The sequence below is a fragment of the Drosophila eugracilis genome, unplaced genomic scaffold, assembly GCF_018153835.1.
Source record: "Drosophila eugracilis isolate 14026-0451.02 unplaced genomic scaffold, ASM1815383v1 contig_340, whole genome shotgun sequence".
NCBI lineage: Eukaryota > Metazoa > Arthropoda > Insecta > Diptera > Drosophilidae > Drosophila > Drosophila eugracilis.
Genome location: NW_024573195.1, coordinates 632,228 through 688,353, shown reverse-complemented (window position 1 = coordinate 688,353; position 56,126 = coordinate 632,228). Strand labels below are relative to the sequence as shown.

General features: G+C 34.3%; 4 protein-coding genes across 9 annotated transcripts; 3 read left to right on the top strand and 1 right to left on the bottom strand.

Moving 5' to 3' along the window:
- The first annotated feature begins 1,112 nt into the window (after nucleotides 1-1,112).
- LOC108102306 (SKI family transcriptional corepressor 1 homolog-B) lies at nucleotides 1,113-12,666 on the top strand. Of its 2 annotated transcripts, none has more exons than XM_017207066.2 (5): nucleotides 1,113-1,460; nucleotides 6,920-7,025; nucleotides 10,027-10,499; nucleotides 11,555-11,910; nucleotides 12,217-12,666. In XM_017207066.2, the coding sequence occupies exons 3-5, from the start codon at nucleotides 10,493-10,495 to the stop codon at nucleotides 12,553-12,555; spliced, it is 702 nt and encodes a 233-aa protein (XP_017062555.1). In that variant the 5' UTR covers nucleotides 1,113-1,460; nucleotides 6,920-7,025; nucleotides 10,027-10,492; the 3' UTR covers nucleotides 12,556-12,666. The 2 variants fall into 2 exon arrangements, with proteins under 2 accessions (XP_017062555.1, XP_017062554.2); XM_017207065.2 differs by having other exon boundaries at nucleotides 10,027-11,494.
- Nucleotides 12,667-14,797: 2,131 nt separating this feature from the next.
- Nucleotides 14,798-21,946, top strand: LOC108102369 (eukaryotic translation initiation factor 4E transporter). The gene is made up of 9 exons (XM_017207287.2): nucleotides 14,798-14,882; nucleotides 15,049-15,201; nucleotides 15,374-16,742; nucleotides 16,872-16,989; nucleotides 17,056-17,415; nucleotides 18,904-19,107; nucleotides 19,591-19,965; nucleotides 21,266-21,589; nucleotides 21,649-21,946. The coding sequence occupies exons 2-9, from the start codon at nucleotides 15,176-15,178 to the stop codon at nucleotides 21,888-21,890; spliced, it is 3,018 nt and encodes a 1,005-aa protein (XP_017062776.1). The 5' UTR covers nucleotides 14,798-14,882; nucleotides 15,049-15,175; the 3' UTR covers nucleotides 21,891-21,946.
- A 579-nt stretch (nucleotides 21,947-22,525) lies between these two features.
- LOC108102370 (metabotropic glutamate receptor) lies at nucleotides 22,526-34,883 on the bottom strand. Its single transcript, XM_017207289.2, has 9 exons — nucleotides 34,456-34,883; nucleotides 32,200-32,981; nucleotides 30,641-31,184; nucleotides 27,909-28,162; nucleotides 27,251-27,357; nucleotides 26,451-26,576; nucleotides 25,875-26,394; nucleotides 25,517-25,812; nucleotides 22,526-25,340 (listed from the first exon to the last, which is right to left on the bottom strand). The coding sequence occupies exons 2-9, from the start codon at nucleotides 32,885-32,887 to the stop codon at nucleotides 24,933-24,935; spliced, it is 2,943 nt and encodes a 980-aa protein (XP_017062778.2). The 5' UTR covers nucleotides 32,888-32,981; nucleotides 34,456-34,883; the 3' UTR covers nucleotides 22,526-24,932.
- Nucleotides 34,884-35,659: 776 nt separating this feature from the next.
- Nucleotides 35,660-55,202, top strand: LOC108102371 (eukaryotic translation initiation factor 4 gamma 3). Of its 5 annotated transcripts, none has more exons than XM_017207290.2 (17): nucleotides 35,660-35,857; nucleotides 36,309-36,344; nucleotides 36,401-36,605; nucleotides 38,392-39,093; nucleotides 39,902-40,549; nucleotides 40,613-40,793; nucleotides 41,742-41,853; nucleotides 42,118-42,185; nucleotides 47,662-49,967; nucleotides 50,490-50,715; nucleotides 50,782-50,948; nucleotides 52,040-52,514; nucleotides 52,948-53,171; nucleotides 54,214-54,360; nucleotides 54,419-54,641; nucleotides 54,761-54,862; nucleotides 54,923-55,202. In XM_017207290.2, exons 3-17 carry the CDS (start codon nucleotides 36,528-36,530, stop codon nucleotides 54,982-54,984), a joined length of 5,721 nt encoding a protein of 1,906 aa, XP_017062779.2. In that variant the 5' UTR covers nucleotides 35,660-35,857; nucleotides 36,309-36,344; nucleotides 36,401-36,527; the 3' UTR covers nucleotides 54,985-55,202. The 5 variants fall into 5 exon arrangements, with proteins under 5 accessions (XP_017062779.2, XP_041674449.1, XP_041674447.1 ...); XM_041818515.1 differs by having other exon boundaries at nucleotides 36,268-36,344; nucleotides 38,503-39,093; XM_041818513.1 differs by having other exon boundaries at nucleotides 36,268-36,344.
- Nucleotides 55,203-56,126: the final 924 nt, after the last annotated feature.

The window sequence follows — 56,126 nt, the reverse complement described above, 5'->3', positions numbered from 1 at the left end:
CTTGAAACCGATGCGATTTCGAGAACTATAAAAGCTGGAAGTTTAATTTAAACATGCATGTTCAATAGAAGCCACCGAGGCTCATGGTTGCTTAGATAGAAAGTTGGGGATAAAAACGTGGAGATCTTGGAAACTACACATGTAGATTTTAGAAATGACAGCAAAGCTTAAGGAGCACAGCTCAGCATCCGGTTCCGTCCATTTCTTATACTCGCTAAAGTTTTGTTGTTTTTTAAAGCAATACAATTCAGGGGTATATGATCGATATGATACATCTTTTATCGCTTGAGTTTTTAAAGCACGAAAAACACTGTAGTGTTTTTTTAAGAATTCAGTGATATCATAACTTTCCTTTTCCACAGGAATTTGAATCTACTTTAATACGTTACGTGGATATATGTATATATATACATAGTTATTTTTTGGCGGCTGACACGCCTTAAGATATTATAATATATTATTATAATATATATTATATTATATTATTATATAATATATTATTATATATTATTATTATATATTATTATTATTACTATATATATATTATTAATGATTTGATATAAATTTAATAAACTTAGCTAAACTAAAAACGACATTTAACTGTTTAAGTACCAAATATGATTAATATTAAGTCAAAATGTAATTATTAAAACTGCATTTCGTCGGTAAAGTTCATTAAATTAATAGAGACATTTGAAGGTTAAAATATTTTTTATTAAAGTGAAGTATGAAAATGATATTATATGGCATGACAAATAATATTTAGTTATTATCATAACTCAATTTTTTGGACAGAGTTAATTAAATTGAAAGCGACTTATAACAGTTCAAATATTTAGAATTGCGCTATATACCCGTAAAAACACAGGGTGAATTTAACAAAATTTTATTTGCGCATGCGTGTAATTTTGGAAACGCCCATTGAAATTGAGGACGATCCATCTTATTGGTTTGTTTTCTCCATAATATATATATGTGTATGTATGGATTTCTTTTTTTGTGGTGTTTCCTTTGTTTTCGTTCCCTTATTGGTGGAAACACAGCCAAGTGTATTTCGGGATTTCAGGATTTTACAGTTGTCCACAGTTCGTTTTCTCACTCCTGCGTAAGCTTTGCCGATGTCACTATCAACGAAAACGGTGTTTCATATGCAATATTCGTATATTTTCTGTAACGAGACATTCTAGTGTTCAGATAAAAACGGGCATCTGTTAAATTTTTAAAAGAACTTCTGAGTGGTTGCTTCCTTATAACAGAACAACACAGTGTTAATTAACCTAATATTTTACAATCAAGGTACACTCAAATAAGTGTTGTGATGAAAAATATTTATTTTCGGCTGAAGTTTGAAATCTTTACAGTTGTAATTTGAAACCCATTACAAATTTAAAACATTAAAAAGGTATAAAAAGTTGCTAATTGATTAAAAAATGCGAAAACCAAATTTTGAACTGTCATCGGTAAGTGAACCCAAGTCCATTTAAAAACGGTGCTAGGACTGCAACGAATGTCAAAATTATTTATATTAAGCCTTAGTCTTAGATATAACTAGCTTTTGAATTTTACATTTTGGGAATACTACCTTGGCAGAGCACTACTTAAACATCAAGAACCGCTATAGCCGAGTGCCGCGACTATAAGATACCCGTTACTGTTTTAGACAATTTTAAAATATTAATTTTGCCATTGAACATTCCTAAAGCGCCACCTATTGTCGAAGAAAGGATGTTGAGTAACTGATAGTGACGTCACTGCCCATGTGGGACCTTATATCCTACATTTTGGTAAATCGAAATATATTGACAAAATTACGTTATACAAGGTCATTCGAAGACATTCATTATAATATTATGGACGCTACAGTTTTCCTGTTTGTGGGCGTTTAAATGGGCGTGGCAGAATGCTGAAATAAACTTGCGCTGCGAAGGGACCTCAAGAATCTTTCTGCTTAATCTCAACTTTATATCTCTTATGGTTCCTGAGATCTCAGCGTTCATACGGACGGACGGACGTACGAACAGACGGGCGGACAGAAGGACATGGCTCAATCGACTTCGCTATTGATACTGATCAAGAATATATACTATCTAGGGTCGGAAATGCTTCCTTATACCTGTTACATACAAAAAATTAAGTATACCATTTTACTCTATGAGTAACGGGTATAAAAAGAAGAATCGCTATACCGAGTGTCGCGACTATCAGATACCCTCTATTGTATTAATCATTACTTTTTACAGGCTATAACGTCACTGCTGGTGTGAGGCCTTATGTGCTACGACGGTTAACAAAACATATTTTATAACGACAAATTAAAACATAAGCCTGGACGCCAAATTTATTTTGCTAGTCCTTTCTATCACTTATAGTTTCCGTTTATAGGTTTAAAGTTTTCGCGTTTTGGAGTGTTATAATGTTGATCTTGTCATGTCAATTCGAATAAATGTTTAAATGCCGGGGACTCCACGAGTTAGAAAATTGAGTTTAAAAATGAGTATTCTATTAGTGATTTTGCAGCGCGAACAAGCAGGGCTTTAAAGCATACTATGCATCTATTACCATCTTAACCCTCTATTTATGTATTTAACACCAGAATTAAACATGTTCCATACATTTCTGTAATGATTAGGTTAAAAACATGTATATTAAAACAAGAAGAAACGCTATAGTTAAGTGCCTCGACTATAAGATACCCCTTACTGTTTTAACCAATATTATAAATTTCATTTTGCTTGCGATATTGACAAAGCTCCAACTTTTGTCAGAAAAAGCAAAAGTAGAAATTCACAATTCGCCACCTATAGTCAGAGCAAGCATGTTGAGTAACTGATAGTGACACAACTTTTTTGCTCTTATAGTTCCCGAGATTTTTTCATTGTTGGTTTTCCGGCTAGGTGGCAAAAAACAATTCGCATTTGGGGCATCATAAAAACCTACATGCTTTATCCGAACATTATATCATTTATAGTTACCGAGATATCAGCTTTTCTACAAAAAGCGAAAACCGTCTTTCGAGATTGGTGAGCGTAAAAGTGGGTGTGAATGATGAAATAATGGTACCACCATAAGATGCGCTGCTATCTCAAGTTTATGCATACTTAATTTCATTTAGTTTTCCATAATTTGTGGGCGTGGGAGGATGCTAAAAAAAACTTGCCCTGCGTAGAGACATGAAGAATCTTCACGCTTGATCTCATCTTTGTATCTCTTATAGTTCCTGAGATCTCAGCGTTTATATGAACAGACGGACGGACTGATCAATAGTATATATACTTTATAAGCTCGGAAACGGTTCCTTCTACCTGTTACATACTTTTCAACGAGTCTAGTATACATTTTTACTCTGCGAGAAACGGGTATAAAAAAATAATGTTCTTATTTGAAAAATCTTTGGTAACTCGCTAGATGTTAACTATAAATGTAAATCAATAATATTATGGTCTCCATAGTTCGCCTCGGTTAGTGGGCGTGGCCTAATGAAAAAACTTCTATAGAATATTAATGCTTAAGCCTAACGTCCCAAGATTTTCGGGTTTCTGAGTTGTTTGTGGTTTACAGTGAACGTGGCCGATGGGGAAAACTAATAATTATAGTTACCGAGCGAGGTTTGTGTGAAAAAATAATAGGCATTGGAGGCGTCATTAGAAACTACACACTTAATCCCAACTTTCAAACAATTAAAGTTACAAAGATCTCAGCGTTTCTACAAAAAGTGAATACCGTCTTCACCAAGCTCGGTGGGCGTAACAGTGGGCGTACCGGATAACGGTACCACCTTAAGATGCGCTGCCAAGTCAAGATTATACATGCTTTATCCCAACTTTGTAGCTCTACTAGTTCATGAGATTTAGGCTATTTTATTTTTTCGTGATTTGTAGGAATTAGAGTGGACGTGGCAGGATGCTGAAATAAACTTACGATGTGTAGGGAGCAAATAATCTGCATGATTAATCTTTGTATCTCTTATAGTTTGACTTGGCTATTGATCCTGATCAAGAATATATACACTTATAGGGTCGCTTCCTTCTACCTGATACATATTTATCACGAAATAAATATAAAAATAATAGTTTTTTAAAAAATTTTTTTAAATCTCTTGGTTTACGTAGAAACATAGTTGTAATTGTAATATCACGACTTAATGATTTTGTATCACTTTTGTTTCCACGGATACCATGCTTTTAGCCTCAAAAATAATTAGACAAGGTAAACTCAATTATCCGCACATTTCATTTCCAAATGTTAATCGTCAAGCAATTTAACCCAATTAAATATACATGATGTTATATGTGTAAACAAAAGACCATCACTTGCCCAGCACCAGCAGCGACAAGCTGTATAACAAAGTTTTTCCGCCCTCAAATAGAACACCTATTATTTGCCTGTTGACAGTAGCCACTCAAGCGAATTATTGCCAACTCATCAGTGGGTATTTTAGTCTATTTTTTATCTACCCTAGTATCTGCATTTCGTCAAAAGGCATATGCTCATGAATTCAACCCCCGTGAATCCAGAAACGTAATCGTTTTTGACTTTAATAGGTCTTCGTATGTACATTTAAATGACTGTATGAAAACACTCTTTCAATTTGAAATATGAAACCTGTACAAGCTATAGAGGAACGTTTGAGGCACTCCTTGTTTAAACAAACCACTCAAATTAATTAGGGATAATTGAATTTGTTGCAAATGCGCTTTGCTATTTATGTTGTGAAATTTCTTAAGCGACAGGTATATCTTGCTTGTCCATTTTGTTATTTTGTGCGAATTTGCGATGGGCTAATTTGTTTTAATCTGAGTAGCACTTTGAATTCAAGATATTAATATAACAATAAAAATTAGTATTGTTTGGAAACATGATACATGTAATAGAATAGATCGAATGAATTATATATACTCTTAGTCATGGTCAATAGCCGATTCTATTTAGCCATTCTATATATATATATATAATATATAATATATTATATATTATATATATTATATTCAAATATATAAATATATAATATATTTTATATTATATATAACAACCAGCTTAATGGTTTGCTTTCCATACAACACATATACATACATAATATAACGCGATAACCTCAGGCATGCTCATGCAGTCTAACGTACATATATATGAGTACATCTGCCAGATTGTTAACAATCTGCTGTTTTTCTAAATACTAACATAATTTTCTCATTATTTACCTCACTGGTTTGTAATTTGTTCAACCCTCGGCACCCCCACAAGTTAAGGAAACCGTAATCATTTGTTTCGCTTTCCGTTTGCAACTTTAGCGAGGGCATGCAGTAACAAAGGCATTAAGCCTAACAATCTGTACTTTATAACTTTTTTGCTAACCTTATTATCTCCAACGAAATGGTCTCTAGGGTCCTGCTCCTTTTCAATTATGCTATTCACACGCATTCTATAATTGAATAAGGGAGTTTTCACGTAAGAAAAGAGCGAAAGTCTGATTTCAATTTGTATGGAATAAATTGGCAGTAAAAGTTAATATAAATCATTTTTTGGAAATACCACTTTTATACAGGGCGCAATAGGTTTGGGTGGCAAAAAATATGATTTAATAATTTGACGATTTAAGTTTAAGTAAATGCAAGTTCTGGTTAGTAAATCAAATATTACCAAATTTAAGTAAAAAAATCTTCTTGAAAATTCAATAAAATGCTGTATACTGAAATGAATTATTGTTTCAAAGTAGTATTTGCCATTTTCGTTGTGTAACCCATCAGCAAGGAATTTATTTAAATTGGCAACTTATTTAACCCAAAAATTATTTTTAACAAGAAACGCTATATAGTTTCATGTGAGGTCTTATAACATACATTTTTCATAAATAGCGAAATAATGTTCCCATTTAAAAAATCTTTAGTAAATCGATAGATATTGACAAAAAAAGTTGTAAAAGGTCAAACGAAGACATTCATAATATTATTATCGACACCACAGTTTCCCGCGGTTTGTGTACGTTAGAGTGGACGTGGCCGGATGAAAACTTTTTAGCTTTTATAGTCCACGATATTTTCGCATTTTTATCACTTATCACTTATAGTTACCGAGATATCAGCTTTTCTACAAAAAGCGAAACCCTTCTTTCGAGCTTGGTGGTCGTAAGAGTGGGTGTGGTCTGACAATGATGCCACCTTAAGATTCGCTGGAATAGAGTGGGCAGGATGCTGTTATAAACTGGCGGTGCATAGGGACCTGAAGAATCTGTCTGCTTAGTCTCAACTTTGTACTTCTTCTAGATCCTGAGATCTCAGCGTTCACAAAGACAGTCGGACGGACGGACGGAAGGACGGACGGACGGACGGAGGGATGAACAGACGAACATGGCTTAATCAACTTCGCTATTGATACTAATCAAGAATTTATATACTTTTTAGGGTCGGAAACGCTTCTTTCTACCTGGTACATACTTTTCAACGAATTGAATATACCATTTTACTATACGCGTAACGGCTATAAAAAGATAGTACTCATATTAAAACCCAACATTGGAATCGTAAATCTTTTTATTATTTAAAATTATTACCGTATATTTATTTCAAATCCTTTTTTAAATGCCTATCCATTTAATAAAAAAAAAAAAGAAGAAGTAAGTTAGCCGACTAATGTTTCTAAAACCATTCTATAGGTTGGAAATAGTCCTTTTAACTGTTGCATAATTTTTAACGTATAGAAAATAACATGTATTTAATAATAATAGTTAAATGTTTAAATGATTTCGAATAAGACAAATTAATAATTATGAAACAAAAGGATCTCCAAGATTTATGTATTTATGTATTTATATAAAGTAAATCAGAATTCTACTTTCTAAGAAGGTAAAAATCAAGTTTACCTCTAACATACTACATTTCAAACTTTGTGACGAAAAATGATTTTATATTTATAAAAATATTTTCAGCGGTTTGCTTAAATGGTTTTAGTTCAAAAATGTTTAAATGACTGCCGTACTAGTGGCATCTGTTAATGGAATGGAAAACAGTCAAATGGCTCAAAGGTCAAATCACGTACGTATTTTATTATTGTGTATTTTCATGTCTTCTACCACATCTATAAGATGTAAAAGAACATTTCTGATTCCGTCCTCTTATCTAATCCAGCGTGCCGAACGAACATTTTTTAGACAGTTTTCTTTTAGTCTGTTTTCCCCATCTTATTTGTTTAAAGTTACTAAACAGATACAAGTATAATTTCCACTATGAAGTATATAAGATCGCTGTATTCCTAAGAACTGTAATAAAAACTGGGAGCGAAATTGTCTGAAGCTGGTGGATCTCAAGTTATTTATTACCCCCAAAATACTATTTGGCCTTTAATGTTAATGTTAAAAGTTTGTTTGGTTTTTATAGTTTTTTAAACCAACATTTTTTTTGAAGTTTTAACAAGAATGTAATTACGTATTTACATAGATATAGATAGATAGTTTGTCGACTATAAGATACCCGTTACTGTTTTACACAATTTTAAAATATTTATTTTGCTAGTGGAAATTCACAAGGCGCCACCTATTGTCAGAGAAAGCATGTTAAGTAACCGATAGTGACGTCACTGTCCATGTGAGGCCTTGTAACCTTAATTTCTTTATAAATAGCGAAATATTGTTCCGATTAAAAAAACCTTTGGCAAATCGATAGATAATAACAGAAATAAGTAAAAAATAAAAACGGTTTTCGCATTTTCAAGAAAACCTGATATCTCGGTAACTATAAGTGATAGAAAGTTCGGATTCAACATGTAGGTTTTTATGATGCCCCAAAAAAGAATTGTTTTTTTCCATCTAGCCACGCCCACCCTAACGCCCACAAAAACCGAAAAATCAAAAATTCCGGAAACTAAAAAAGCTAGAAAGTTGGCCTTAGGAATATGTATTTTAGAGATGCCACTGCAACTTCTCACGAGTTTTCATCCTGCCACGCCCATTCTAACGCCCACAAACCGCGGAAAACTGTGGCGTCTATAATAATATTATGAATGCCTTCGTTTGAACTTGTATAGCTTATTTCTGTTAATATCTATCGATTTATCAAAGATTTTTTAAAACGGAACATTATTTCGCTACTTTTGAAGAAATTTAGGTTATAAGGCCTCACATGGGTAGTGACGTCACTATCAGTTACTCAACAGGCTTTCTCCGACAATAGGTGGCGCTTGGGGAATTTCCACTTGCAAAATGAATAATTTAAAATTGTGTAAGACAGTAACGGGTATCTTATAGTCGAGGCACTCGACTACAGCGATTCCTCTTGTTTTTAATTGATACTTTTTGTGAGGAAAGTGTCAATGAAATAGACCCATTGAGATTTCTTAACTTTTCATGAACATTGACGCATTTTGCGTGGAAGTTATTAGGCAATAAAAACAAAAAGTAATTTTATTTAGCCTTATCCAATTTCAAGTAACGAGTGTTTATTTAGTTCATTCTTTTTTACATTAGAAATTCCTGTTTTCTGTATGCCCATATATTCGAGTTAATGCGTTTAAGAGGAAAATGACAGTTGTAAGGGTTTCGTGTAGGTTAAAATGCAAGAAATCTATCCCTGAGGAATAATTTCCTACGTGCTTGGAGTTTTTAGTTGTTTGTTTTAAAAGAAATCAACTGAATGTCTAGAGTCTACTACTTTGAACTATTTTTACCACACAGGCAAATACTTCTTTGTAGCAAAAATAAAAATTAGTTTATTTATGTGACATAATATAAATTATGACAAATTATTTTATATTTTTTGGAATAGGAATTTAATTATATTAATTTTATGATTTCACATTTTACATATTCATATATGAACGCCTATAACTTAAAAGAAACCAATGACTATGTCACAAACAGGTAAATAAAATAAAAACCTATTTAAAAAAAACTATTCTAAAAAGTACAATAAAATAAAGGCACGCACTCAGTTTTGTATCTTTGGGTGGTTTTTTTGGTGGTAGATTGAAACAGTATTGTTGGCGCAGGCCCGGCGAAGAAAATAAATGGCTAGGGTGCCATACTTCTTTGTAGCAAAAATAAAAATTAGTTTATTTATGTGACATAATATAAATTATGACAAATTATTTTATATTTTTTGGAATAGGAATTTAATTATATTAATTTTATGATTTCACATTTTACATATTCATATATGAACGCCTATAACTTAAAAGAAACCAATGACTATGTCACAAACAGGTAAATAAAATAAAAACCTATTTAAAAAAAACTATTCTAAAAAGTACAATAAAATAAAGGCACGCACTCAGTTTTGTATCTTTGGGTGGTTTTTTTGGTGGTAGATTGAAACAGTATTGTTGGCGCAGGCCCGGCGAAGAAAATAAATGGCTAGGGTGTTTGATACATACTGACACAAAATTAATTGATTAATAAAAAAAACATTTTAAAATCATTTTCAAGCTCAAAAGTTTATACAATTCGTTATAAAAATAATAATAGAGTGCTTTTTTTTTTTTGGTGGTAGATTGAAACAGTATTGTTGGCGCAGGCCCGGCGAAGAAAATAAATGACTAGGGTGTTTGATACATACTGACACTAAATTAATTGATTAATAAAAAAAACATTTTAAAATCATTTTCAAGCTCAAAAGTTTATACAATTCGTTATAAAAATAATAATAGAGTGCTTTTGCTCTGCTGTGACGATTTCATTAAGATACTTTTGTAAGTCTATTTTGCCAAAATAGTCAGAAAAGATCGGAAAACCCGATCAAAACAAATTAAAAAATTAAATAATCTCACTGTCGTTGAATTTGCCTTTGTGCTTTTTACCCTACGAATGACGGTTATAAAAAATTTGGCCTTACATAATGCTGCTCCAACAAAATCATAAAAATATAACAAAATCTATAAATATAACAAAATTCTATAATTATTGCAATTATGGTTTTATTTAGTAATTTTTCTTAGTTCTTGATGTAATTAAGTATTAATAATTTAGCTCAGATCAATTTTTCTTTACGGAGTACCGATTGTGACCTTGTTTATCGAAAGTTTAATATATTTTTAATATTTTAGGTAAGCTCCGTTTCTCTTTACGGAGTACCAATTGTTTCCTTGTTTATCGAAGGCCAGGAGCGCCTCTGCTTGGCCCAAATCTCAAATACTTTGTTAAAGCAATTCAGCTATAATGAGATACATAACAGAAGAGTTGCGCTTGGCATTACTTGTGTACAATGTACTCCCGTACAATTGGAGATATTAAGAAGAGCTGGTGCTATGCCAGTAAGTTCACGACGATGTGGAATGATAACACGAAGGGAAGCGGAAAGATTATGCAAGAGTTTTTTGGGTGACAATACTCCGCCTAGACTACCTGACGACTTTGCATTTAACGTTCAGCACAAATGTGCTTGGGGCTGCCGTGGATCTTTCCTACCTTCTCGTTACAACTCATCCAGGGCAAAATGTATAAAATGTTCATATTGCGGAATGTTTTTTTCGCCCAATAAATTTATTTTCCATTCACATCGGATAACGACCAATGACAGGTATGTACAGCCCGATGCGGCGAACTTCAACTCTTGGCGAAGGCACATGACTTTAAGTGGAAATCCGTGTGATGAAAAAATAATTCACGAATGGGAAGATGTAAAAGCTATGTTTAATGGCGGCACAAGAAAGCGTATTGTTAGCAGCACCGTTAGTAATCGAAGCCTGGATTCGCCAACGCCTTCGGTGACTACTAAAACGGGTGTTGTAAACAGCTCATGTAGTTCCCCAACGAATTTTGATAGAGATACCAAGGAAGGCGGCGGGGATTCAGAGTCTCAACTCCCACAACGACAGATTGATAGCCAATACAATTATAGCTCTGTAGCTGCAGCCGCTGTGGTTGGAGTTACGGCGGTTGCAGCTGCAACTGTTGGCGTACCTTTCAATTTGCATGGATCTGCCGTCCTATCACCTATGCAATCCCTTCGAAGCGAACGGGACATTTCCCTAATGCCAATCTCTAGAAACTTTGTAGTGGACTACATGTGGCAGCAAAAGGACCAACACTATCAGCAACAGTATTGTAAAAAATTCAGTACCAGTGAACCCAGCGAACCAAGTCTTGACTTGGAATCCTGCCAACGTTCATGGGTTAGGCCCGACGGTAATATTCCGTTACCGAATGAAAATACAGTTCGTCTTACGGATAATTCATCTTTTAATATAAAAAACGATTCACACTCATCTATAATTATTAAAAACCATAATCTCTCTGGAGTTGCGAGCAGCGGGATAAGCATTTCCGATTACAATATCCCATCAATTCTTAACTGCTCTGCTTTTAAACCAGTCGTCGCTTCGACAGCAATTGTGTCAACCTCTTTATACACAAGATCCAGTGATTCAAAACGGACCGAATATATCCACCCAAAGCAAACTACGAGAACCACAACGGTCTTAACCCATAATAGTATTTCGGGTTCTTCGCACCATATCATAGATCATGAGACATTTTCGCCAATTATAGAGAAAGTTCAATCTAATATGGAGAGTAAATAAAATATTTTAATTTCCGTTAAGCCAATTCTTATTAATAAAAACCTTTTTTCAGAAAAGCCATCTGTTAGCGATAATGATGACGAACTGGTGGATATCGAGACAACGGAAGACGAGGGAAAGTTCATAAGTCAACAAATTCACGTTTCCCATACACCTGCCGACATTGTATCTGAAAGCGAAAGTACTAGCCTTTCTCCATCTACAAGTACAAATATTGATGTAGAGGGCGACGTCGATGTAGATGTCATAACAACAGATGCTGAAGATCAAACAGAGTTAAATCCAAATCGATGCTCAATTGAAAATACAAGTCACTCTCTATCAATTTTCCAAACTGAGAAGATACAAATTTCCGGTTCATCTTTAAATTCAAAATCAATTTTAGATAAAGAAGTTAAACTATCAGAGGTATTAAAACTAATTTACTAAGAAATCTGAACGAACTTCTACTTGACTTTAAAAACTTTACAAATATAACTAACTGATCTTCATCACAAGTATTAAGTACCGTTTTCGTAATATTGCTTAAAATTTTATGCAAAGGCATTCGCGCAGCAGAAGTTTTTCAGATTAGCATGTATACTTTGTTTCTTAAATCACACCCCTAACAATTAGATAAAATCCACTGTTTTAACTAAGAAAACACCTAAGTATTACTTTAACAGAACATCCTGCATTATAAATTAAAAAAGAATATATTTTCTTTCGTTTCAGAACGCAAAAAGATTTAATGGGCATTTAAAAATTATAGCTCGCCGAAAAACAGATAAAATACAGCACGATCGAAGTCTTTCCAGATTAGTAAATGATAAATCGCTGTCGAACACTTCAGCCACCAAAGAAATATCATCCAGCTTGCAAATACAGCAGCGAGTTGCCTTTCCAGTGTTTTTTAAGTCGCACTTGCATTCTTTTTGTCCGCAATCTCGGCAGGCGAATTTCAATCCTAATTCTGTGACGGAATCACATAAATGGAGCTGCCCAGTCGGCAGCATTGGATCAGTATGTTGTTACGAAACATCCGTAAATGAAAATTGTGCAAATTTGAAGTAACTTTAAAAAAATAAAAAAAAATGACGTATAAAAACATTTACGCTAATGCTCAATGGTTTAGAGTATTATTTTATCCGTGCCTGAAAAGTAATTAAAATAATCTTAAAATATTTAGACGTAAAAATTAACAATTTGCTTCATTTAATCAAGTTTATTTTAAGAGTTTTAAGAAGACTTAAAAATAGAAATTAATAAAACCATTTATGACTACACAAAAAATATAAATCGGCTTAAAATATAGAATACTGCAATGCAAAATTTTCAATTCAAGCAGCTTGTTACTGCGTTATAGTGGGCGAGGCTGCATGAAAATACCGGATAATGGTTCACCATAAGATGAGCTGGCGTCTTAAGAATATACAATATACGCGCGACTCCCGTTGCTTGACGTGCAACTGCCCAACCCCCGCCCAACCAACTGAGGGACGCAACCGTCTGATGTACGGTTCAAAGCACAGGGATAGATCCGAGTGAATTAGTAAAGATATGAGGAAAAGTTAGTTTTGTAATAAATAGATTATAAACGACAATTCTAACGTGTTTATAATTGGGTATCACAAACAACTTTACCTTTAATCACAATAATAATAATCTGGTCATGCCCAGACATAAAGTTTATTAAGCATCTCTAAAAATAATTAGATAGGAGAGTGTAATAAAAGAACATAAACATTTTAAATGTGATTAATGCAGCTTTTTTCATTGAGCCCGAAGTTAGTGAAATCATAAAACAATAGTTCGATTGATCGATACAATCATTGAAAACTTTATTAACAAGTTTAATGCATTTTTAAATCTACTCCTCCAAACACTAGTCTTTTCAGTGTTAAATACATCCGGTGCGTCCAATTATCTTTCTTATAAAATACTTAAATTTTAGGTAAATATAAATTAAAGCTACAATTTCATAAAATATGTTCAAGCTAAATTTAATTTCAACAGAAAGCAATGTAACCATTTCTGATTTGAACCTTTTGAACTTTCGACATAAATAGGCTCATAAATAAATATGTAAATATAAACGTCTACATAATCGCGGTCCGGTCTGACCCATCGATAGTTTTTAGAGAATCGCGATGGCTCATTGACAATATTCCATTTTTATTCCGATTTCTCTGAATGAGTGCCCCTAATTTTTGGTTGCCCACGAAAGATTTGCGTTTTTAAATCGCTATAAAAAAAAACGTGTAACGGACCGGTCTGACCCATCGATAGTTTTTAGACAATCGCGATGGCTCATCGACAATATTCCATTTTTATTCCAATTTCTCTGAATGAGTGCCCCTAATTTTTTGTTGCTATCGAAGGTTTGCGTTTTTAAATCGCTATAAAAAAAACGTGTAACGGACCGGTCTGACCCATCGATAGTTTTTAGACAATCGCGATGGCTCATCGACAATATTCCATTTTTATTCCAATTTCTCTGAATGAGTGCCCCTAATTTTTTGTTGCCCGAGAAAGATTTGCGTTGTAAAATCGCTATAAAAAAAAACGTGTATATTAATTTTTTTTATTGTATAGCCTCAACGTTGTGGTTTATGTATGAAACACCACTTCGATTATATGGCTGCCTCGGCTGTCTTTATGGCATTAGACGGAGGTATTTGGTTAAAATCGACGGATTGTCACACTTTCGGCCACCGCAGCAATATTTTCAACCGACCGAACTGGACGAACACGTAAACGTGTTGTTTTATCCATCAACGATCTAGTCTCACGCACACGCTGGAAGGCGCTTGTTTTTCCGAATTTTGACCTCAATTTTCTTGCAGTTTCGGTTAAAGGCTCTTCACTTTGAAAGAAAGATTTCAATACTTCCAAATTTTTTTCGAGCGTAAATTTAACGTTTTCGTAAACCGCAAACCTTCTACTAAATATCTGACACATTGACAATGACATTGGAAATGTCAAAGTCAAAATATGCCAATAAGCAAACGCTACATGGGCCACATTGTATATAATGTATAGGGCTGTGCTGAAAGTGTGCCATTTACATGCTGATATGAAATATATGTATGTGATCTACCATTGTCGAATAATAGTTTTTATTATGTATATTGTTTATGCTTAAATTTTATTAAGATATTTCACTTATCCCTAACAAGGAGATGGTTTTAGATTGGTACTGACCTTATGTAAATTATTTTACGCTTAGGGTTGTGTTCCATTCCTATAGTACCATTTCCGATGTTAATTATATTCAACGTAATCATTTCGATAAGACCCGATTCATTTTACTGTCAATCATATCCCACTCCTAATTTGACGTGATTTTCAGAAAAATAAAATTATTGGAAAACGCCAACAATAAATTTGTCTACTTATAAGTATTGAAATTAAAAAAAACAACTTAACAAAAACCGAATGATATATATGTATATACACACAAATTTGTAATATATATCTATATATATATATATATATATAAATATTCGTATGTATGTGTTTGCATAAGTGGTATATACAAAAAATTTTTATATTAAATAGAAACAGGAATTTAGTTTCTTTTCCTTCAGGGGAGAATTTTTATATAATTGTTTTGGAAAATTACGGTAACTACTAAGTTCGGAACATAATTCAAGAAGCTTAAAACTCCAAACCTAAGCCAAACAGTACAGAAATGGATACGACGCCACATAATGCCAGGTACGTGTGGGTAGCTTGGCAACAATTTAAATATACCCAGTTAAATTTGAATACATATATTTGAATAAACAAGATTTTAAAAAATCAATTTGCCAGGAAATAAGAATAAGAATTGTAACTATGACAATTGCGATATTGAAATTCTTATTTATAAAAAAATTGTTTACCTTAGATACTCGAGAGCGGATCTTTTGGCATTACGATACGAAAGTAAAAGTCGACAGCGCCCACCATGTACAAATCGAACTGAATTACAGACACTGTCTTTTTGGAAAAGGGATTTAAATGCTGTTTCACTAAGTGTGACCAACAATTATCTAAATCAAAATAAGAACCGCCTTTCTCCGGAGACAGATAATTCGAGTCTAAATTGTTCCAGTAGCGGCTCAATAAGTTCACGTCGTGCTATGAGAAATCGAGAGCGGGCGAATAGTTATTATCAGCGTTTTGCACCCTCTGATTCCCTTCAACTATGCGGGGAAGATAAGGAGAAAGATGCGTCGACACATGGACAGTCCTTTAAGTCATCAATCCTTGATCATCGCAGCATTTCATCCTCGCACTTAATGCCAGCATTTGCAAAGAAGCGTTTCGTTGCGGCGACCGGAAGCAACAGTGCAGAAAACAACGAGGCAGCTGTTAGTATTTGCGATGATGGCATAGGGGCATCTCAAAGAAAGGAAAGCAAGGGAAAAGCATCTATTTCCCCTACTAGAAAGAGCAACGAGCAGGATAATTCTGAAACACGTCTAAATTATGTACAGTCGGATCACGAGCAATGTTTATCATCTTCGCCAACACTTTCAGCATCCCGCCAGGAAAGACGTATCGGTAGTGGTCGGTTACTACCTAGAAGTGACAATTGGGAATACAAAAGCCTTAAAGCCAAAGAGCCCAACAGTGAGATCGAAAAGGACATGTCACTAAATGGAAGTGGAGGAGCATGCGGTGCTAGTCAGTACAATCAAAACCAACATCGCAATCGCACATTCAGTGGAAGATTAATCGATCGCGTTCTTGAACACTCAGACCGTCGTTTTCAATATGACACAAAAAGGTCAGTAGATCGGCAAGGCGCAAGTAATCGACGAGTATCTAATAAGGAGTCAAGTTCTCGTGGTAAGCGGGCAAACTCATATCATATTTATGAAGAACCAGAATGGTTCAGTGCAGGACCAACATCACAGCTAGAAACTATTGACCTACACGGCTTCGACGACTTGGAAAACAATGAAGAAAGTTTCGATACGGAAGATCGAAATGAAGAATTTCCGCAACTTGATACAAAGTTGGTTGCTCAACGAAACAATGATGTAGTTTCAAGAAGGAGTAGCAATGTCAGTTTAAGCTTAAGCGACGCAAATCCAAGTAACGATATAAAAGACACTGGAGAAAATATACTGAATTTCATTCAAAATACATCGGAAATGAGCAAACACAATAAAAACCAGCCAAGTCAGTTGCAGTACAGCCAAACTTCTGAAAGTGAATTTAATTTTGATGCATTTCTTAACATGCATCCTTTGGATAATTCTCTAATGGTAAATATGCTGTGAAATTCCTGAGCATTTCATATTTTTATATTAGAAACTACATTGAAACGATGCTTCGTTTAGTTGAATTCGTTTAGTTACATATTTCTTTATGGATTATTTTTTTACTTTAAACAGAGTAATGACGGTATTGAAAAAAATGAAACGAAGGCGACTTCACGTTTTAGTCGATGGTTTCGACATAAAGAGCCTGAGACTCTCAGTTTGGGAGATCTTCATACTCAAGAAAAACTTGGTAAGTCGATATTCTTACTTCTTAATTTAACTATCTTGCTGACCAGCACCTATCTTCATATTTAAGGTATTCCAAGTGTCAAAGAATTAGAAGCACAAATGACTAAAATGGACATAAAGACGGATTCTGTGAGTCCAGTAGCCGGACCATTCCCTCAGATAGTTGAAGCTGAAAAACCAATTTCTAGAGACACGGAGGCCTTCAAAAAACTACTACAGCAGTTGGGTTCTCAGACCAAACAGCCTCATTCTGGCAATGACGTTTACCATACAAATACAATACATGACCAGATTGAGTCAAATCATAGTCATAAGGTAAATGACTGTCATCCGCAGCAACCTGCGCTAAATGCTTATGTGCCAAACATACCGAGTAATAATCACGTACATACCCAAAATCGTATGGAAATCGAACATCTAATTCAAAGTAAGATTTGTATTAAAAATATTATTTATTTTCGCCCCTAGCTTTTTTGCGCCTAGTTATGAGGTCAAATCCTAATTATATGTTATTGGTAGAGTATAATGTATTCGTTGAAGTGTATGTGACAGGTAAACGGAAGTTTTCCTGATCTCATGAAGTTCACATTCTTGATCAGGATCAATAGCCGAATCGTTTCAGCCGTGTCTGTCTGTCAGTATGAGCGCTAAGGTCTCATTAACTACGCACGTGTTAAACACGCGCAAAAAGCGAAAGCGATTGGACATATATTAGCAAAATCGATTTATCCATGTTTATCCGTTTTCGGTTTGAACGCGGGGATCTAGGGAAGTATCGAAGGACCAGAAAGTAGGATTAAGCATATTAAGTGGACATGCCAGTAAAACTGCGACTGCTGACTTTTATCCTTTAGATTACTTCGATATTACTTTAATATCAAAGCACGCAATACATTTTGTTAGTTTATTTCAGCATTTTTCCACGCCCATTCTAACGTCCACAAATCACGGAAAACTAAAATGGTATTATTATTCGAATACGCCAGCCAAGCCGGAAAGACGGTTTTCGCTTTTTGTAGAAAGGCTGATATCTCGTTAATATAACAGATAGAAATTTGGGATTAAGCATGCAGTTTCTAATAATGCCCCCAAATGCCACGCCTACTCTAACGCACACAAATATTATAGTCTATGTCTTCGTTTGACCTTGTATTAACAGATTATGAACTATAAAAGATACAAAGTTGAGATTAAGCAGACAGATTCTTGAGGTCCCTACGCAGCGCAAGTTTATTTAATATTATTATTTATCAGCATCTTACCGCGCCCACTCTAACGCCCATAAATCACGAACTAAAAACCTCAGAAACTGTTAGAGCTAGAAAATTGGGATTAAGTATGTGTTCTCTTGAGATGGCAGCGCATCTTAATGTGAAACCACTATCCGGCCACGCCCACCACGCTCGAAAGACGGTTTTCGAAGAAACGCTGAGATCTTAGTAACTATAACTGATAAGTTGGGATTAAGCATGTAGTTTTTAATGATGCGTATTATTTTTTCACCATCTGACCACGCCTACCCGAACGCCCACAAAATGCGGAAAATCAAAAACGCTCAAATCTCGGTAACTACAAGAGCTAGGGAGTTCCGAGTTCAAAGCGGTTTTTATCTCCCACAAACCGCGGAAAACTGTGGCGTCCATTATATTAAAATTTATGTCTTGGTTTGACTTTGTATAATATTTCTACTTTATATCGATCGATTTTCAAATCGGAACATTATTTCGAAATTTATGTAATAAGGCTTCATGGGAAGTGACGCCACCATTAGTCAACATGCTTTGTCTGACAAAAGGTGGCGCTTTGTGAATTTCCACTAGCAAAATGAATATTTTAAAATTATAAAACAGTAACGGGTATCTCATAGTCGCGGAATTCAACTATAACGTTTTTTCTTGTTTTTAATTATAAATAGGACTCGTTTGCGGAGACGTTTCATTGGACTTTTTGGAAAAGGAGTTGAGTAATCCGAGCACTCCAGTCACCGCAAAAGAAGTTATTTCAACGGTCCTCCGTGAATATTCCCATAGTAAAAAAAATCTTATGGCCATGGGTGAACTCAACATCTTTAATCCTTCAGCTCTTCAAGCTCAACAGATCCAGCAGCGTTACTCTGAAGGTTTGTATTACAAGTCTTATAGGTATATTAAAAGTTAAAGTTTAATGCTTTTAGCATGCATTAATATGCATTATGCATTAATTTGGTAATGTATTTGGTTTGTATACCTGTTACTCGTAGTGAAGTATAAAGAAACAGGTTTTCAGCACGGCCACAGAATGTGAAAAACTAGGAGGGCGGACATCTCAGGGCTATATGAGCTAGAAAAGTTAGATTTAACATGCTTATTGTTGGGATGCTAATTCAAGGTGGTTTCATCATCTGGCCAAGCTCGCTCTAACGCCAATATTATATTGAGGTTAATTTATTGGTAGCATATATTGACGCCGTGTACAATTTCACCAGCGGCACTTATTATCAGAATATTGTTTATAAACTGATGGGGACGTCACTGTCCATATGAGGCCTTATAAGCCACTAAAAAATATTCTGAATGTACTTTAATTCATTTACATTGAATCCGATGTTTATATTTTATTACAGATTTGCTTCCTCAAAATACATCTAATCATACAATTAACCAGCTTATGGCTCACGGTACATCGCCACCTCCCTTAGCTTTTACTCCTACATCAGTTCTAAGGAAAATGACAGCCGATAAAGAGGCAACTCAAACACTATGTTCATCTCATAGCCTGCAGACGCCATATTTAAACTCACAGCATGTCAAGCAAATAAGTACGCACAAAAATGTACATGAATCGCAGCCGACTGCCACTATGGCCGCACAGCCCCGAATGATATTAGGCGGTGGGAACTTTGCCATTGGACTTAATAACCAAATGCCGCAGTGTCGTAATCAACAAGTGTTAAAATGGGCCACCGGTAACATGCATGTCGTGCAAGGAAAATCTTTTGGTAAGTCAAGAAACAGTATGGAATATTCTATTACAAACAAGAATGGATGTTAGGTTAACCAATCTCGCGAGCAAGAATTTGTTTATTTAGGGATAATAACATTTAATGAATTACTCATTGATAAATCAAGAATATCAAAGAATCTAGTAAAAATTGATCAACGCTACTGCATCATGTGTATTTAATGATTATCGATAGGATAATATAAGGATAAATTGTTATTTACAAACCTATTCCTGCCCTCAGACAAAAATACACATCTTAAGGACCAGGATCAGATTGGGTTTCCTGGTAAACAAAGCCCACGAATTCTGATCAATATGATATAGGAGCTGTTGAGGAAAAGTGGTTAAGATCTCACAGTTACCTATGCTTCTTTTCTTTATGGTTATATTTGATAAGGATTTTTGCCGCTTTCACTTTCCCGATTAACAATCGTTATTCTAAAAACTGGTTAATTTTTTTGTTCATTTTAAATGCATGGGGTGTAGAAGTGCTCTTATGGATTTTGGTAAAATGAAATCGTATTTGTGTGGAAGTTTTTCTGAATTGGTATTGATAAAAACCCCTATGCTATGGTTGCAAAAAAGGGGCCATTTGTAGAGCTACAAAGCAACGCAAAACAAATAAATATGCGCATGTATTGTTGTATTTGTGTTAGTAAATGAATCAATAGCGAAGTCGATTGAGCCATGTCCGTCTGTCCGTCCGTCCGTATGAACGCTGAGATCTCGGGAACTATACAAGATACAAAGTTGAGATTAAGCATGGAGATTCTTGAGGTCCCGGGACAGCTCGGAAAGTTCAGATTTAGCATGTTCGGATTAAGCTTGTAGGTTTTTATGATGCCCCAAATGCGAATTGTTTTTTACCGATCAAGCCACGCCTACCCTAACGCCCACAAAAACAAAATGCAAGAATCTCGTGAACTAAAAGAGCTAGAAAGTTAGGCTTAGGAATATGTATTTTAGAGATGCCACTTCATCCGACCACGTCCACTCTAACGCCCACAAACCTCGGAAAACTGTGGCGTCTAGAAATTTAGGTTATAAGGCCTCACATGGGCAGTGACGTCACTATCAGTTACTCAACATGCTTTCTCCGACAATAGGTGGCGCCTAGCAAAATGGATATTTTAAAATTGTGTAAAACGGGTATTTTATAGTCGCGGCACTCGACTTTAGCGTTTCGCCTTGTTGTTTATTATTTTAATTTAAGGTTAAAAATGGGTCTGGGCATTAGGTAAACAAAATTTAAAATGGCTTTACTTCTTTAATTTTTTTTCACTCGTTTATCTTAGGTCGTCCAATACTGAAAGGAAGCCTTAATTCATTGCCGCAACAAAATTCCACAGTTCCCTTTAGTAGCCATAAAATTGAAATGCCTACAGTTCATCAACAACAGCAGATGCAGCCACCCCACCAACTCAGGTTTAAATCTACCCAATCTGTGGAATCAGCTTTGAGTACTGAAAATGTGCATCAAAACATGTCATCTCCTGTTGGATGGTACCAACTTTTCCTGCAACATCAGCAGAATCAGATACGACAACAGCCTAGACATAGGCTAATTTATGGAGACGTGCACCGTCAATCGAATATACAAATGTCTTCGCCTGCTCCAAGTAAGAAACTTACATTTAAACTACCAGATAAGACTACAAGATATCTAATTAAATTGTAGATTTTTCTGACAACTCCGATCCTGGAAATATGATAAAAAATAATAGCATTACTACTTCCGCATACCACAGGGATGAGAGGATACAATCACCAACCAATAATCAATTGGCACAATGGTTTTCCCCGGAGCTTCTTGCAAAAGCTTCAGCTGGAAAACTGCCGCTTTTAAATATGAACCAAGCGCTTAGTTTAGAAGAATTTGAACGTAGTATTCAACATTCCTCAGCCGTCGTGCATAATTAATTATTTAAGAAATTTTCAACTTTAAAAGAATACAATTAAATATTTAATTGATCAAATATTTTAATGTTTGAGATTCATATTGGTTTATGCTTAGGAATGTGTGTATATTGTCACGATCCTTATTTAAAATGGGTACAAAATTAAAATTTTGAGCTATAGCTGTAGTTTTCTATAAATTAACTAAAACTATTTAAAGTATTTACAGATTCATATTGTAAGAAATATTTTACTGTAAATAATACACAACCAATTATTAAAGCTCAAAAAATGTGTGCACTTTCAACTCATCTCAGTGGATTAGGATCTACTATATTCCATTCGACGACATTTCAAGAAGTTACCAAGAGTTATCCAAATAGCTTCTACAACACATTTGCCCTTTTTTTTTTTGTTTAATTTTATATGTTCTTATTAGGCCAGCAACAATCTTATCATGCTGTAAGAAAACTTTATGTGTAGTATATTTATTTTGATGAATTTAATATAATTTTTCTCCCAACTTTTTATAACTGCATGTTTAAAGTTTTCCCCCATTTTTGTCACTTAGCTTCCAAAGGGAGAATTGAAAATATAATAAGGAAATTTGCATTCGTTTGTTGTTAAAATATGGTATAAAAATATATATATCATAAAGCTAAATGTCCGAGGTGTCTAAAAGACTATGTAACAATATAAGGACTGAAAAATATATATATATATATATTCCTCAACGATTATATCTCGGGAACTATTATGTTATATATATACAATTTTTTTAAATCAAGAACCATATGAGCTAGAAAGTTGGGAAGAAGTTTGCATAATTTAGAGATGCAAGCACAGCTTAAGATTGTTTTATCATATATGTAGATATAGACGTTTTCTTATGAATAATCCTGTTAATAAACTAAATGTCTTGATATGTTGCAGTCACAAAGCGCAATTAGAGTACAGTTAAAATTTTACTGGCGCTACCCGATGTTATAAAATAACATAGAGCCCCACAGTCATTTCTATAAACCTAAACTTAATTCTGTGGTATAAAATTTTATTAATGCAATTTCTTTACAGTAAATGCGTGAGTTTTACGATATGTTGTATGATTTCTGTGGTATATGGAAACTGCACATGTACCAATTAGAACTATTGGTCTGATATTTAAATAGAATCAATTGGTCCATTGATCAATCTAATGTTTGGCTATTTAAATGAAATAATAATAATTAAAAAAAAACAACCAAAAACTCTTATAACTATAGCTTTCAACAAATATATAAAATTTTAGGGGCGGATTTTCCTTTTTTGTGTTGAAAACTATTTTAATTTAAAATTATTGAATAGATTTAACGAGCTGCCTATCATCTAATAAATTCCTAAGTGTCAACTTGTAAATTTTAAAGAATAAAAACCATTTTGGTTTTATTGGGCGATTTATATATTTTCTTTATTAACGTATGAACATATATTATACTTATATATTATTAGCTATCAGCCCTATTCTAGTTTTGACTTTTAAGGAAATTCACGATTTGGTAATTGATATTTTGGCTTAATCTTAAGTGTCAGAATGTCTGTACATAATATAGTTTGCTACGTCAAAAATATTGTTTTCCTTGAAAAAAGTATTTAGTATATAGTATATATGTAAAAATGCGATAGAACTAATTGAAAAATAATATTTATAAAATAATCAGATCCGTTACTGCAATATATAATTTCGAAAAAGGTACCAGATGTTAAAAGTTTTTGAAAAATTGTCTGTTTGAAATAAGTGAGCTGCTTAAGTATCACTAAAATCTGCATTATTGATAACTTTCTAGCTCTTACATTTCGAAGATTACGAACGATCTTACGAAAGTGCCGAGGGTCATGACGAGAGCGAGTCGATTGGTGATCCCGATGAGTCCTTTGTAGAGTAAAGAATAATGTTCAGAAATATATATTATTTAAATCCTATATCCTATAAATTTCTTATTTCTTATTAGTATTACCAGGAGTTGTCTATTTTAATGACCTTTCCGTATACACTGTAGTTATGGATATCTTTTTGATAGATATTTATTTTACGTAATTGGTACTTTCCTTATTTATAATTTTAAATAAGATCAAACCTAATTTGAATCTTTAATGCAAAATTAGATCCCAAAAGCCATTTTAATGCAGATATGTTAGGGATAAGTGGAATACTCTCTTTCCAAACTTTTTTTTTCTATAAAATATTTTCAGTATTTTTTCTTATTAAACATTTCTATAAAATGTTTTCGGTATTTTTTCTTATTAAACAGGACTGATTGACAATTTTGTTGCTTTCCTCGTGCTCATAATTTAAATCTTTAATGCAAAATTTTACGCTTAAATACTCTTTTCTCATTAAACAGGAATCGTTGCCAATTTTTTTTAACCCATTGTAAGATGTCCCACCTTAATCTATAAACTATAAGCCTAAATGGCTAAGTCCAAAACCAAAATATATACATTAATAAACATCATTTAAGCCTAAAGGCATTTGAATGGCTGAGAAATCAACCGTCTTGCCTCTTTTAAAATATTAAAACTGAATATTTTCCTTCATTTTAATATACAAAGCCGATTACGGCAATGTAGGGGCTCTGTTCCATCTGTCACCATTTTGTAATGTAATGATGTTGAACATCCACATTTAGATAAATGATTTACAGGAAATTATTAATTTTACTTGTATAATTTTACACGTTTTTAATTTATCTTCCTAATTAATGAGTAAAATGTGTAAATCTAGTTGTTAACTAGTTAACTAGTGGTTATTTCTAAAAATGTTCTCATATTCTTCATTTTAATTCCCTATTATATAATTTAATAATTTATCCAAATAGAACTACTTCACTTACTGATGTGAGCAATGCACAACTTAGACATTTTTAGAAATTTTATTTAGTATGGCAATGTATGGACAATATTCTAAATCATTCATAAAATGAAGTTTCGTATTAGCCGATAAAGTTAAAAAAAAAGTTAAATATTATATATCTCCATAACGTAACTTCATAAAAGCATCGGTTGTTATGGTATTTTTCGAGCCGAATCCTAATCTTTTACTCGGTTATATATTGGCCCAGCACATTCGCGTTCTTCAGAAGGGAATTCACCATTCTTACTTTCGCTGGTTTTGTTAACAACGGATGCTTGGTTAGGATCTTCATTCAGATTGTGGCTGCTTTGTGTTGGAATCGCACTTGCACATGCCGATGAACCTATCGCTCCTCCTGTCGGCACAGTAGAGCCTGCTGCCTGTGTGCGACTATACCCGGAGCTGGTTTGCGCTACTTGAGTTCCAGCTGCTGCTGATCGCCTATAGACGGTGCTGTTCATGGTCAGCTTACGAACATTCTTGTCCGGGTGAAAGACTAAGATGTATACCTTTGGTGAATATAGGCACACAAGAGCAACTGATGCACTTAGACTAATTGAAATGCACAACGTAGTTGTTTGTACCTGTAAAAAATCAACTAATTAATAAAGCATTTATATTTAATTCTTTATTTCAGAAAAGCGTAGTTTAAAATAATTATATAGTTTGGAATAAAAATAATGATTTATTATTTAGCTTCTTAGTTAGTTTTATAACCAATTATTAAGGCTAAAAAATTTTTCGTTCGACTAGTACAAACCTCATATGAATTGCCGGTTCCAAAGTATATAGGTACGAAAGCTAGCCAGATAATACATGTTGTATACATGGTAAATCCGATAAACTTTGACTCATTAAAGTTTTCAGGTATTTTTCTCGTTTTAATTGCATAAACTGTGCATATTGTTATGAGAATCATATTATACAACTGGGAAAATAGAAATGACATGTCTTGTATTTTGCACTTAAGAATCACCTCCGTTCGGTCTGGATAATAAAAACGGGTTCCCGGAGGCTCAACAACCATCCAAATCATTGTGATTAGTACCTGAATTGCTAATGGATAGTAATGTAACTTTATTGTCAATAACATTCAATTAAACTTAATAATAACTTACCAATCAGAGAGGCTGTTATCACCACCTGTGATTGTGGACTTATATACTTAAGGCGCTGTGCTGACTTTGAAGCAGAGTGAAAGATTCGTGAAATCCGATTGGTTTTGGTAAGCAGAGCACTGTATATAATAGAAAAGCCAACCCCTATTCCAAATCTCTGCAGAACGCAAGAGACAACGGTAGGTTTAGCTACCAGCGCAAACGTATTACAGAAACAAACCAAAATACCAAAGAGAAGAGTATAGCTTAGCTCTCGTCCTGATGCTCTTACCAATGGAGTATCATGATTTTTAGCAAACAGCACTATTACTATAATTGTCACTGCAATACCAAATATGGCTATTGCCATAGGAGTGAGGGCAAATAACGAGTTCCATCGTATGTACTGAATGTCTAGTGCATAGCAAGAAAGCTTATCGGCGTAGGGCCAAAGTCCTGGACCGCAGTCTTTACAGGTAAACTCGTCATACACGTATTCAAATGACTCGCAACTGTCACATATCCAGCAACATGTATCTCCCTAGAAGAAATAAATTCCGCGTAAAATGGGGCTGTAAATAAAAAATAAAGGCATACCTGTTGTTTTTTAATCATCCCAACCTCACACGGCAGAGAACAGGCCGAAATTGGTTGCTCAGCTTCCTTGTTCCACACAACTGTTTCAGAATTAAGTTGCAAACCATTAAACCACTTGCCGATGACCTAAAATTTTGTTTGATTACAACATCCGTTTTGAACGTAACTAACATTTGTGTGTGTAAGTTTTGAATAGATGGGCCATTGCTTGTTATAAACTCTTAGTAGAAACTGCCTATTTCAATCTATGTTCCCTTAAGAGAGAGAGATGGACAGACGTGGTCGATAGATATCGAAAAAACATTATTTATGGTAAAACACAACTTCAATCTTAATATTATCATCGCCACACTTTGTCGTTTTTTGTGAGATTTCGAGCCTGTCTAGGTGGTGAGGCAACCTTGGGTTGCGTAGACATTTTTAGCGTTTGTTGAGATAGAACGTACGGATTTTGGTAGTTTGTTTATAGGCGTGGACGGCTGTTGAAACAACTTTAAAACAATTTTAAACATTCTTGCTCTTATAGTTCAAGAGATCGTGGAGCTCAGCTTATCACGATTTGTGGTAGTGTCCGAATGCCGAAACAAACTTGCGCTGCTAGTATTCGCACATCCCAAGAATGTTGCATGTTAATTCTAGCATGTAGATTCTAAAAATTTCTAAGCAGCGCAAGTTGCAGCTTTCGGCTGCGGTAACGCCCACGAAACGTTTAGAACTAAAAACGCCGAGCCGAAAAAGATTAAGCATATATAATGTAGAAATATAATATTGAAAAAAAATTGGAATTAAAATTTTTATACCTTATACTGATATCCCGAAGAATTTTCTAAACGTTGATAGTTCAAAATATCATATCTGGCTAGTCCATCTCCTTGGCGATCAAATTTGACTTCGCTGCCAGTAAGATCTTTTGGGTCAGCCCAAATAATGTCCAATGGAAATTAAAGAGATAATAATTAAAATTAAAAAAATAACAAGAAGAAACGCTATAGTCGAGTGCCGCGACTATAAGATACCCGTTACTGTTTGCCACTTTTTGTCGAAAAAGCATGTTGAGTAACTGGTGGTGATATAACCTACATTTCTTCATAAATAGCGAAATAATGCTCGGATTTGAAAAATTATACAAGGTCAAACGACCTTGACAAGACATTCTATATAATATTATGGACGCCACAGTTTTTGGCGGTTTGTGTGGTGTGCGTTATGCTGGAATAAACAGGAATCTGCCTGCTTATGCTCAACTTTGCATCTCTTATAGTTCCTGAAGTCTCAGCGTTCATACGGACAGACAGACGGAGACATGGATTAATCGACTCGGCTATTGATCCTGATCAAAAATATATATTATATATACTTTATAGGGTCGGAAACGCTTCCTTCTACCTGTTACATACTTTTCAACGGATATAATATACCCTTTTACTCTACAAGTAACGTGTATAATATGTACTCAACCTATGAATGAAACGTTCAAGAGGTAATTGTTGTAAAAATCCTTTCCGTCGTAATTTGCCATGTCGGGACACGCCTGGGACTTGGTATCTGTCGATAGTTTTCGATACCATACGGATTCACTATGTTGATGTTTTCTATGCTCAGACGTTTGGTCATTTTGGGTGATACAACGATCATTGTGCAAATTGTGAAGTGCATAGGCAAATGCGTATACAGCATCCACAACGAATTGAGTCTTTGATTCCTGCTGGTATCTGTAATTAAAGAAATTGTATCGTCTGTTAATTTCTTAAATTGAAAGATTTTTAGTAGTAAAATGAAAAAAAAAAACAATTATTAAACCTAAGAGTGCTTACAGGAACCGTATAATTCCAGCCAAATATTTTCTCAACAGTCATCCATATTCAAGTTTAAGTAAAAGTATATTTGTGTTTTTCTATTATTCCTTAATGTTGTTTTTTTTTCATTGTATAATTATTAGAAACCGTATTATAAATGCTTTCTTTCTATTTCAATTTGTATTGCCCCCATTTCTCAAAGGCCAAAAGGGTTTAATATATTCATTGAAAATCCCTAAGAAGGAAGAGATTTTGACATAAAATTTGATTTTTTTGTCATTACCGGAACAACATCAAAGCAGTTCGAGTTAGAAACAATATTTATTCAAGAATCTATATATATAACAAGCAGATAATCGAGTCTCAACATGCTTTCTCTGACAATAAGTGGTGTCAGAGAAAGCATGTTGAGTAACTGATAGTGACGTCACTGCCCATGAGTGGCCTTATAACCTACGTTTCTTCATAAATAGCGAAATAATTTTTTGATTTGAAAAATCTTTGTCATACATACACATACATAACATATTAATTCATTGTAATATTATGGACTCCACAAATTTCCGTGGTTTGTGGGCGTTAGAGTGGGCGTGGCCGTATGAAAACTCATGTCAGGTTGCAATGGCAATTTCTAAAATGGACACTATTAGTTTAAAGTTGGCAGCTCTGCATTTTTATAGTTGTCAGCTCTCTGTTTTGTCCAGCAAATGACCTGCTCGATTGTGAATTGCAACGAGAAAAAATCTTTGTTTCTCAGGACATCTGTTCAAAGAAGTATTCCGCAGTTGGTTCCAGAACTACGCACTGCGTATGACAGAATTGTGCGTGCAACCAAAGAAAGCGTTGGACTATTTTTCTTAGATGCGCCCGGTGGTACTGGCAAGACTTTTCTTTTATCGCTCATTTTGGCAACAATAGGATTACAAAATAATATTGCACTGCCTTTTGCATTATCTGGAATTGCGGAAACTCTTTTAGATGGTGGACAAACAGCGCATTCAGCATTGAATTTACAAAGCACAGGATCTCATATGCAACATCAAAAAAACTCTGGAATAGACAAACGTGTCAAATTATTATATGGGACGAATGCACAATGTCTCACAAGAACCACGTTATGCCACGTTCAACACCTGCTAATCAACTTCCATTTAATGGCCTCTTTTACAAAAATTGACTTTAAAACCAATATGGGTGTACAACTACAACATGATGCATCGGCTGAAATATTTGCAAAAAAATTAATAGATATTGAAAATGGGAAAATGAAAATTAATGAATCTACACAATCTATCACCACCATCGATACTGTGATGAATCAGAACGAAGTTTTCAACTGTCCAACTGAATTCTTGATTTTCCAGGCTTGCCACCGCACGTTCATATTGAAAATTGGCGAACCCATCATTCTCCTTCGAAATATAAATCCACCTCGACTTTTCAGTGGAACCTAAGTCAATAAACTGATGAACAATGTTATCAAACAAGGACAATCATTGCATGTGTGCGTACAAAATTTGGAGAATCCATGCTTCGCACATGGGCAGCTTTATGTGTCCTGGTCACGCGTCGGAAAATCTTCCGATTTATTCGTTTAAGCACCTGTTGGAAAAACAAGAATCATTGTATATCCCAAAACATTTCAATAAATGTTGAATTTTGGCCGTGCATAGTACATAAGCCTTAGACTATATCAAGCTTCAGAAGCACATGGGCAGCTTTATGTGCCTGGTCACGCGTCGGAAAATCTTCCTATTTATTCGTTTAAGCACCTGATGGAAAAACAAGAACCATTGTATATCCCAAAACATTTCAATATATGTTGAATTTTGGCCGTGCATTGTACATAAGCCTTAGACTATATCAAGCTTAAGAAGCGTAGCGCGCAGCGCGACGTTCGCCTTCCTCATTGAATAACAAGCGTACCGAGCGAAGCGAGGCGGGCGCGCTAGTTGTTTAAATTCCTTGCAGTGCTTAAACTTTGGAACCGTGTTCTATATATGTAGTGTGACGAGCACAGACATCTACTGAATTCTTTTTAGAAAGAATAATAAATTTGATGACTAGAGGTAAAATGTTGATATAAGAAGCATGTAAAGACTACTACAGAATCCTACCGAGTACGTTCTTTTACTGAGTGTCCAAAAGGATTTGCGTTTTTATAGTTTTTACGTGGAACAAAAGTACGTTTTGACTGTTTTTAAGAACAAACTGAAACAATATTTTTAACTTATTTTTGTTGTTAAATGTCTCTAACATATCATCAACTTATATTAATAATAGAAAAATGTAAGGTGTTGGTTACTTGCAGAAAGACCGATAAAACTGATTTTAAGTTTAAAGTTTAAGCTTATAAACCTAAGCAAGATTTATTATTTTTATTTTCTAACTTACCCAACTTTTTCAGATAAACGAAAACTTTCGATGCATGTTGTTTTAGCCTTCATGCCGGTCTTAACGTCACTAGAATCGACTATGTTTAGAGTGTTATTTTTCTCCGAAACGGGTGCCAGAATACAGTTGAACGTATCCTCCCAGTACTCAGCAAACCAAGGATTCCTTTGGTTTGTGCCTGGAGTCAGTTGCATCATGTAACGATCAAAATCCTCTATTATCTCTGACTGGAGTTCTACAGTTATTGCGCCCTCGGCAATGTCCTCCAGCCCCTCTAGGAGTTTTTGTTGTTTACCCCAACCATCACTTGCAATCCAATGAAACGGTTGTGATAAATTAGCACGTTTCGCTGCCTGTAGAATACGTCGCGCATCTTCGGCTCTTGTAAAAAGAACCACTCCGCGAGCGTTTGGTTTTTTTTGAAGTTTGCTTATAATTAAATCAAAAACTTTGTCATCTGCGGCGCTTGGTACTTTCTCCGCTACCGCAATGCACACGTTGCGCTCGGTGGCTTCTTTGTGGAAAGCTTCAATTCCATACTCACCTACAAATTGATAAGAGCCAAAAAAATATTTCGTTAATATAAATCGGGGCACTCTTCTACAGCGTTCCTCAATGTATTTTTATTAATTTTTTGAACTTTCCTATGAAAATAAAATGTAATAAGAGCTGGAATTCTATATTTATATGTTTAAAAAAATATTATAAAATGGAGGAGCAAAATGACAGAACAACGAAACTATAATTATACTCGTTACTCGTAAATTAAAAGACGTATTGTATTGGTTGACAAGTATGTAACAGGTGGATAGAAGCGCTTCCAATCCCATTAAGTGTATAAATTCTGGATCAGGATAAATAGCCAAGTCGACTTATCCCTTTACGTCTGTCCATATAAACACTGGAATCTCAGGAACTATAAGATCTACAAAGTTGAGACCAAGCATTCAGATTCTTTGGATCCCTATTTCAGCGTTTCCCCACTCGAACGCCTACAAAACACGAAAGATTAAATTAGCTAGCTAGAAATCATAGAAATTCGAAATAAAGGAAGCATATTTTTAAAATGCCAGTGCAACTCAAGGTGATACCATTATCCCGCCAATTATCATCCGGTCATTCGAACAAAAAAACCGCATTTTTTTTGTTTGACCTTGTATATCATTTTTTAAATCGTAAAATTATTTCAAAACTTATTAAGAAATACAAAGTCAGTGACGTCAGCGTCAGTTATTAAACATGCTTGTTTGTCTCACAAAAGGTGGAGCTAGTAAAATTATTCACTGCTTGTATTTCTGCTAGAAAAATGATAGTTTCAAAATTGGATGTGACCGTAACGGGTATCTTATAGTCGCGGCGCACAATACCGTTTCATCTTCTTTTACATTTTTTTTCCCTGGATATTTTGCAATTAAGCTTTAAAACCTGAGACTACTTTCACGATAAACGTGATCGTCTCCGCATGTGATCCTTATTGCGCCCTAGCCCTCTACAAGGATAAAATAAATTATAACCAAGAATTTGAAGTGATGTTAGTTATTTTTATTATCAAGACTTACCATAAGAACCCTCCGAATGAATCGTCGACACATAGGACCAGTTAAAATTCTTTAGTATATCTACAAGAGCTACCGATTGGAAAGTATCTGGCGGTACTGTTCTAGCAAAAAGATCAAATCGTGATTTGTCAGATAGTGTCTTAGCTGTTGATGCCGGAGATATCTGAGGAATATGAAACAGACGGAGTAAATTTGCTACTTGCAAAGACACGGAGCTGTACGATCCCCCAATAACTCCGAATACCGGACCTGACGAAGCGTTTTTTCTTAATTTTGGGCTTGACGCATCTGAACACTCGAACACAGATGTGTCCAAGTTGTTAAGGGAGGCTCTTACGAATTGAAGAGATTGGTTGAGGGCGTATGTGTCTCTTGAACAAGTGTCCAGAATATGGACTCCTATCGTTATTCCAGGAAGTATATTGGAATCGTTATTTACTCGGTCTATAGCATAGAGCATTGCTTCAAGGCGTTGTACTCCTCTGTTGTATACTTTTGGTCCGCATGGAGCGCTCTCACCTTTTTCATGTACAGGAAATAACCCACCAAGTATTATGTCCCCGGGCAAAGAAACTGAAACTGTATCCTGAATGTGTGTGTTACCAGGACTTTTTAGGTTAGCCACTGCACTCCACGACAGCACCATCGTAAGGACTAGAAAAATGGGGTTTTTTTTTTTTTGTTGCATCTTTGCAATGGCATTCAAATTCTTATTTTCAATTTTTTAAAGCCATATGCAGGTACATTTTTTGGCCTATGTTCTTTTGATTTCCAGGGACTTTCTGAAAATAGAGAACAAATAAAAACGAATACGTAATAATAAATATCGAAACTCCATAATGTGAATATTGTAATTAGTATATGTTCAAAAGTATTAAGATAGCTATGTTATATTTTCTAGCAAGTTTATTTAAAATGTTAAGATTTTAGAACGACTTCACCGCTAGTTGAGAATTACGACCTAATGTTTTTAATAACAGATTTAAGATATATAGTTTCATACTTACTTAACATTTTTTGCTGGTCAACTATTATAATTATTTTGAGATGGTAATCGAAGCACTGACTTTTCATCCACAAAACTCCCAAATCAAGTTAATCAAATCAAAAAAGGGAGTCTCAGGTTAAGGCCGATGTTAAGCTTGGGGTAATGTCTCAAAAATTAACCAAATCTATCAATCAACAATGCACTAACGTAAATTTTTAGCTAAGTTAATTCCAAATATTTAATAAACAAAAACAACTAAAAATACCAATTTATTACCAATAAGTTTTTATTATAATCTTTTATTTTAATAGAAAAAAACAACCAAATCAACATTAATATGCTATGATTTTAAATTTTAACGTCTCGACTTGAAGGTCACCGTTGCTATTATATTAAACTCATTAAAACTGACAAATTAAAGGTAACTAACATCGAATAAGTTAAAGTTTTGTTAGAACATCCGATTCGCCAATAAATAAAACTTTAATAAATTGGAATCCAATCAAATAATTGCAATCATTTATTCATGTGGAACGCGACTTTTGGGACCGACTGTATCTATCTAATCGAATGGGATCGAGAGATCTATGTAAGTCAAACTTCGAATTGCTTCTCTGTTTAGCAGTAAAACCGAAAACGTGTTAGATATCTTCATTTCTTTTTTTGTCGGTAAGTATTTAATTTTGACAAGAGTTCCCTTTTCAGCAGGCACCATTCATTAGCTGTGAGTAACAGAGTTGTAGTTGTCACTGGACTATCATCTATATTATGGTTTTATATATTTACATATTTCAACATTATTGAGCTTCCTCTAGCCTTTGGTTCGTGTCATTAATAAAATGTGTCTTTAGCCCTGGTAAAAAATCAAAGCTTCTGTACTAAAGTTAATCTAAAAGCTTTGGTTGTAGGAACTCAACCAAGAAGTACCAACAAGAATGGTATTGATGATGGCGTTGTTTCGAAGCTGTGAAAGCAATGCGTTAGGAAAAGCACCACAAAAATTACACTCATACACTTTTACAGATATAAATATATATGCGCAAAATTATTATAAAATGTTGAGTCCACTATATTTCGAAGAAATAAATTATTTTTAAGTGATTCTATTTCAAATTACGGGCTACATATGGTTCAAAATTTCATAAAACAATCCAATCACTGTGATATTTTTATTTATTGACTTATATTATCACTTCAATAACTTATTTTACCAGTAGTCAAATAATTCTACATTATAAAATTACATGTTTTATTATGTGGCAACTAACCTTAACTTTCTTTATTTTTGGATTACTTTTTTAGTGATACACGTACGTCTTGTCTTAGCATTACCAGTAGGTTAACTGATTTATCCATGATAAGCCAACCCAAAATCAGTTCTTGTAGGGGCAGCAGCAGCACAACAACAACCAAGAAATCAGCACCAGCAGCGGTGACCAAGAAAAAGAACAACAATGGGGAAGCAGTCATCTACAACAATCCTTCTAACTGTCCATCTCTCACAGAATTCAAGGGGAAAATCACCTCGAAGCAGCATACCTAAGAGAACCAACCATAATCTTTGTTGGTCTCTTCGCCAAATTTCAATAACGGTGGCCCAATTTTTCTTAAGAGAGCCATGCTCTGCTTGGCATAGTCTCTAACCCATTGCAACATTTCCACCACTCATGCAGACACATCGATATCAAAATTAACGACAAAACCTGTAAAAAATGTTGACAGTAGATTGGTTTTTCTTTAAATAATAAAACAAATAAAAGTCGAAATAATTTCTCATATTAGATAAAAAAAATGATTAAGTAAGAATGTGTGCGTATCGAAAGGAATTTCGTATATTTTAGCACCTCATCAATTGTAAACAGATGCAGATTTGCTCGCTGATGTAGATAATGGCTATATGTAAAAAGTGAAAAACGCAGAATAAACGTTCTCACTGAGACAACTCCAGTCTAGCACAGCTAAAAATTATTTTATATTACGATAAATGGTTTAGGCATTACACTTTTCCAAGGATGTATTAAACAATATAAGTGACCAAAGAAGAATATATATAAAAGAAAGCATGATTTTGGTATATATTAAAAAATTACTTATTTCCATTATGTTTTCTTTTTCAGATACATTTATATTTTAAATTTCTATACAACTGCAGTAGACTCTTTTATTCTTATTTGTTTTCAGTTCGGTTTTGTAGTAGTAGTTCTCTACATTTTATATGATAAACATATGATAAAAGTAAAAACTTAATTTATAAATAAAATTACGAAAAATCAGACACAATTTTGCAGTTTACATTTATTGCACTAGAAACCCTAAGTTATTAAGTTTAAGGATGTCCGTAAAAAAAAATAAATCGTGTTATGTCATTTTTTTAATTCGAATAAATTTTTGGTAACGTTGAAGTAACTAAAACAATTACTATCGCAAAAGTATTTTTCTAAGACATTGGTATCATTTAAGAAATTGTCGATATACCACAAGAAATGCAACTCTGTGCCTATGAACAGAACACATTGCATGTGGAAATTAACAAAAAAAAGTTTTTGATTGTAAAGATTTAAAGCTCAAAGTGCTGCTTCATTTATTGCTGTGAAAATACACTTAAAGTGGAATCTTTAACAGTCCTATTGTTTTTGTAAATAATCGCATCTTTGAGGCACATATGTCCAGGTAATTTGGAGATCTTTAATGAGGACTGGGAAACATTACATGACTTTCTGCAAGTCGATTTCGCAGTTAGAAAAAATATAATTAAACGACAACACGTTGTTATCATTCTTGGGAATCCTTCAAAAATATAAGCAGACGGTGGACTCGGTGACACGTTTTCTCCGTCTGCGCTTTGCGATTGCGATTTTGCGTTTGCACATTATACATATGTACGTCTATCGTCACAACAGCAACGTCGGCAAATATGTAAAGTTAACAGGCTTAATTTGTTTTTGGGGTACCAGATGAGAAATGTAAGTCATTTAGAGACTGCAAGCTCAATACACTATAGTTTTTAAAAACAATTTTTAGTTAAAATTTAAAAATGTTTATACCTACAGCTTATGTCAATAATTGGTTACCTTTCTCAGACATTTGCCGATATTATCCGTGTTATTCCTTTAAATTCCAGATGCGTTTTTGTAAGTGATACTCAATCTATTTTCAGGTAAAATATTTTATTCATAACAAAAACGCACTTTATTTATATAATTTATATTGCAGAATCAAATGATTGTGTGACGACTATAATTGGTGGGTTTGAAATCACCCCAGAAATCGTCAATGAAACGACTAGGTTAACCGTTTGGCGATTTTTATAACACTAAATCATTAGGATTACTTGTACGTTATGCAACAAGCTATACCAACTATATCAACACAATCAGATATAGCGAAAGTCATGCAGCCTCATTCAGCACAAAATATGGTAAGTTCAGTTGAACAATAAACTGCTTAATTACATACTTTACGAATCATGCGTTGTTAATACAACTGGTACTATTTTTATGTGCCTTATAATTTGATTATTTTTCCCTATGTCCCAATATATTTGAACATCCTTATATTTTTATTAGGTTGATTAATCGATTGAATTGAAAGACGCTTTTGTTAAAATGGTTAATTAATATGGTATGACACTTCTTGTACAGCCAAACCAGACGTATGGGACATAAGGAAAGAAATGTAAAATATTATTGGTGAAAGTTTTATTGGAGTGGATATTTTTTTAACAGATTATTGTATATCTTTTTAAACAAATTTGCATTTGTTTTATTATCAAAAATATTGGTATAATAATAATCATAAATAATATTTTTGTTAAAACTATTTGATTGAGTGCCGAAATTATCATTTTTATTATATTTATATTTGCGAAAGTATTAAAGTGTTGATAATGAAACAAAAGCTACATAATTAAAAAAAGTTATACAATTAGACCCAAATGGTCAAATAGTAGTGTTTCAAGTCGGAAAATATTTTTATCATATAACTTCCTGCCAGTTAAGATATTAGCATGAATGCAACAATTTTCAATGCTTAGAGTGAGAAACTGCGCAAACATACAAGTAAGTTGCACATGATCATAACGAATAAACTCAAACTTATTTTTTTTTTATTATTATTTACAAATTTGCTTTGAACAACTAGATTAATTTGAAAGTCTTCCGCGCTGCCAAAGGTTGAAACCTTTCCGTTTTACGTTATATCGATTCTCACTTATTTACAAATTCATAAAAATTCAATTCAATTCGAGTTTATTCATTTTATCATACCTACTACAAATGAATCTAATTATATTATAAGTGGTTATACATGGTAAGAAATTTATTTATAAATATTATAATCTCGGTACTCGACTATAGTATTTCCTCTTGTTTTATGAGTAAAATATATTAAATATGGCGTAACCGTTTTGTTTAATGTCCAATTTTATACGAAATTTAAGAGATATTCCCGAAAGTCTTTGTTTTGCTAGTAAACAAGAAAATGATTCTCGAAGTAGCTACTATTACCCAGAATTTTTTATATTAAACATACATTATAAATATATTAATATATCGTGTCATATTACTTATTAATGAATTGACATGAAATCAGATAACACTAAATCCAGAGGTTTTACAATTATTTAACGTGGAAAATTTATAACAGTAAAATTCGTTAATTCAGTTTTACTGTTTCTAAGAGAAATATAAATATCTGGAAAGACTGGTGGTTTTAATGCTTGGATTACTTTGCCACTGCGAAATGTTGTGGCATAAACTTATATGGTGTGTAGTTTGGGAGATGATTGAATTTGTATAATAATTAATTAATTAAAAATTAAAACTAAAAAATTGGTTTTTTGCATGTATTTTAACAGATAAAAAATAAAAGGGATGCAAATGACTTAATAATAAAAAAACGTATCTTAGAGACACGCATCAAAATTTTAGGCAAAGCAACATTTTTATCGAACACAGTACAAAAGTGTAATACTGTATAATAATAAGATATTTTTAGTTTAGATTTAATTTATGTTAGTTGTACGTTTGTTAGGCTTTTAAGGGATATGTACCTCGAAAAAGCGACCACCTATTTTTAATTATCGTTTTTTGTAAGCTGTTATTTTTTTTATTTTGTGTTTTTTTTTTTTGTTTGTATTAGTTGAAATTAATTTCTAACTAAATTATATACCCTAGAAATATTCCCACTTTTGTAATCCGTTGTAGATTTTGCCAGCCAATAAAAAGACCAAAAAGTATGGCCAACAGGTGCCACCCTCAAAGCCACAATCCCTTCAGCTGCATCTGCAACAGCATCATAACCACCCAACATCTCAGACTCAGTTTCAGATAAATAAGGCATACAATATGGTATCCATTCTTAAGACCACAGCTCAAAATGCTCAACAGTCTCCACACTTAACGCATCAGCAACAAACACCATCTAACCAACATCAGCAAATACAACAGCATCCACAAAGCTATGCAAATGTCGTAAACAGACCTATATCAGCGTCTGCACCAGTTGGAGCCCAGCAGTCAACGGTTATGTGTAACGGCTCAAACATAATGACAGTGAATAGTTGTCAACTGAATTCCGGTGATTTGAATACGACCGCCATATATAACCTATCCAGTCACCAAGCATTAGCTGGAAGCCTAGATGAACACGTTCGCTTTCTAAATGTGCCGGATATTAAGAAAAATGGAAATAACATTGGCAATGCTACAGTAGTATCAAATAGCTCTAACGCCATTGTCGGAAATGGAACGACTTCCTGTACTGGAGTCAGTACTAACAGCCAAATAATGTTGCACGACAAGAATATCGTTGGCGTTAGCGTAAATTGTGTTGATAATAATAGAAAGTATGATTTCAAAAACAGTAGTTTGGTCTTAAATAATAACTTCCAAACATCTACACCAGAGGTAAAACATCAACAATATCGTACTTTTTGAAACAGATGCATTACACATGTTTTTTTCCTTACTTTCACATTTTTAAACCCGTTACTTGTAGAGTCAAATGATATATATTATTCATTAAAAAGTATGAAACGGGTAGAAAGAAGCGTTTCCGACTCTGTGCAGTATACTTATTCTGCTTTATGACTATTTTTTGAATTGATTTGGTCCTGTTCATCTGTGCATCTGGCTGATATGTCTGTGTGATCTCTAAGATCTGAAAACTATGTATGCAATTTCGAGAAATGCCAATAAAATGGTTAACCTACAAAATATAATAAACGTTTTAATTTCAAAGCACCTTGCTTAATCATATAAATCGTGTTTCGTAAGGTACCTTGCTTAACATTATCTTCCAAGCACTCTTCTTTACCCATGCTGCAGAGTAACATAAAAAATGAGAAGTTATATATATATAAGTTTGTTTTAAAATATTCATAATTTATTTATATTTTTTAGCTTTTTAGATTTTATAAAGAATGATATTCATATGCGAACTACGCCAGAATGATATATTCTCGATAATTACTTTCAGTATTGGAAGAAAAAACTGCGGCTAAACATCAAAACTAAAATAAAATGCTACACAGTGTAATACAAATATATATAAATAGTTTTATTTGGTGTACATCGAAACACAATAGCTCTTACTTATTTCGTTTTCTTTTTATTATTCATAAACTTCATTATTAAATTAATAATGGCTATTTTCATGTATAATGTCAATTACCTCTTTCCACTTATTACTAAATCTATATTTGTATATTTACAGTACGTTTCGACGGGAAACAGCAGTTCTGGGAATAGCCGATCTAATCCACAAAGTGGCGGCATTTTTCGAGGTCCACCACCCACGGCAAGTGCCCCACGAGGCTCCAGTGGAGGTGCAACACGCCATGTCCATGTACAACAGATGTACTCACAGCCTCTTCACCAAAACGTGGTGCTCCAACAATATACACAATACCCGCGACAACAAACATTTCCATCTACTCACTTGCAATATGCATCCGCCCCAATGCCCTACTATCCATACCAATATGTGCCAACTCTTCAACAGCAGCCGTCGCCACATACCCGAAATGCTGTTACGGTTAATACCAACGTAAATGTGGGAAATACTTTGCAGCCAGTCCAGTCCGGGCCCAATGGACCACTGCCTGGTCCGGGGACAAACTCGTCGCAGCTTCAATTGCTCACAAGTGCAGTGCAGCCAGGATCAAGTTCAGTGATGGGAGTCAGTGGTAGTCCTGGAATGGGACAAGTAGGTGTTTCTCCAATGGTTGGAGTTGGTGTAATGCCAACAAGTGTCCAAACCCAATCGGTACAGGTGCAACCATCAAGCAGGCGCCGACATCAGCATCGGTTGCCGATAATCGATCCTGCAACTCAAAAAAACATATTAGAAGATTTAGACAAGGCAAGTTATTACAAAGCTTAAGATTTCATATCATTTTACCATTTAAACCTTTATATTTTAAAGACAAACTTAAACACAGATAAAGACTTTTCGGAGCAGGCAACACTTACAAACACATCGGCAGCTGTCCTTTCAGAAGGTCCTATACGTATTCCACAGCAAGATGGTGTTGCAATCAGTAATTTAAGCAATATTATATCACAAGGATCCGAATCACGGATAAACGCCTCTTTCAGCCCGATCGGTAAATATTTTATGTTTTTTAAAAATGACCGTGAAAACATTTTGTTCTTGGAATATCTTAGATTTGTAAAAGTAATTCTAGAAGATTTTATTCTCTTCTTGCATATATGTTAGGTATGCTATTTTTATAGGAAGCAAATGCGAAGTGTGTGCGAAACATAAGGTGTCTTCTTATTCGAGTTGTTGATCGTTTTTATAGCCGTTACTCGTAAAGTAAAAGGGTATATTAGATTCGTTGAATAGTATGCAGTAGTTAAAAGGAATTAAGTATGTAATCTTGAGATGCCAGCGCATCTTATGGTGGTACCAATATCCGGCCACACTCACTCTTACGACCACCAAGCTCGAAAGACGGTTTTCACATATGGTATAAAGCTGATATCTCGGTAACTATAAGTGATAGAAATGTAGGATTAAGCATGTCTCTTTTTATGATGCCCCCCAATGCGAATAATTTTTCCCCATCTAGCCGCGCCCACTATATCGCTCACAAAACATGGAAAACCCAATAAGAGAAAATATTGGGAACTATAAGAGCTAGAAAGTTAGGCGTTAGTTTTCATCTGAACACGTCTACTCTGACGCTCACAAACCGCGCAAAGATTTTTTAAATTGGAACATTTCGCTTCATATGAAGAAATTAGGCTATAAGGTCTCACATGATCAGTGACGTCACCATCAGCTAGTAAACATGCTTTTTTGACAAAAGGTGGCGCTTTGTCATTTCCACTAGCAAAAAATATTAAAATTAATGTAAAACAGTAACGGGTATCTTATAGTTGCGGCACTCGACTATAGCGTTTCTTCTTGTTTTTTTTTTCTTTTGTTACGTTTCCGAACACATGTACCAAGATTCAGGTGTATAGAAAAAAATTAAAGGCTCTCACTGGGTTTTAGTTCACAACAATGTAATATACTTCAAACCTAATATATTTTTTTTCGATTGCAGAACCTATATCAATAAGTCGCCAAGATGTTGGGCAGACACCAATCGTATCAGCGATGTCTGATGCACCATCGGTCGAAATATTACCAACGCCTCAAAGAGGTAGAAGCAAAAAGTAAGTTACTTTATGTTATGCAATAATGCTCACGGAAAGGTTTTGCATTTTTGGAAGGGATCTTCTTTGGGAAAAATCTTGCTTATCATTACTAATTTGATCTGAACTAAAAGATACCTAAAATTAGGTAAAAGTAATGGATAAATGATCCGAAGGAAAAAAAGATCCCTTAGGGGTTTTGGTAAATGAGAACTTAAAAATTTTTATGGACTCACTCAAACTAATATAATTTGTTTATTTTTTCTAAATTAATTGTTGCTTTAGAATTCCTATAGTGTCTCCCAAAAAGGTATCTGATTCCATTGCTACTACTTCTTCTATTTCTATTTCTGGTAAGTACACATGTAAACGTAAATTAATTTTTCTATGGGTTTTAAAAAATATAAATTACACTGTTGAATGGCACGACTTTCAATTTGTATATATATATATGTATATATATATATATATATGCATCCATACCTATATATATATGCATCCATACCTATGAACAATGTGGTTTTATCCCTAAGGAGTTTTCCAAATAGCGATTTTCATACTTTAGAGTAGTATGTGATAATGTTTGCCCCATTTAAGAGGAGAGTTTTGCGCCCATACTTCCGGAAAGGTCCAAAATACTTAATATATATCGGCCTGCGCAACCTTTTACTCGTAGAGTAAAAGGGTATATTAGATTCGTTGAGAAGTATAAAATATATATTTTTTTGATCAGTATCAATAGCGATGTCGATTAAGCCGTGTCCGCCCGTCTGTCCGTAGGAACTCTGAGATATCAGGAATTGATTGTTGAGATGCCTACGCAGCGCAAGTTTATTTCAGCATCTTATCACGCCCACTATAACGCCGACAAACCGAGGATAACTGTGGCGTCCATAAGTGTACGTCTTCGTTTGACCTTGAATATCATATTTTTGTCAATATCTATCGATTTACCAAAGATCGGAACAATATGTTGCTATTTATGAAGACTCTATGACGTCCTATCAGTTACTCAACAAGCTTTCTCTGACAATAGGTGGTGCTTTGTGAATTTCCACTAGCAAAATTAATATTTCAAATTGTGTAAAACAGTAAGGGGTATCTTAAAGTAGCGTTTCTTCCTGTTTTTTCGTGTCTATTGTCTGCTAATTCTTGTTGTGGAAACATTGTCAAAGGTACCTGGACATAAACACAAATACGAAAAGCGTGCTCATATCTAGTAACGTTTGGTTGGATGGTTTGCAGCTGTGCTGAGAGAATGCATCACTCATTTTATTAACCCGCCAAATGCGATAAATAATCTAGACTGCAAACAGAAGGTTTAAAGAATGAAGTCCAGTGCAAGTGTTCGAAGATGTTACTGGTAGAAACAAAAATCTTCCGAGATATTTGATATAGTAGTCCGATCCGAAAACCTTAGTTTGCGTACAGGCGGGCAACTGGGCACAAATAGATCTCTCCTGCTTGTACGCTGATCAAGAAAATATTTGCGTCTTAACTACACTGCAAACTGAAATTGTACTTTTTTGCGAGGATATACTTTTATAAGGAATAAAAAATTTATCTTTAAAATAATATATGCATATATGACTTGAAAATAATTAGGCTCACAAAGTAATAATGGTAATAATAAAGTAGAAATGTAAGATTTCATTGTTTTTCAACTTCAATTGCGTACTTAAAGTTACTAATATTAAAATTATAACATTAAGAATTTGGAAATATTAATACGAAATTTGAATTATAATTGACCTTTCTCTAGAACTTATCTTGGTAGGTACTTTACTCCTGGTGCTGTAATAGTCGTGACACAAAACAGTTTTATATTACAAAAAGTTTTTTTTCACAACATAAAGACCAATATTCATCAGTTTGCTTGAGTGCGCATAAATATTTCAGTCGCTCATAATTGTTATTTGCGCGTAGTACTGGGTGCAAGTGTATTTTGAATACGTTTTCACTTTTGCTTTTTAGATTGTTTTTAGACTTTTAGCGAGTTTATCGGTTCGCGGGCGATTTTTTCAGTTCTTTGTTTAGTTTGTGACGCATTGGATCGTTTTTTTAATCATTGTGTTTGTGTTAGTGAGATTCCATATCATCTGTGTCTATCTATAGCTGCTAGGCAACAACGTGGCAGTTGGCCGGTAAGTCATCGTGCCGTAATGTGAAATACATATTAACAAATGTATAAAAGCAAACACATACATATATAAAATGAAATATGTGGTTACCACTTTATTGGCGCAATTTGTTGCTAAAGCATGTAAGTGACGTCACTGACCATGTATTAATTTCTTAATAACATATGAGAAAATACTGATTTGAAAGATGGGTGCTCGATCGATTGGTACTAACAAAAAAGGATAGTTAAAGTCAAACCTCCAAGCTTGTAGGCATGGCTTGTGAATCAAAATTGATCTGCGCTGGCATCTGCATTCTTAGTCCAAATTTCCTAGCTCTTATAGTTTTTGTCGGTAATTATCAATGTACATCTTACCGAAGCATAGCTAGTTTCGGAAATTCTTAACTTCTAAATTTTTCGGAGCAGGTATATAACATACACGATTGATCGATCACTCGGGTCCGGGGGTTGAGTTTTAATTTATGTAGACTCTAAACTCGTATCCGAGGAGATTAATCTTCAATTCGGTGATATCAAATTTATTTGTGTTACTCTTTTACTTTCTGGTACATTTTTATTTATTACGTGTTCTTACATCCCTCCTAAGCCCGAATCATCTATGTACGTATGAGTTGCATGTATCAAACAGTCCGTTTTTACGCTAATATCAGATATGGATCAGCTTGTGATTTTGGGCGATTTTAACATACCACAAACTAACTGGTCCAAAAACGAAAATAGTTTAGCTTTAACAGCTTCTTGACATTACGATTTGATTGACCCTGGAAACAATTAACCATGTGAAAAACTGTTTGGGTCGATCTATGCTTAATCTCAGATTCGGACTCCGTCTTTATATCTAGGGCTTCACCACTTACACGCCCTGAAGACGTTTATAATCCCACTCTGGAGCTGGCGATCGATGCTGGACCACTCCAAGTGACTGGGCCTACTAGGGTTGTCAAAAAGGTTCGCTGTTTTAGTATTACCATATTTTACCATTCATTAAACCTAATATTTGATATATGTGTTCCGATGAGAACGGATAACCCCCCTTGGTACACCAAGGGCTTAAATACCTTAAGGAATATAAAGTTCAGGCTTCAGAAAAAATACTTAAAAACTGCCACTTCGCTCAGTTACTCTCAATACTTAGTTGCTCGGTCAAATATTACTGTTCCGAACGCTCAGTATCATAAAAATTATTTAGCTTCGTTGTAGGACCCAATTTACACAGAACCCGAAAAAATTATATAATTTCGTTAGGACTAAGTGTAAACCAAAAACGTTTCCTTCAGCACTAACGTTTGAAAATTCAAAGGCGAGAACTAATCAGGCTATAGCCGATATGTTCGCCAAGTTTTTTCAAATCACATATTCACCTTCGACAACCCCTAGGCAGCCTTACGTCTACGGTGTTCCACAGTCGAACCTCGTCACGCGACCTTTTTTGATAATGAGTGGTATTCTTAAAGATCTTCACAGTGTTAAGGCGACCTTTTCGCAAGACCCCGATGGCGTTGCTGGCTGTGTGCATAGATACTACGCGTCTTACCTGTGCAATCCTCTTTTAAAACTGTTTAACCTCTAGTTTGGAACGGAAACGTTTCTCCTTATTTGGAAGGAATCTTTCATCATTTCTCTAAACAAGGAAGGGAAAACTTCGGATGCTGGTAATTATAGGGGTATCTCTAAATTATCAGCAATTCCAAAACTCTTTGAGAAGATCATTGAACCCTATTGGGTCTGGTCTGGTCTGGTTGATGCTTCATTTGGTGTCTCTCACGGAAGCCATTTAGGTCCGCTATTTTTCACATTATACAAGAATGACCTTTCACTCGCTTTAAAAAATACTTTTATTTAAATGTTGCAGATGATGTGAAACTTTGTATTCAAAGTCTTAACGGCTTTAAGTGTAAAGTAATGACCTTCATTCGTTCTAAATCCGTAATAACCTCTTACACACTATGTGGTGTAGCCCTTGGTAGAATTAGGTGTCCTATTGGATGCGAAACTTACATTTTCCGACCACACTTTTTCCATGGTTAATAAATCCAGAGCTGTGCAAGGTTTTATAAAAAGGTGGTCGAAAGCATGTAATGACCGTTACGTTACTAAAACTTTATATTGTCTCTTTCGTTCGATCTTAGAGTATGGATCCTGCGTCCGAAACACACAGTATGCGTTCCACCAATACCGTATAGAATCTGGCCAAAAAAAATTCCTTATATTTGCTCTTCGTGGCCAAAATTGGGATGCAAACATCTTCCCTATTATAACAGTAGACTACTACTGATAAACTTACCGACCTTGCTAGGTTGCTTAAACATCAATGTGCCCGCTACGCTTACTAGAAACTATATTACCTTATCCTTGGAACATTGCAGCTCGAACTTTGTCCTTCATGAACCATTTAGGATATTATGTTCGAGTTATAATGCCCTCCAATTCTTCTTCTTCTTCTTATAATACACATAATTTCGTCGTTTCTAAACTTATTCACTCGGTACTATCCATGTGTTTCGAGCCGTACGTTAGACAGGGTTGCACGATAAGCAACGGGTGTCGCGTAAGAAATTTTTTTTTAATTCAAGCCGGAATATTTTTAGGTTTTTTTCTCATAATGTATCTATTGCAGTGACGTCGCCGTCAATATATATGGTTTTGGCAATCATTTCTGCTAGCAAAAATACTATATTATATTATTATAGCAATAGTAACGGGTATAATATAGTCGAGTATAATATATTACGATTTTTTGTGCGGAAGGAGCGAAAGCAATACAAAGCCAATTTAATAGTCTAATAACGTAATTTCTTAGTCACCAAGTTTCTTTTTAAGGATAGGGACTCCGCCATTGCCAGACAACATTGCCAGAAATTTGCAGACAGATATTGCCAGATAACTGTTTAGTTTTTCCTTGCTATGGAGCTGGTTAAAATCGAATTAATTAAATCATATGTTGTATTTATGCCCGTTACTTGTAGAGTAAAAGAATTGAGATTAAGCAGAAAGATCCTTGAGGTACCCACGCAGCGCCCACGGAAAACTAAAATCGCTGAAATCTTAGAGCTAAAAAGTTGGGATTAAGTACTCTTGAGATGTAAGCGCATCTTATGATGGTAGCATTATCCGGCCATAACCACTCTTACGCTCACCAAGCTCGAAAGACGGTTTTCGCAATATGTAGAATAGCTGATAACTCGGTAGGTTTTTATAATGCCCCAAATGCGAATTGTTTCGTCTTGTTTTTTTTTTAATGTTTTTGTCGGTAACAATATTCTGTGCGTTTACTGAGTTCGGCTTCTTTATTTAACCTTGTCTAATCTAAGCATACAAATCTTTGATAGTTCAATTTCCTTGAACAATTTCTGAAAACTCGTCACCAAGTCAAGTTTTTGCTTCAACTGTATTTTTTTTTTAACTAAACCAGTTTGTTTAATGGAAATGCATAAACAAATGATAATAATGTTAAATTAATTAAAAGCTGCGGGTGTCATTCCAGATATGTGTCAGCCGTTGAATGTGTCTGACAAGTTATTATAAACTTGAAATCCATGAAATTTAATAAAGATGAAATACCTAAAAAACCATTGATTACTATAATCTCAATTTAAACCATTTTCTTCAATCGATTCTAATTTTCTTCTAACAATCAACAATATTAAAAGTTTTATTACATTTTTTAACTATTTTTTAAACTGTAGACGAAACGGATGATGCTGTGTCAAAAGCGATTGCCGCAACCCCTGAGGAACCTCTACAACCAAATCCGCATCAAAAATTACTCACATCCGAATTATCGGAACAGAAGCAAGCCGCATTAAAAACTGACATTACAAAGGAAGTGGAAAAAGTAACGGAAAAAGCAAATACCGAAGTAAATTTTGGTGTGTTTTCTGGAAATCATCAATTAGAGATACTGACTGCCACTGAAACGAACAGTCAACCATCAAAGAATTTTTCTGTCCAGCCTGAAATCTCTAATATTGACGAATTACCGCCTGTTGATTCTGTTGCAGATTCGGCTAAGATTCACACCATTTTGGATAACTATGATTCTACACAGTCAAATGAAATGGAAAAATCTATAGTTGAAAATTTTAAAGATAACCAATGTGAAGAACAAACAGTTCATGGTGAAATAAGTTTAGTAAGTGTCCCTGATGAGATTGAACTATCATCGATGGCATTAAAAAAAGGGACTTGTTTAGACGATAGTTATATCGAAACATTAGATATTATAGAGACTAAAAATAATGGAGATGTTTTAGATGAAGTCGCTACTAATGAGTCACCAACGGAGACCAATTCAACAAATAACACAGACATAGATTTAAATCTCCAGTTCCCTTTAAAATCAGACGAAATGTCAGAGACGGATTTGGAAGATAAACCTAAGTCTACTAGTCCTTCAGACGAAAAAACAGGAATAACCGTATCATCTGTTATCAATTATAATGAAGGTCAATGGTCTCCAAGCAATCCAAGCGGCAAAAAACAATATAATCGAGATCAGTTATTACAGTTACGGGAGGTGAAGGCCTCACGTATACAGCCAGAGGTGAAAAATGTGTCTATTCTTCCTCAACCTAACTTAATGCCAGCATTTATCCGAAATAACAATAATAATAAGCGAGTACAATCTATGGTTGGAATGATTGGCAATCGTAGTAGTGATTCCGGAGGTAATTACATTGGCAAACAAATATCAATGTCTGGTGTGATGGGTGGTGGCAGCAGAAATAGTATGAAAGGCATGATTCACGTTAATTTGTCCCTAAACCAAGATGTTAAACTAAGTGAGAACGAAAACGCTTGGCGTCCAAGAGTCTTGAATAAATCGGATGTGGACAGCGACACAAAATCTACGCAAGAATTGGTTCGTCGAGTTCGTGGCATTTTAAACAAGCTTACCCCTGAAAGGTTTGATACGCTTGTCAAAGAGATTATAAAGTTGAAAATCGATACGCCAGAAAAAATGGACGAAGTTATTGTGCTGGTATTTGAAAAAGCAATTGATGAGCCAAACTTTTCTGTATCCTATGCCAGACTATGCCATCGTCTGATTTCGGAAGTAAAAGGGAGAGACGAGCGCATGGAGAGCGGCACAAAATCTAATTTGGCGCACTTCAGAAATGCTTTGTTGGATAAAACCGAACGGGAATTCACACAAAATGTCTCACAGAGCACTGCAAAAGAAAAAAAATTACAGCCAATAGTAGATAAAATAAAGAAAAGTACAGATGCTAATGAAAAAGCAGAACTTGAGGCATTCTTAGAAGAGGAGGAGAGAAAAATACGACGACGCTCCGGAGGCACCGTACGATTTATCGGTGAACTTTTTAAGATATCTATGTTGACTGGCAAAATAATATATTCTTGCATTGATACACTTCTTAATCCTCATTCTGAAGACATGCTTGAATGTCTATGCAAGCTGCTCACCACTGTGGGTGCCAAGTTTGAGCAGACTCCAGTGAATTCGAAGGAACCAGGAAGGTGTTACTCATTGGAAAAATCTATAACCAGAATGCAGGCTATTGCTTCAAAAACTGACAAAGATGGAGCCAAAGTAAGCTCACGGGTGCGTTTTATGCTTCAAGATGTTATAGATTTGCGGAAGAATAAATGGCAAACTTCACGCAATGAGGCACCCAAAACTATGGGACAAATTGAAAAAGAAGCAAAGAACGAGCAGATTTCTGCACAATATTTTGGTACACTTTCCAGTAATACGCTTGTAGGAACACAAGGCGGCTCTGGTAAACGAGATGATCGTGGCAACGCTCGATACGGAGAATCTCGTTCTGGTAGCGGGTATGGTGGCAGTCACAGCCAACGTGGCGACAACGGAAACCTACGGCACCAACAGCAAAGTAATATTGGCGGAGTCAGTGGCTCTGGCGGAGCAGCACACTCAAATGGAAACAATGATGACAATACTTGGCATGTGCAAACTAGCAAAGGTAGCCGTTCCCAAGCGGTCGACAGTAATAAACTGGAGGGTTTGGTAAGATAATTATTTTTGTTATAGTTAGGTTTTTAAAAGTATGTAACAATAGAGCTAGAAGATTCTGACCATATTACTTGAGTCTGTCCGTATGAACTGTGAGGGCTTTAAAAATATCGGAGCTACGAAGCTTAGCAATCAAATTCTACAATGTAAGGCACGTTTATTAACTCACATTGACTGCTCTGGCCATGTGTAGGCTTATTATCTCAATTTCTTAACAAGTTTTGTTGCGACCCAAAACAGATCGATGCATATAGACAAAAAACTACGAAGTCAAACCAAACTTTTAATATGATTATTTATGTATGGATTAGACTATAGATCTTTATCAAGATTATATATATTAAAGTGTCAGTTAACCTGTTACATTGAAACCTGTCTGTAGAATATTTATTTTAAAAATGATTGAAGAGTTATTTTTATTTTTATCTTTCACATATTATGAATAAAATGGAAATTAATTTTTGGTTTTTAATTTGTCAATTAAAGTTTTCATGAATATATTTTTAAATATTGCAGTCTAAACTTTCTGATCAAAACTTAGAAACAAAGAAGATGGGTGGATTAGGGCAATTTATTTGGAACCCAGCAAAACAATCATCTGTACCCACAGCAACCCCATCCAATCCCTTTGCTGTGCTATCATCACTTAATGATAAAAATAGCAGTGAGTGGGATCGCGCTGTTCCTAGAAATAAGGGGTCATATAATAAGGGATCGATGGAACGCGATCGCTATGATAGAGGTTTGTTAAAAAAGTAGAATTTCTTCAAAAACGCAGAAAAATGTTTATTTATTATTACTTAAAAAGGTATACATTCGAGGACTGGATCATCTCAAGGGTCACGAGAAAACTCATCCTCCCGTAGTGGGCAACAGGGCCATGGTCGCAGCCTATTGAGTACGTCTGTTCAAAAATCTGCTAGTCAATCAAAATACACGCAACAGCAAGTGGTTCCTGGACGTCATACTGCCAAAGTGAGTAATATAAATATTATTTTTCGTTTCTGTGTCTAAATATATTTATAAATAGGGCTAGAACAAACATAGCGCTGAACGTTGTTGTTTGATACTGCTATTTGTTTATGTTTATTTGTGTTCGATAACAAATCACAGAAAATTCTTCCCTCGGATAAAGGAACGGAATAAAATGTCTGTACAAAATTGTATAGGCATTTATTTTATAACCCAGTGCAGATAAACCTATATTTTCCTAATAGGGAGAATAATTTACAGAATTTAAAAAAAAAATATACCAGCTAGAAGGAAGCGTTTCCAAACCTGTTAAGTACCTATATTTTTGTACAGGATCAATAACCAAGCCCCGAATTTGCTATTTACGTTTGTTCGTTCGCATATACGCATGGATGCTGAGATGTCAGGAACTAAAAGAGAAACAACGTTGGGATTAAGTATGCAGATTCTTTAAATCCTTACGCAGCACAAGTGTAGCATCACAGAGAAATATAAAAGCTAACATTATAGGATTTAGCATGTATAATTTTGAAATGGCAGGGAATCTTACCATTACCATTATCCGGTCACGCCTAGAAACGCCGATATCTCGGAAACTAAAAGTGAAAGAAAGTTAAGAATAAGCATTCAGTTTTCAATGAAGCTTATTATTTTTTCGCATTTAGTCACGCCCTCCCTAACGCCCACAAACCAAAAACTCTAAAATCTCGGTAACTATTCTTGAAATGCCACCACAGCACGACATGATATTTCATCCAAACACGCCCACTTTAACGGCCAAAAACCGCGAAAAATAGGCATCAATAATATTAACATTTATGTTTTGTTTTACCCTGTATAAAATTTGCTTAACATCTAAATCGAACCTTTATCCTTTATTTCGCAATTTATTAAGATAGGTAGGTTATAAATTAATGGTTCAAAACTCACACCATAGCGTTTTTTCTTGGTTTAAAATTAATTAACAGAGCAACGGGAATCTAAAAGTATATATTTAAACATTTTATTGTTACAAGTTTGCGTTTTAAATTAGAACCAAATGATAATAATACGCAATACTGCTATTCCAGTTATTAATTAAGACTATCTTACAGGTACAGCCATCACTTGGTAGCTCTACTGTCAACGCTGGTGGACTTTACCGTGGAAGTGAACAACCGTCACCTGCATCCTTACCGTTTTCTCAAAGTACTCGTTGTGTTGCTCCTGCGGCAGTTTTCAATGAGGCTAGTGAAACAGATCTGAAGAACATAAAGTCTGTTGTCTCAGAAATGATAGAGCTTGCATCAGCCTCTGAGACAGTAACGCCCGGTGTAGTCGCGTGCATTAAACGAGTACCAGAGGAATTGCGCTGCAGTTTCTTATATTACATATTAACGGATTACTTGCATTTAGCGGATGTTGGTAAACAGTACAGGCGGTATTTGGCCATTACTGTTTCCCTACTTATTCAACAGAATTACATCTCTGTGGATCACTTCAGACTGGCGTACAATGAATTTAGCGAGTACGCGAACGATTTAATTGTTGATATTCCAGAGCTTTGGCTGTACATTCTCCAATTTGCCGGTAATATTATCATTTTTGCGTTTACCAGCAAATGTATCAGTAAAATACCTAATTTGTTTTGTTGAAAAGAGTAGAAAAAGTATAAGCAGAATAAAACAATTTTATGTTTTATATATCCTTAGATCTAGTAAGTACCCAGGTTTGAAATTTTGTCATAAATAATTATTTAAAGTATTATGGCAATTTAAAAGTTCTACGAATTTCAAATAACAACAGATAAGCAATGTCGCAAAAAGGTAGGGTAATGATACCAAGCCCTAAAATCGAAAAAACAACACACCATTAATCATAGCATTATTGGCAAAAAATAAAATCAATGAAATATAGTTTCGTCATGTACCGAATATGTCACTGATATCATTTATGGCTAACGCCTGATATATTAACTTCTACTAATATTTTTATTAAAATATTTATAACTCTTCCTTTACAGGGCCATTAATTGTGAAGAAAATCTTAACTGTATCCGACTTGTGGAACAAAAATTTAAAAGACAATAGCCCTTTAAAAGTGGCTAAAAAGTTCCTTAAAACATACTTGATATATTGTACACAAGAAGTTGGACCAAATTTTGCCCGGAGTATGTGGATCAAGTTCAACTTAAAATGGTCAGATTTTATGCCTGAAAATGAAATCGAAGACTTTATTAAATGCAACGTGAGTTTATTTATATATACTTAAATGGCGTGAAACATAACATATCGAATATAAAATCCCAGATCATATATTTTAAATGATTTTATTTTATCTTAATTAAATTTATCTTTTTGACTCAGCCTAAATTCATTTGACATACCTTCCAATTTTTTTACGGTGATCTTGAAGTGAACATTTTTAATAATGTAAACAAAACCCTGCTTTTCAAAGCCACTCTAACGCCCACAAAACCCGAAAAACCAAAAATGCAAAAATCTCGAAAACTATAAGAGCTACAAAATTTTACTTAGGTACACGTATTTAAGAGATGCCTCTGCAACTTGCCACGAAGTTGCATTCGGCCACGCCCACTCTAACGCCCACAAACCGCGGAAAGCTGTGGCGTCTATAATATTATTATGAATGCCTTCGTTTGACGTTGTATAACTTATTTCTGTTAATATCTATCGTTTTACCAAAGATTTCAAATCGGGACATTATTTCGCTATTTATAAAGAAATTAAGGCCTCACATGGGCAGTGACGTCACTATAAGCATACTCAACATACTTCCTCTGACAATAGTTGGCGCTTTGTGAATTTCCACTAGCAAAATAATATTTTAAAATTTTGTAAAACAGTAACGGGTATCTTATAGTCGCGGCACTCGACTATAGCGTTTCCTCTTGTTTTTTATTAGGATCAATAGCCTAATTGATTTAGCCATGTCCTTTTGTACGTAAGAGGGCTGGGATTTCAGGAACTATCAAAGGTACAAAGTATGGACTAAAATAAGATTAGGTTTGGTTTAACCTTGAATTTTTTTGTCTGACCTAACAAATTACCAAATAATAATAATTTAAATCTGAATTTTATTTCATAATGTAATACTAGTGTGGATTATAAAGCCTCACATAAATAGTAGTGCCAACGTTAGTTAATAAACACGCATTATATAGTTCTGTATGACCAATAACAAAATTTGTTTTTAATTTTGACTTTTTCTTGTTTATATTCATTTATATATTAAGCCGGCAATTTTATTTATTATAAATTATTTACAGAGGCTGGAATATGTTGAAAACGAGTCTATGTCGCCAGTGATTGAGCAACGAGAGTCCCCGGAAAAGCACGTCAAAAATGTGATAGACCATATTGATCACTTGTTGAAGGAAGGAACGACCGCAGATTGCATTATTGACTACAGTAACGTAAGGACGTATAATAATATTTATAGCTTTATTTTAATATGACCTCTTCGTTTTTAAGGGAAATATAATGGTGGTCGATAAGTTGTTTATTAGGGGATTGACTGAAACGTTAAGTAATTTCTCAATTCTCTACAAGGAAAATAGTTATAAACTTGAGACCGAAACCTTTCAAAAGTTTTGCATACCAGTTTTGCTGAGATACATTGATTCGAATGAAGATCATCAACTTGAATGCTTATATACTATGCAACTATTAGTCCATGGTTTAGAGCACCCTAGAGGTAAGATTCGTATTTTGCTAAAAGTTAAATAAATTTTAAATGTGTTTAATTTTGACTTTTCGTTTAAGCAAAAGTCTACTTTTTTATGGCTTACGTTTTTCATTGCATTATTATTTCAGGATTGCTGAGTGAACTAATTGGCGAGCTTTATGATGCCTATGTAATACAAAAGGAATCGCTCTGTAAATGGCGCGATTCAAAGGATCAGTCAGCTGGCAAGGGTAAATTTACGTTTATAATTACGTTTTATATGTAATATATAATTTATTTCTTTATTATAGGCGTTGCTGTAAAAAGTCTTAATCCTTTTTTTAACTCGTTATTAAACGATGACGCTAACTAAAACCGGAAATTATCTGGCCTAGGCAGCATATATTTAAAATTTGTAATAAAATTTATTAAAACGAAGTTTGGTGGGTGAAGAAGGTTCATTAACAGTATATATAGATTTCAATATGGACTTATTCAATTTCACTAAAGATTCTGGTTCATGACTTAAGATTACATGCAAAAATATAAAAAGTGTATAACATATGTACAATAAAGCGAACCAAAAGGAAACGTATAGCTATAAACGTTAACCGCTCATTTATTTGAGCGCTAGTTAAGGGTAATAAGAACTCTGCAAACCAATTTCAAAAGAATTATGATAACAGAAATATATGCTTTATATAAACTTTCTAGGTTTTATAGTTTCTGAGATTTCAGCGAACATACGGACATTGTTGCTAATCGGGTGTATCCTAATTTAATATGTCAAGAATGGGGATTATGCAAGACGCTTATTAAATTAAATGTATGAGAACGGTAAAGAAAGCACACACATCACCCTGAAAAGGCAACAAATTATAAAAGTCAGTTTATTAGATTCTAACAGCTACAATGTGGGATTTATATTACGAATACCTTTGGAATTTTATATATATATTTATATTTATATATTATTAGAAAAATATATAAAATTAAGATGGAACTTCTTTCGATTTTACAAAGTAACTTATATGTATATATTTTCTCCGGATTTTGCAAAGTCCGTAAAACTGAGAGATTTAGTCATTTTTGATTGAACTTCCAAAACCCACAAACCTATTATTACTAAGGCCCCCATAATATAAATTCATACCAACATACAAATATATTTTTAAATAATAGTTATTTGTGATAAAACAAGAAGAAACGCTATAGTCGAGTGCCGCGACTATAAGATACCCGTTACTGTTTTATAAAATTTTAAAATAGTTTTGCGAGAGGAAATTTACAAGTGCCATCTTTTGTAAGAACAAGCACGTTAAGTAACTGATGGTGACGTCACTGTCCATGTGAGGTCTTATAAACTTTATTTCTTCACAAATAGCGAAATAATGTTCCGATTTAAAAAATCTTTAGTAAATCAATAGATATTTACAAAAATAAGTTATGCAAGGCCAAATGAAGACATACACTATAAATATTATGGACGCCACAGTTTTCGCGGTTTGTGGGCGT

Excerpts from the sequence above, each read along its gene's own strand:
- LOC108102306 (XM_017207065.2), top strand. The coding sequence starts at position 6,957 with ATGACTGCCGTACTAGTGGCATCTGTTAATGGAATGGAAAACAGTCAA. Across the intron at positions 11,495-11,554 it reads AGTTCAATCTAATATGGAGA|AAAAGCCATCTGTTAGCGAT; the intron begins GTAAATAAAATA and ends ACCTTTTTTCAG. Across the intron at positions 11,911-12,216 it reads AAGAAGTTAAACTATCAGAG|AACGCAAAAAGATTTAATGG; the intron begins GTATTAAAACTA and ends CTTTCGTTTCAG.
- LOC108102369 (XM_017207287.2), top strand. The coding sequence starts at position 15,176 with ATGGATACGACGCCACATAATGCCAG. Across the intron at positions 19,108-19,590 it reads CCAGCAGCGTTACTCTGAAG|ATTTGCTTCCTCAAAATACA; the intron begins GTTTGTATTACA and ends ATTTTATTACAG. Across the intron at positions 19,966-21,265 it reads CGTGCAAGGAAAATCTTTTG|GTCGTCCAATACTGAAAGGA; the intron begins GTAAGTCAAGAA and ends CGTTTATCTTAG.
- LOC108102370 (XM_017207289.2), bottom strand. The coding sequence starts at position 32,887 with ATGCAACAAAAAAAAAAAAACCCCATTTTTCTAGTCCTTACGATGGTG. Across the intron at positions 27,358-27,908 it reads CTTGAACGTTTCATTCATAG|ATCTTACTGGCAGCGAAGTC; the intron begins GTTGAGTACATA and ends CTGACCCAAAAG. Across the intron at positions 26,395-26,450 it reads GGATGATTAAAAAACAACAG|GGAGATACATGTTGCTGGAT; the intron begins GTATGCCTTTAT and ends TATTTCTTCTAG.
- LOC108102371 (XM_017207290.2), top strand. The coding sequence starts at position 36,528 with ATGCAACAAGCTATACCAACTATATCAACACAATCAGATATAGCGAAA. Across the intron at positions 42,186-47,661 it reads TTCTTCTATTTCTATTTCTG|ACGAAACGGATGATGCTGTG; the intron begins GTAAGTACACAT and ends TTTAAACTGTAG. Across the intron at positions 54,361-54,418 it reads GCATTATTGACTACAGTAAC|GGAAATATAATGGTGGTCGA; the intron begins GTAAGGACGTAT and ends TTCGTTTTTAAG.